The sequence below is a fragment of the Sander vitreus genome, unplaced genomic scaffold (assembly GCF_031162955.1).
Source record: "Sander vitreus isolate 19-12246 unplaced genomic scaffold, sanVit1 ctg370_0, whole genome shotgun sequence".
NCBI classification, from domain to species: domain Eukaryota; kingdom Metazoa; phylum Chordata; class Actinopteri; order Perciformes; family Percidae; genus Sander; species Sander vitreus.
In genome coordinates this window covers 29934-89998 of record NW_027595502.1, presented here as the reverse complement: position 1 = coordinate 89998, position 60065 = coordinate 29934, and the positions used below count along the sequence as shown (strand labels likewise).

Below are 60065 nucleotides of genomic sequence, written 5' to 3'. Positions count from 1 at the left end.
CCCATCCCATAATGTCTAACCCATTCCATAATGTCCAGACCATCCCATAATGTCCAGACCATCCCAAAATGTCTAACCCATCCCATAATGTCCAAACCATCCCATAATGTCTAAACCATCCCATAATGTCCAACCCATCCCATAATGTCTAAACCATCCCATAATGTCCAGACCATCCCATAATGTCTAAACCATCCCATAATGCCTAAACCATCCGAGGTAGACTGACCCCGAGCTACGTGGTGTAAACCATCCCATAATGTCCAAACCATCCCATAATGTCTAAACCATCCCATAATGTCCAGACCATCCCATAATGTCCAGACCATTTCATAATGTCCAGACCATCCCATAATGTCTACACCATCCCATAATGTCCAAACCATTCCATAATGTCCAGACCATCCCATAATGTCTAAACCATCCCATAATGTCCAAACCATCCCATAATGTCTACACCATCCCATAATGTCCAAACCATCCCATAATGTCCAGACCATCCCATAATGTCTAAACCATCCCATAATGTCCAGACCATCCCATAATGTCTAAACCATCCCATAATGTCCAAACCATCCCATAATGTCTAAACCATCCCATAATGTCTAAACCATCCGAGGTAGACTGACCCCGAGCTACGTGGTGTAAACCATCCCATAATGTCTAAACCATCCCATAATGTCTAAACCATCCCATAATGTCTAAACCATCCCATAATGTCTAAACCATCCCATAATGTCCAAACCATCCCATAATGTCTCAACCATCCCATAATGTCCAGACCATCCCATAATGTCCAAACCATCCCATAATGTCTAAACCATCCCATAATATCTACGTGGTTGTAGAAGCTAGAAGTCTGTATGAAATCAACCTTGTTTTAAGAAAAACATGTTTTAGCTGTGATCTTATGGAGAAAAACTACACTACCCACAATCCTAAGCGTAACAGCAACGTCTCTGATTGGGCGAACTCGCTGTTACCATAGAAACGTTTACCATACCCGGCTACAGCGAGCTTCTACCATTGTATAAGTCTCTGATAGTTTCTCTACACGGTCTCGGATCTTTTGAGTTTTTGCCGTTTTCAAAATGTTTTTTTGCGCCAAATCAAATGTGTTATGGTCACTATTCATCTCGTAGCTGGTTGTCACGGTTACAGGCTTAAAACTCTATATATCAGCAATTTTCAAAACGTCAACGAAACAATTGAATGGGGAAGAACACTTCCGGAGACAGAGTCACTGTTGAGCTCCATTAGGAGTTAGTTATTTTGGAGATTTTGGGCTCATTCAGGTCAGTTCTCTCTCTAAAAGTGTGTGTTGATGTGAATCAGCAGGATCTAAAAGACACAAAGCAGCATTTAGAGACGCCGAAAACAAGAAGCCAAGAAAACAAAAGCAGAAGTGAAGTTTATCTCTGAGTGAAGTCTGTGCGGTGTGAAGCTAACAGGAAGTGAAGTTTAGTTCTCAGAGAAGTCTGCTGTCACAGGAAGCATCGGTGTCTGCAGCGGCCGCAGAAACAGACGTGACCGTGCGTAGAAGTTCCTCATTTACACTTCATCTGCCTTCGCTGCATCGCTGTGGCCGGATGCTATAATCAGACAGAGTTCATGTCCTGACAGTCTCAGACAGATGCTAACTGTCAGTCTCTGGACTTAATATGACTTTCAGTCTGTTTAAATGTACAGTTATTTCTGAAATTTTGTGTTTAAGGGGAGACACTAATGAACAAAAATCTATTACCATGAAACTTCCCCAGTTGATTACTTACATTAAGACAAATATATTTTGCATTACAAGTTTTCTGGAATTTTATGTTTAAATATGGAAATTAAGCATTGTTAAATATGTGCTAATTTGCATACATTTTCCAGAGCAGAAATCTGAACATAGTCTAGTAGCCAGCCCATAGAGCCCCATTGTGATCCCGGAAATGTGGAGTACACCACTGCAGAAATGTTTCATTGCAGAAATATGAAGTATGGGTCCCCAGCATACAGAAACTCCTGGATGCTAATTTGCATATGTTGAGTAATTAGCATAATTATCAGAATCGTCCAGATTGACAGTAGATGTTGCACTGTGTGATCAGTTTCTACAATATTGGAGTGGTTTAAGAGGTTTTAGAGGATGCTGAATTCAATTCTGGCACGTTCAGACTTCAAAATGGTAATTCTATAACACATTTGGATACATTTAGACATTCTTTTATTAATTTTGGACAAAATGTTAGGTTATTTTCATGGTAAACACAATAATCTCACATTTCGTAATCACAAGAGCTCTTGCTCTTTGATGTGAATGTTCATAACCTAAATGTGTTTACATTTAAGGTAGTGACTATGAAGTTCCAGAAAAAGGGAATGAATGTCAGTGGGAAGGTTGTTTGTGACCTTGAGTCATTATTTGCTCGACTGAAAATGGAGCTCTCTTCTCTCTTCAAATATGAGCTTAGCTCAGTCCCCTTGTCTATCATTGATGACAATGGATGCATCCGAAAGGGCAATAAGTCAGTACTTGTCCAGCAGCTTGGAATTCCAGTCTGCAATCCCCAGCCACCATGTCATTGTGGATGCATCCCAACTCATTTATCACGTGGTTTGGCCATCGTCTGGGACAGTGGCAGAGCTTGCAGCCAGCATGGGACGTCGGCTTAATTGTTACGACACCCAAACATTTGTCATCTTTGACAGATATTTGCAGGTGTCTGCCAAGGACCATGAGAGACATAGAAGAGCAGGAGAGAGCTACACAGAGTACAAGCTCTCATTGACTACACCTCTACCTAGTCGAGACAAAGTCGTGAAAAACAAGCACAACAAACAAAGGTTGAGCAAACTCCTGTGTACTTTCAATGTAGGAAGTCAGATCATGATGACGGGCTGACCCGGGTTGCCCAGACTCAGTTTTAACTCTTGCATCTGGCGGAGTTTTAACTGGGTCCTCGTTGGATCTTGCGACTTGCGCACCAACCTGGACAGCCCTTCTGCCATTCGGGCATGGCCCTAGCGACTTGCCGGGCCTGTCTTGTATGGCATGTATATATTGTATATTTGTACATAGTTCGTTGATCACACATGGTGATGGGCTTAGGTGATGTCATCTCATTGGGTCTTAAAGAGCTACACCATTAATATGTATCGTGCAGTAGCAGGATCCAAGTTATGTGAAATACCCGCATTGTTTTTTCCTCCAGAAATGCATAACATTCATCCTAATAAAAATTCATCGTTTATCCAAAAAGCAATTTTGAATCTTCAAAAATGTCAGGAGGGGATTCAGCTTCACTACACCCTGAAAACAATGCATCAACATTCACAAGAGCACTCATGATTCTAAAATGTAAGATTATTGGTTACCATGAAAATAACCTAAAATTATGCCTGAAAGTAATCAGAATTTGTCTAAATAAATCAAAATATGTAATAAAATTAGCTCTTTGAAATCTGAAAACTCCAAAAATGATCAACATTCTCTAAAACCTATAAAACCACTCACATATTGTAGAAATTGGCCATACAGTGCAAAACATGTGGTCAAAATGGACGATTAAGCTAATTGTGCAAATTGCTCAACATATGCAAATTAGCATCCAGCAGTTTCTGTATACTGGGGACCCATACTTCACATTTCTGCAATAAAACTTTGGTGTACTCCACATTTCCAGGGTCACCTAGTTGGCTACTAGACTAACATTGGAAAAAGCCAGTTTCAAAATTCTTCTTTTATTTAGTTGACATATTAGAGTCAAAGGGTTTTACAGAGGGGATTATTTTGGATATCTTCTTTTATCACTGCATAAATCAAAATATGGTGTCAACAGCCATAAAAAAATCCATTTTCACCACATTTGTAGGTATAAAATGTTACATAAATCAGGCTATCAATGATATGGGAACAAAGCCTTTAGAATATAGATAGGAATGTATCTGGAAAAGGTTGGTGTATGTAAGTGCTACTGAATGGAGACCTTTCCCAGTTAATTACTTACATTAAAACATATATCTTTGTATTAAAAGTTTTCTGAAATGTTTTGATAAAATATGCAAATGAGGCCTTATCTGATGCTAATGTCTATGCATTTTACAGACACACATAGACAAGTGGAGTCATATAAATGTTGTGGAAGATAAAGATGATATTTTTGTGTGCAGTGTCTCCTTATAAGAGGATCTTTCAAAAATGACATTGTGTACCAAACTCCGTTAAAATAATCAGCACTTTTAAGTGACAGTATTTTACTGCTGTGTGTTCAGCAGAAACACAGTGCAGACTTTACTGAAGCAGTTTGTAACAACATTACACACACACACACACACACACAGAGAGAGACAGAAAGTCTTTGTTGAGCGTGGGAAAATGTTTAGAGAGACTCATTAGAGCTGCTGAGGCCTGAGAGGCTCTATTGATGCTCTCTCACACACACACACACACACACACATTAACACACACTCTGTCTCTGCCCCCCCCCCCCCCAGGTCTCTGGGAAACAGTCGGAGCGAACAGGAACGATCCGTAAACACGGCGCTTCCACCAGGTTCACTTCTGTTTTTCTTTATTGCAAATCACAGACATGAGAAAACACGTATGTACTGCTGGTTAAAGGCTTAATACATTCTGACAAGAAAGACCAAATAAAAAGCATAATAACAGAAGAAAGAATTCAGCAGGATATCATTTATATATCAGGGTTTGTAGAGTGCTGAATAGTTTGGATGTTTGTCACATTTAATTCATAAAAAACTCTAAATAAAGTTTTTCTGTTACACAATTGACTTTTGTGAAATGATGAGAAATGTTACTAAGATAACAAAAAGATATCTGATATTTAACCGTTTTTAATGTGAAAAGCAGACATAAAAAGCAAACATCAACGGACAGAAATGTTTCAGCAGACTCCACTATTATACTACTATATATTATTAACAAGTTCCTGTTTCACGCACACATCTCTAACTGGGTCTGTGTGTGTGTGTGTGTGTGTGTGTGTGTGTGTCAGGTCCACCAAACCCCCGGAGCCAGTGCAGTGTCCCATGGTGCCCCCTGTCAGCGGGTAATAATATTTATTTCTGTGCAAATGTAACTTACATTCATTGTTTCACTATTATATACATAGTTAGGCAAATCTTCTGTTGCTTATTGTCCCGGTGTGTGTTTGTGTTGATCTTTTTTTTATGTAATTATATATATATATATATATATATATATATATACATGAAATCAGTTACAACGTCAAGACTATAACATCAGCAGCTTTAGGGGCACATCAATATTGGAATAATTAGCAGCCTTGTTCATAATACAGGTTTATCAGCCAGTGTGATATGATGTATGTCCAGAATCTATCCCATGCTGGTACTTTATCTTTTTTTTACCGTGTTTATCCTGTAAAAACTATCCTGCATATGCTCATATATGAAGCTGTTTTTACCATGGTGTTGGCCCATTCTTTTAATGCCGGAGTTTTATATGTTTTCCAGTGTTTAAGTATCGTCCTGGCAGCCACTGTAATGCCAACCATGATTACAGAGAACTCTGTACTTGATATGTTGTGCAATTGACTTCTGTCACCTAATAGACAGAGTCTGGGAGATATTGGTAGGTTAGGATTTCTTCCGGCCCAGTTACCGAAATATTCCAAAATGATTCTCCAGAAGGGCTGGATAGTTGGGCATTCCCAAATACAGTGTAATAGAGTGCCTGCTTCTTTCTGACATTTCCAACACAAATTATTCTCATTCTATATGATCTTAAAGGTGTCCAATAATATCTGTGTATTATTTTATATTGGGTGAATTTCCCTTTTACTTCCCTTATGTATTTTCCATTGTCAGATACAATTTTCAACCATGCCCTGTCCTCCATTATACATCCTAGGTCTTTCTCCCGTATTACTTTTATGTTATTACGGTCATTGCTGAGCAGTTGGTTGGTAGTTTTATAGAATACGGAAGCTTGATGGCACTCCTCAGGTAGTGTGAAGTAGTCCCTGATGTGGTTTCCAACTGTGAACTGAATCTTGGTGGTAATACAGCTCCTGATTTGTAGGTACAAAAATGTTCTTTCCCCTTGAGCTTGTATTTTCTAGAAAAGTCTGAGTATGACACAGACAAGTCCTCTTCAAAAAGATCAACAATGTTACATATACCATTATTATGCCATTTCTTCCAAAATACTGATGTCTTCCCAATTTTAATCATAGAGTTATGCCATAGAGAGGAGTAGGAGTGCTTATGGTGTGACAGTTTAAACATCTTATGTATTTTAGTCCAAATTTCTTTGGAGTGTGACATGATAGGATTGGATAAGTCAGGTAAAGACTGGGAGAGTCTATAGGTGAAAATGGAAATGCCAACTTATTTTCAATTAATTTATTATCTTTAGTCCAGTGCTTGGCTATTTTGGCCATTTCGAAGAAAATACAATACAATCTCGAGGTCTGGCAGTCCCAGTCCTCCTTTATCTCTAGGTGAACACATTTTGCTTAGCTTAATTCTGGGCATTTCCCCCTCCCACAAGAAGTCTTTTATTATTGTGTCATATCGTTTACAAATCTGTGGAGAAATAGTAACTGGTACCATCATAAGTATGTAATTGAATTGTGGTGATGTAAGATCACCATTTTTATAACGTTAACCTTTCCCCATAATGTAAGCCTAATTTTACTCCATTTATCTAAATTTGTTTTTGTTTTTATTTTTGTAGTACTGGTTCAAAGTTTAATGCCGGCATTTCCTCCACATCCTGGCTTAGTTTTATTCCCAGGTATTTCATCCCTTTTGGAACCCATTTAAACCCAAACTGTGTCACTAAAGTTGAATTACATAATCCTGAAATACTTTGTCCAATTAATCTTGTATCCTGATAATTTGGAATATGATTTCATTGTGTCCATTAAGTGGGGTATCGAATTCAATGGGTCTTTTACCAGCATCAAAATGTCATCCGCGTACAATACAATTTGTGCTCTTTCCTGCCTCCATCCACCCCCTTAATATTTCCATTCCTTATTATAGCAATAGCCAGAGGTTCCAATACGAAATTTAACAATAATGGGGATAAAGGGCAGCCCTGGCGGGTTCCTCTAGTGAGATTGAATAGGAGTGATATTAAACCATTGGTTATCACCGCTACCTTTGGGCTTTTATATAATGTTTTGATCCAGCTAATAAATGTTTGTCCTAATCCAAAATATGATAAGACTAAAAACAACTTCTCAGCATCAACTGGAAGGGCAACGACTGGATCCGTTCCTGTCCTACTGGACCACATCAAGTGTAAAAGTCTTCTCATATTGTCTGTGGATGACCTGCATAAATCCCACTTGGTCAGGGTGTATGATGCTTGGTAATGCACTTTCCAGACGTAAGGCCAAAATCTTGGTTACAATTTTGCAATCCAGGTTAATTAAATTCAGAGGTCTATAATTTGCAGGATCTGCTGTATCCCTGTCTATTTTAGGTATTAGAGATATCAAGGCCTCATAGAATGTTAGAGGGAGAGATCCTAATGTGAATGCCTCATTATATACGCCTTTCAATATTGGTGCCAGGATGTCTATATATTGCTTGTAATATTCCACCGGGAATCCATCCCTGCTTTCATGCATGAAACAGCCTTCCTGATGTTTCTGTTATTGGGCTGTCCAACCAACTCAATCTGTTCAGTTGACAGTTTAGGCATATTAATGTTAGTAAAGAAGTCCGTCAATTCGTCCTGTTGGGGATTAAAGTCCGAAGTGTATAATTCTTTATAAAACTGTTGTAGAACCCCATTTATTTCCTTTGTTGAGGAAACTAATGTATTGTCTTTTTTAATTGCTGGTATCACATTATGAGAGTCTTGTTGCTTTAGTTGTCTAGCAAGTAGCTTGACTGTTTTCTCTCCCCCTTCATAGAATCTTGTCCCAAGCCTAAATAAAGCATATTCTACTTTTTTATTATAGATTTCCTGCAGCTGGAACTTAAGCTTACATAGATGTTGATATAGCTTATCCAAAAATTTTTTTGATAGTTCCATTTACGGATTTTTGATTGCATTTTCCAATTCCATTAACTTTTTTGTGTACTCTTTTTTTTTTTTTTTTTTTTTTAGATGATTGTGCTTTCATTTTCCCTGTAATATAAGTCTTAGACGCCTCCCATTCGATTGCTCTTGTATCAGTGGTGCCAGCATTGATTTCAAAGAGAGATTTAATATCCCCCTTCAACAGGAGTGTAAAGTTTTTATCTTGTAATAACCACGTATTCATTCTCCATCTACCTTTCTTCTCTACATCAGTATTTATATCAATGGTCTGAGAGGGTGATTGCATTTTTTTTACACTTCACAACTTGTCTTATAATGGTATTTGAAATAAAAAACAGGTCGATCGTAGAGTAAGATTTTTGGCAATGTGAGAAGAAAGTGTATTCCCTTCCAGTAGGATTTATCAATCGCCATATGTCGACCAACCCTACATCCTCGTTCATCATATGAATTGCAGCTCCATCCTATACCCTATTTGCTTCTATCTAGACAGGAATCCAAGACTTGATTAATCCAAGACTTGATTAAAGTCTCCTGCCAAAATTATTTGACCTTCCATTTCTCCCAATGTCTTATATTCACATCATGAAAAAAGTGTGAATCACCTTTATTCGGCGCATAGATATTGTATAGTATCGTCTTGGACCCGTTGATCAGTGCTTGTATACAAACCATTCTACCTTCTTTATTCTTGACTTCTTTGAGCAAAGTAAAACTTAAATTTTTGTTTATTAATATTATTACTCCATTCTGCTTACTGGAGAATGAGGCATTGAAAACATGTCCAACCCAGCTCCGTTTCAGTTTCAGTGCTTCTCCTTCTTTAAAGTGCGTTTCCTGTAGAAAAGCTATGTCCGTCTTATTATGCTTCAGATAAGTCAACACCTTCCCTCTCTTAATAGGGTTCCCACATCCATTGATATTCCAGCTTATGCATTGTACATGGTACCTAGACATATTTTACATGTGAATAGTAGTCTATGCCTGTAAGACAAAGTTTTATATCAATATTAGTTATGTCCCCCCAAAGCGCTTCTTGTAATTGCCATGTCACGTTTGCATCATTTCCTCTTTTATCCGTCATCACCAAACGCAGCTTAACACACATCTTAACAGTGCAAACCATAACACTTCCAGAAAAGGAAGCATATAGGAAAAAAAACTGAGAGAAAACACCTAACTCAAAAGAAGCCCACAAAACACATGGGGCCTCTGGCTTTCCTCCAGCCATCTAAAACGAACAGAAAAGAAAACCCTAGGGTTAGGGTTAGTTAAAAGTGTGGAGTATTGTGAGAAATATTAAGTAAATATTGGTGGGTGAGCAGAGCTCCCTTAGTGTGCCGCCATCTTGCTCGACGTACCCACGTGACTCTGTGTGTGTTGATCTTAACTGTTCTTGTTTTTATGCTGTTGTCTTTTAGGGAAGTAGAAGCACTTTGTGTTTTGCAGTCAAAATGAAAATAAAAGATCTTTGATCATTAAGTTTCAGCTCTGATCCCAAATGTTTCTTCTGAAACTTTCTGTGTTTCCTGATTCTGTGTCTCAGCTCTAGTTTTGGGAAACCTGTGGCTGCGCCCACCATCCCCTCCACCTACCAGGCTCCACCTGAGAGTGACATCATCAGCACCCTGCTGCTTGATGCCCCACCCCCCCTCCTCTCCCTCAGTATGATGATGTCACTGACGCCCCGGCTCTGCCCCCTCCACCTCCTGAATCGCCCGGAGAGATGTCGGCCTTGCCCCCCCCTCCGCCTCCCCCTCCTCCTTCAGAGGCTGTGACCAATTACAGCGCAGCACCGCCACCGGCTCCGCCCCTCAGCCTAGAGACAGGTCAGGGTGAAACCAAAACATCTTCAGCTGTTTCAGGCTCCGTCTCCAGCGCTTTCATTTGAGTTTTGAGCCCAAAGTGATCTCAGTGTGTTTTTATCTCCAGTAGAAGAACTAATCTCTGTTTAAACTAACACGCCCAAACCTCATATCTCATCATCATCCTGGTATACTGGACATCAACAGGAGGCAGCGTGGAGACTCCGCCCACTGCTGGTAGTTACCATGGTAATGTTAGTAGCTTTAAGTCTCAGAGAACGAGACGTTGTGACCGATAAGACCCAATCAGGAGGACAAACGGCGTCAGTGTTGCCAAAGGTCTCCGTTTGAAACACAACCCCACAGATTCCAAACCAAAACGGGTCAGAACACCAAAGCAGGGGGAATGAGAGGGGGAAACACCAGAGCAGGGGGGAATGAGAGGGGGAAACACCAGAGCAGGGGGAATGAGAGGAGAAAACACCAGAGCACGGGGTAATGAGAGGGGGAAACGCCAGAGCAGGGGGAATGAGAGGGGGAAACACCAGAGCAGGGGGAATGAGAGGGGGAAACACCAGAGCAGGGGGAATGAGAGGGAGGAAACACCAGAGCAGGGGGAATGAGAGGGGGAAACACCAGAGCAGGGGGAATGAGAGGGAGGAACACCAGAGCAGGGCGAATGAGAGGGGCAACACCAGAGCAGGGGGAATGAGAGGGGCAACACCAAAGCAGGGGGAATGAGAGGGGGAAACGTAGCAGAACATATTCCTTTAAAGCAAAATGTAGCAGTGGAGATGTAGCCTGAGTTAAATAAACATTTTGCTGCATTCTGTCGGGCCTGAACTGGATTCTAAATGTGTAAATCTGTCTTTGGTCAAACTGAGTGACAGCATGATGACATCACAATGACATGACGTCTCCTCTGTCTCCTCAGTGGTGGAGGAGAGCAGCTTCCCCCCCCCCTCTCCTCCCCCCCCTCCTCCCTCTGATGATGACGGCTTCCCTCCGCTGCCCAATGAGCTGCCAGCCCCACCCCCTCCACCTCCACCCAGCCAGGAAGTAGACGGTACCTGTCTGTCTGTCTGTTTGCGAGTGTTGCATGTGTGATGTGTCAACTCCTTCATACAAAAAGCTTTTACAGAAATGCAGAAAGACTGCTGCTGTTTCTAAAGCCACACTACCAAACTCCATTCATAAAAGGGCAATTTAAGCCTTTACTACTTCTCTGGTGTTTTTCTGTTTCTTCTCTTCTGTGGCGTTTTCCCGCTCAGTTTCTTCTGCTTGATGTTTTCCTTCAGTGACCCTCCCGTCCAGGAGGAGTCGCCACCGCCGCTCGCCGCCCACTACTCGCTCTCTGTCTCTGAGAGTCCGTTCTGGTCCTGCCTCCCGCTGCCGCTACACGCACTCTCTCTTCCTGCCCGCTGTCCAATCATGTAAGCCCACAGAGGAAGAAGCTATCATCCAATAGAAACTCAGTACAGATTAAAAAGAAAGAAAAAATGCTAGGCATAATCATTACACCTGAAAGATGTTGAGACCTTTATTTTGACTATTTTTTTTACTGTGTCTGGTTTCCAGAACAGAAAAAGAAACCAATAAACACTGATTGGTTCCAAGAGTCTTTAAGGATGTTTGGGGTACTAGGAGTTCTTCAAGACATTTTAAGAGTCCTTGAGGAAAGTTTAAGAGTCCTTGAGGAGGTTACACCAATCATTGAGGAGAACCTACGGGTCCTTAAGAAGGTTTGGGGAGTATCCTTGAGGATGTTAGGAGCAGGGTTCCCCCAATCAATATTAGTATTTAGTGCCGGTTCCCTAGTGGACTTCTTTAGCAAGTTTTGTCTTTAAGCTTTTTGAGTGTTATTTATATATTATCTGATCTAGCTTTTCCAACATTTCAGACATAGATATGGAGATAATAATGGTCCAAAATGATGTCAAATTGCATTCTGTGTTGGAATGTAACATTTCCTTGAGGGAGGAACCCTAAACCCCCCACCAAAAACGTGCATCTTAGTCTTCCACAAACTGTGGGAAAACACTGGTTAGGGGTACTAGGAGTCCTTGAGGATGTTACACCAATCATTAATGGGTCTTTGAGAAGGTTTGGGGCTTTGGTGCTTGGCTGGTTGGGGTGGTTCTAGAGGTAATTTAGGTCCTAGAGGAAGTTGTAGGAGTTCTTGAGGATGTTTGGGGTACTAAGAGTCCTTGAGGGGGTTAGTTGGTCTTTGGGAACGTTCTACCCTATCTTCAGGAAGTTGTTGTTCTTGAGTTTTTTTCTAAGGGGCATTGAGTCAATTCAAGAAGTCCTTGAGGATGTTTGTGGTAGAAAGAGTGCTTGAGGAAAGTTTGAGGAGTGTTAAAGGAGATGCTGGGGTCATCAATTAAGTCATAGGTGTCCTAGAGAAAGTGCTACGAGCTTTAGGTAGGCTATGAGATGTGTCAGGACTTTTAAGGGTAGGTGCCAAAAGTCATTTCTAGGGATGCTTAAAGAAAATTCATGGGGCCTTTAAGAGGTTTCCAGGACTGATTTGGGCAAGACTGCGAACCTGGAGTAAGTTTCAAGATTGAGGAATTCCAATCGTCTTTACGAAAGTCTCAGGAGTTCCAACACAAATGTCTCCCAAGGGAGACAAATAAAGAAACCTTACCCTTGCCCTTGGTTAGGGGGTCTGTGAGAACTCTATGAGGGCCTTGAGTAAGTTTCAGGATTTAGGAATTCTAGTTATCCTTAAAGCCGGACTGCTGGACTGGGCTTAAGAAGGTCTCAGGAGGAAGTTGTTGGTCCTTGAGAACTGTTTAAGGGCCTTGAGGATGCTGCAGGAGTCCCAGAAGAGGATCCAGGACTTTCAGGGGTTACTGGGTTCTAAGGGTATTTCAAGAGGTTGCAGTGAGTCTTAGGTTCTAAAGAGCCTTGAGGAGGTTCCTAAAGTCCTTGAGGGGGTTTATAAGGGCCGTTAGGACATTCAGGAGTCATTGAGGAAGTTGTAAAAGTCCTGAAGACGATTCCAGGAAGGTTGCAGACCTTTATTTTATCAGATGATACTTCAGTCTGGAGCTCTGTGTCTCTGCAGATTATCTATGAACACAAACACAGGTGATACTGACTAGTCTCTCTGTCTGTGTGCTGTCTGTCTGTCTGTCTCTCTGTCTGCCTGTCTATCTGCCTGCCTGTCTGTCTCTCTGTCTCTCTTACCTGTCTGTCTGTCAGTGATGATCCCCCCTCCTCCCCCCTACCCCCCCCCCAACGCTCCTCCTCCCTCCTTCCCTTTGCTACCGCGCTCCTCTTCTTCCTCACATCGACTCTGCTTACCTGCTCGCCTCCAACACCTGGGTAAGAAACACTAACTACTGTTACTGAGACAAAATGTTTCCTTCAGTCTGAACAGGAAGTCACAGAAATACTCACATCCTGTTAGATGTGATTTATTTAAGTGTTATCAGACCATATATCACCTTGTTTAGATTCTGACAGAGCAGCTCTGCAGGCGATCTGTTGCTGATGTTAAATACAACTGACTGTAGATCAGTGGTTCTCAAACGTATCACTCAAATGTCAGGGGTCCGGAACAATTGGCAATAACAAAAAAACTGTTAATCAACTTACTTCTAACTTTTAAGCAACGTACACTACCGGTCAAAAGTTTGGGGTCACTTAGGAATTTCCATTGTGTTTTTAATCAGGGCAGTAGTTTGCAGATTACATTATGTGCTTACATAATTGTAAAAGAGTTCTCGACTGAAGAGTAGACAGAAGTGGGTGATCTTTAATTCAATATCTACATTGCCCATTATCAGCAACCATTTACTGAATGGTCCAAAGGCTCATTCTGTTTACTAATCTGATATCATTTTAAAAGACTAACTGAAAAAACATTGGAGAACCTTTTTCAATTATCTAAGCACATAATGTAATCTGCTGCCCTGGTTAAAAAAACAATGCAACTGATCTCTGGTATTCTGTCTGGAATGGAGTGGAATTGACATTTCTCCAAACTTTTGACTGGTAGTGTACATTCAAGTTAAGTTCTCTGTTTTCCTGGTCAACCTTTGGACCGATACCACTACATACAGTATATTTGTATGTAAATATATATATATAGATAGATAGATAGATAGATAGATAGATAGATAGATAGATAGATAGATTAAAAAAAAATATATATATATATATATATATAAATTCTGTATCGGCGGATTCCTTTTGGGTCTGATTATCGTCCATCTTGTCCTATGCCAGCAGTACTACACATCAGAGTACACACACACACACACACACACACACACACACACACACACACACACACACGCACACACAGACACATGCAGGCATGCACACACAGACAGCACAAAGACAGACAGACAGACAGACAGACAGCATATAAAATCAGCTCTGCTGCTTTCTGCCTAAGCCCCTCCTCCTTAACCTGACCGGCCAATCACAGCTGTCACTCACAGGATCTGTGTCTCTTAGATCTGGAGCTCCCAGCCACGCCCCCTCCTCTCCTATTGGACGATCTCGGAGGGTTTGATGACCTCATGCCTCCCCTCCCTCCACCGGTAGACTACGACACGGACGAGCCCCCACAATACCTCGAGAAAGGTACTCTTACTACCTCTACTACTACTACATATACTGAATATAGATTACTACTTTTACTTCTACTACAGATATAGATACAAGAAAAAATATATATGTGTATATGTATATATACTGTGTGTCTCTCCGTTTTCTGTCAAGTGGCGGTGCTGTACAGCTACGAGGCGTCCAAACCAAACGACCTGTCGCTCACCATCGGTGACGTCATCTACCTGATGCATCGCCACAGCGACGGCTGGTGCGAGGGGGTTCTCCGTGGCAAACGGGGCTTCTTTCCTGAGAAGTACGTCCAATCATGTGGCTAAAGACTGAAGCCCCGCCCCCCCAACAGGAAACACAGGAAGTCTTTTAGGAACGTTAAGTTACATAATAAAACATATATATATATGTACAAACACAGAGAGAGAAAGAGAGAGAGAGAGTTCATTAATGATAATACAAATTATCAAAAATTTAAAAAAATTCTAAAACAAATCAACATTTTAAAAAGTTTTCGTCAATTTAAAATGACGTTCACTTTTAAAAGAAAAAATAAAGTAATGTTTCAGTACAACACAATATGGTGAAGAGTTCTTTTTGTGTTTATAGTTTAAGTATAAAAGTTTATTTTAAAGAGTTATTTCTAAAAGAAAGTCTAACAAACTGATGTTATGTATTTATATATGTGTTTATATATAACTACAGAATAAAAGCGTTAATAACAGAGTAACAACAGAGTTAATCTCTCTTTAACCCTCCGAGATTAAAAGACCAAACTCAGATTCAAAGTGATATTACAACATTTCATTTCAGATATTTATTTACTATTTTAATCACATATAACATAAAGACTTTGGTAAAACAATTTGTACAACACATTCAACCCAATAATATATTCTGGGCCTTTTCACAAGTTTTTATCCTTTTTTTTCAACGTTTTTGTCGCATTTCTGGAGTTCTTTTTTTGTTAGTTTTTTCTCCTTTTTTTCAGAAAATGTATATATATGTATATGTGTGTAAATGTGTGTGTGTGTGTGTGTATATGTGTATATATATATACACACATATATACATATACAAACAAACTATTAATACTCCGATGTTTCTTAGAAAGTGATCATCAGGAAAATGTAGTTAAAGTATTAAAACGTTGTAGAAAGTGTAAATGATCCAAACAGTTGTGTGTTTAATGGTCTACACACACATACACACACACACACACACACACACACACACACACACACACACACACACACATATATATATATATATATACAAACACACACACACACACACACACACACAGACACACACACACAACAGTTGTGTGTGTAATGGTCTGATCATCTCAGCTGGACTTGTAGTCATTATATTGTTGGCTAGTTTACTTTAGAATCAAACATCAGATTTATAAACTACATGTAACTAGTAACTAAAGTAACTAGTAACTAAAGTAACTAGTAACTAAAGCTGGAACAGATGAATGTAGTGGAGTAACTAAAGTAACTAGTAACTAAAGCTGGAACAGATGAATGTAGTAGAGTAAAAAGTACAGTATTTCTCTCTGAAATGTAGCGGAGTAGAAGTAGAAAGTGGCATGAAAAGAAATGACTGAAGTAAAGTACAAGTACCTCAACATTTGGACTCAAGTACAGTACTGGAGTAGATGTAGTTAGTTACATTACATTGGTTGTATGTGTGTGTATATATATATATATATATATATATATATATATATATATATATATATATATATATATATATATATATAAATAAAACAGCTCAGTTACAAGATGTCTGGATACTTCAGAGTTACGACTGTCTAATGATCCTTAAACGTGTGAATTATTAACAACGATAAATAAATTAATGAAGCTCTGAACTACATGTTTCCTTTTTCTTTGTTTTTTTGTTTTAACTAGTGCAGAGCCCGTTGAAAATGTGCCTGTTTGGAATGGGTGATTGCTTGACCTGTGGTATTGCTGCTTGTAGAATTCTTCAAAACCAAATTGTACCCCAAAATGACTTACAGAAGGACCCTAAACCACTTAATATGCAACTCCACTGTATAGCCTGCTACTGACTTACAGTATAGGCTACTTCTACATCAGAGGAAGACCTTGTAGGCCTACCTACTACTGTATTTACCTGACAGAGAACGCTGCAGATTCAGAATGTAATCACCAAATATCACAATGACAATGTGGAGTAATCAGACATTAGCCTCATGGACTCATGGCAGTGTGCTACCCACCCGGCCCGTTATGAGAGCTAAACAGAACCTTTCTGCATTCATCAACCACCAGAACCGTACTGTGTGTGTGTGTGTGTCGCAGAGAGAGAGAGAGAGACACGTCTTGTGTCATATGATCGTTAACAAATTTAATGTTTCAGCAGAGGTGTTAATTTCCATACAGGTTTAGTGGCTTGACGGTGAAGTATGGATTTGATTTGTGGGGTATTTTGGCGACGGTAATGTTATTAGTGTTGTAAGTTAGCAGTAGACTTAACGGTTCGAGAGATATGTGCATAACAGACAGACGTTCCTACAATTTATAGATAGATGATTGTCTTTTTATGGAAAGAGAGACAAAAGTATTTGAATCGACGCCGGCCCCAGCCTTTAGCCGGGGTCAAAATTCTTTCTTATTCTTTATTTTATGAAGGGCAACACACATTAATCAACATTTCTGTAAATGTGCCAGTTTTAGCCAGCCAGCTAATTTTCAACTGTAGTTCCTTTGGCCAGATGATTTTAGACCAGAGTATAACCATCATCAATTCATCCATCCATCCATCTTCATCCGCTTATCCGGGGTCGGGTCGCGGGGGTAGCAGCTCCAGCAGGGGACCCCAAACTTCCCTTTCCCGGGCCACATTAACCAGCTCCGACTGGGGGATCCCGAGGCGTTCCTAGGCCAGGTTAGAGATATACAGTCAGGTCCATAAATATTGGGACATCGACACAATTCTAATCTTTTTGGCTCTATACACCACCACAATGGAGTTGAAATGAAACGAACAAGATGTGCTTTAACTGCAGACTTTCAGCTTTAATTTGAGGGTATTTACATCCAAATCAGGTGAACGGTGTAGGAATTACAACAGTTTGTATATGTGCCTCCCACTTTCTAAGGGACCAAAAGTAATGGGACAATTGGCTGCTCAGCTGTTCCATGGCCAGGTGTGTGTTATTCCCTCATTATCCCATTTACAAGGAGCAGATAAAAGGTCCAGAGTTCATTTAAAGTGTGCTATTTGCATTTGGAATCTGTTGCTGTCAACTCTCAATATGAGATCCAAAGAGCTGTCACTATCAGTGAAGCAAGCCATCATTAGGCTGAAAAATCTAAACAAACCCATCAGAGAAAGAGCAAAAACATTAGGTGTGGCCAAATCAACTGTTTGGAACATTCTTAAAAGAAAGAACGCACCGGTGAGCTCAGCAACACCAAAAGACCCGGAAGACCACGGAAAACAACTGTGGTGGATGACCGAAGAATACTTTCCCTGGTGAAGAAAACACCCTTCACAACAGTTGGCCAGATCAAGAACACTCTCCAGGAGGTAGGTGTATGTGTGTCAAAGTCAACAATCAAGAGAAGACTTCACCAGAGTGAATACAGAGGGTTCACTACAAGATGTAAACCATTGGTGAGCCTCAAAAACAGGAAGGCCAGATTAGAGTTTGCTAAACAACATCTAAAAAAGCCTTCACATTTCTGGAACAACATCCTATGGACAGATGAGACAAAGATCAACTTGTACCAGAGTGATGGGAAGAGAAGCGTATGGAGAAGGAAAGGAACTGCTCATGATCCAAAGCATACCACCTCATCAGTGAAGTATGGTGGTGGTAGTGTCATGGCGTGGGCATGTATGGCTGCCAATGGAACTGGTTCTCTTGTATTTATTGATGATGTGACTGCTGACAAAAGCAGCAGGATGAATTCTGAAGTGTTTCGGGCAATATTATCTGCTCATATTCAGCCAAATGCTTCAGAACTCATTGGACGGCGCTTCACAGTGCAGATGGACAATGACCCGAAGCATACTGCGAAAGCAACCAAAGACTTTTTTAAGGGAAAGAAGTGGAATGTTATGCAATGGCCAAGTCAATCACCTGACCTGAATCCGATTGAGCATGCATTTCACTTGCTGAAGACAAAACTGAAGGGAAAATGCCCCAAGAACAAGCAGGAACTGAAGACAGTTGCAGTAGAGGCCTGGCAGAGCATCACCAGGGATGAAACCCAGCGTCTGGTGATGTCTATGCCTTCCAGACTTCAGGCTGGAATTGAATGCAAATGATTTGCAACCAAGTATTAAAAAGTGAAAGTTTGATTTATGATTGTTAATCTGTCCCATTACTTTTGGTCCCTTAAAAAGTGGGAGGCACATATACAAACTGTTGTAATTCCTACACCGTTCACCTGATTTGGATGTAAATACCCTCAAATTAAAGCTGAAAGTCTGCAGTTAAAGCACATCTTGTTCGTTTCATTTCAACTCCATTGTGGTGGTGTATAGAGCCAAAAAGATTAGAATTGTGTCGATGTCCCAATATTTATGGACCTGACTGTAATCCCTCCACCTAGTCCTGGGTCTCCCCCGAGGCCTCCTCCCAGCTGGACGTGCCTGGAACACCTCCCTAGGGAGGCGCCCAGGGGGCATCCTTACCAGATGCCCGAATCACCTCAGCTGGTTCCTTTTGACGCGAAGGAGCAGCGGCTCTACTCCGAGCTCCTCACGGATGACGGAGCTTCTCACCCTATCTCTAAGGGAGACGCCAGGTACCCTCCTGAGGAAACCCATCTTGTACCCTGGATCTTGTTCTTTCGGTCATGACCCAGCCTTCATGACCATAGGTGAGGGTAGGAACAAAAACTGACCGGTAGATTGAGAGCTTTGCCTTCTGGCTCAGCTCTCGTTTCGTCACAACGGTGCGATAAATTGAATGTAATACCGCACCCGCTGCGCCGATTCTCCGACCAATCTCCTGCTCCATTGTTCCCTCACTGGCGAACAAGACCCCAAGGTACTTGAACTCCTTCACTTGGGGTAAGGACTCATTCCCTACCTGGCGAAGGCACTCCATCGGTTTCCTGCTGAAAACCATGGCCTCCGATTTAGAGGTGCTGATCCTCATCCCAGCCGCTTCACACTCGGCTGCGAACCGATCCAGTGAGTGTTGAAGGTCACATGCCGATGATGCCATCAGGACCACATCATCTGCAAAAAGCAGCGATGAGATCCCCAGCCCACCGAACTGCAACCCCTCTCCACCCCGACTACGCCTCGATATCCTGTCCATAAATACTACAAACAGGATTGGTGACGGTTGCAGCCCTGGCGGAGGCCAACTCTCACCTGAAACGAGTCCGACTTACTGCCGAGAACCCGGACACAGCTCTCGCTTTGGTCGTACAGAGATTGGATGGCCCTGAGAAGGGACCCCCTCACCCCGTACTCCCGCAGCACCTCCCACAGTATCTCCCGGGGCACCCGGTCATACGCCTTCTCCAGATCCACAAAACACATGTAGACTGGTTGGGCATACTCCCAGGCTCCCTCCAGGATCCTTGCAGAGTAAAGATCTGGTCCGTTGTTCCACGACCAGGACGGAATCTGCATTGTTCCTCTTCAACCTGAGATTCGACTATCGACCGAACCCTCCTTTCCAGCACCTTCGAGTAGACTTTACCGGGGAGGCTGAGAAGTGTGATACCCCTGTAATTGGCACACACCCTCTGGTCCCCCCTTTTTAAAAAGGGGAACCACCACCCCCGGTCTGCCACTCCTTAGGCACCGTCCCAGACTTCCACGCAATGTTGAAGAGGCGTGTCAACCAAGACAACCCCTCCACACCCAGAGCTTTAAGCATTTCTGGACGGATCTCATTAATTCCTGGGGCTTTGCCACTGTGGAGTTGTTTAACTACCTCAGCAACCTCCACCAGGGAAATTGATGCCAATCCCCCTCATCCTCCAGCTCTGCCTCTACCATAGAGGGCGTATTAGTCGGATTTAGGAGTTCCTCAAAGTGCTCCTTCCACCGCCCTATTACCTCCTCAGTTGAGGTCAACAGCGTCCCATCCTTACTGTACACAGCTTGGATGGTTCTTCGCTTCCCCCTCCTGAGGTGGCGAACGGTTTTCCAGAAGCACCTTGGTGCCGACCGAAAGTCCTTCTCCATGTCTTCTCCGAACTTCTCCCACACACGCTGCTTTGCCTCTTTCACGGCAGAGGCTGCAGCCCTTCGGGCCCTTCGGTACCTTGCAACTGCCTCCGGAGTCGTCTGGGATAACATATCCCGGAAAAGACTTCTTCTTCAGTCGGACGGCTTCCCTGACCACCGGTGTCCACCACGGTGTTCGTGGGTTACCGCCCCTTGAGGCACCTAAGACCCTAAGACCACAGCTCCTCACCGCAGCTTCAGCAATGGAAACTTTGAACATTGTCCACTCGGGTTCAATGCCCCCAGCCTCCACAGGGATGCACGAAAAGCTCCGCCGGAGGTGTGAGTTGAAAGTCTGTCGGACAGGGGCCTCCTCCAGACGTTCCCAATTTACCCGCACTACCCGTTTGGGCTTACCAGGTCTGTCCAGAGTCTTCCCCCACCCCCTGACCCAACTCACCACCAGATGGTGATTGGTTGACAGCTCCGCCCAGCTCTTCACCCGAGTGTCCAAAACATATGGCCTCAGATCAGATGAAACGATTATAAAATCGATCATTGACCTTTGGCCTAGGGTGCTCTGGTACCAAGTACACTTATGAGCATCCCTATGTTCGAACATGGTGTTCGTTATAGACAATCCATGACTAGCACAGAAGTCCAACAACAAACAACCACTCTGGTTTAGATCAGGGAGGCCGTTCCTCCCAATCACGCTCTCCATGTGTCTCCATCATTACCCACGTGCGCGTTGAAGTCCCCCCCAGCAGAACTATGGAGTCCCCCGACTGGAGCCCCATGCAGGACTCCACTCAAGGTCTCCAAGAAGGCCGAATACTCTGAACTCTTGTTTGGTGCATATGCACAAACAACAGTCAGAGTTTTCCCCCCACAACCCGCAGGAGTAGGGAGGCGACCCTCTCGTCCCACCGGGTTAAACTCCAACGTAGCGGCGCTCAGCCGGGGGCTTGTGAGTATCCCCACACCCGCCCGGCGCCTCACACCCTGGGCAACTCCGGAGAAGAAAAGAGTCCAACCCCTATCCAGGAGTATGGTTCCAGAACCAAGACTGTGCGTAGAGGTAAGCCCCACCAGATCTAACCGGTAGCGCTCCACCTCCCGCACAAGTTCCGGCTCCTTCCCCCACAGAGAGGTGACATTCCACGTCCCCCAGAGCCAGCCTCTGCTGCCCGGGTCTGGTCCGTCGAGGCCCCTGACCTTCACTGCCACCCATGTGGCAGCGCACCCGACCCCAGCGGTTCCTCCCACAGGTGGTGGGCCCATGGGATGGAGGGATGTCCGCCACGTAGCTTTTTCGGGCTGTGCCCGACCGGGCTCCGTGGCAAACCCGGCCACCAGACGCTCGCTGACGAGCCCTCCATCTGGGCCTGGCTCCAGACGGGGGCCCCGGGCTTCCTCCGGGCAGGGTCACTTCATCCCTTCCTCGATTTTTCATAGGATTTTTGAACCATTCTTTGTCTGGCCCCTCACCTGAGACCACTTTGCCTTGGGAGACCCTACCAGGAGCACAAAGCTCCAGACAACACAGCCCTCAGGTTCATAGGGACACACAAACCTCTCCACCACGATAAGGTGATGGTTCCGGGAGAAGATCATTCAATTCAATTCAATTTTATTTATAGTATCAAATCAAAAACTTTACAGAAGGTCTAGACCTCACTCTATAATTTACAAAGATCCAACAATTCCAGTAATTCAGCGACTCAGCAAAACCTCTAGCCCAAGAACAGGAGTTATCTTCCCTCCTGACCAAGGGTGCATAGAACCAGTGGACCCCTGTCACAGCCTGTCGATTTACTTTCTGGTCCAGAAGAAATGTGGCGGATGCTGCATTTTTACCCCAGCCTAACCCTACTCAGCAAATTTTTTAAAGTGTTGCCATTCACATGAGCACACCAGATGTTCTTCATGCTGTTGCCACAGAGGAATGGTTCACATCTGTTGAAGAATGCTTATTTTCATGTTCCTATTGCGCCTCACACACAGGCAGTTTCTTCCTTTTGCCTTCCTGCCGCATCGAGACGACCAGTTGATTAGTGTGCCATCTCGGCTTCAGACAGCCAAGGACACTGCTCGCCTTCTTTTCGCATGTGGCCAGCTGAGTCTCACAGTAAACCTCAAAAAGATTTCTCTAGGAGGAATTGTCCTTCTCAGAACATTACCTTTATTGATGTGGCTCTGAACACGGTCACTATGAAGGCCTGTCCCTTGCTTCAGCGCATAGACGACATCCTCCGGCTTCTTCTGCTTTTCCAAAGGGGCAGGTTGTTACCCTACAGTCAGTTTTCTTTGCCTCATGGGCAAGTTGACAGCTGCCTCAGCTCGTTCCCTTGGGCTTGTTGTCGCTGTGCCCCCTGCAGAGATGGCTGAACAGTTTCCACTTGGATGCCAAGTTTCACAGGCACAGGGAGCTCAATGTGTCACAGCAGTGCCTTCTAACCCTTGTGGAGGGGTAAATCATATCTGTCACAACAGATGCCTGCCTCTCAGGGTTGGGTGCAGTGTGGCAGAACAGGACAGCTCAGGGCCAGGGGTCTGCTCAGCTCACCCTGGAGCACATCAATGTGTTGGAGCTACGAGCTGTGCACCTGGCGCTCAGGCCTTTCCTGCCATACCTGAAGGGGAAGCACATGCTTGTCAGGCCGCACCACACCTCAACAGTCTTTCACATAAACCACCAGAAGGGCCCCAAATCCGCACAATTACTGCGGGGGTCCCAGGCTCTTCTGGCATGGGCAGTCCCCGCTTGACTAGCCTATGTGCAAAGTTTTTACCGGGAGAGAGTAACCAGGTCGCAGACTTCCTCTGTCGTCACAAGCCTCTCCACCTGGGCAGTGGCAGCTTCATACGAGGTGATACACAGAATCTGAGGTCTCTTCGGCAGGGCAGAGGTGGATCTTTTCTCCTCAGAGATCTCCCATTGCCCCCTCTGGTTCTCCTTGATGGAAAGGAACAGCCCTCTTGGTCAGGATGCTCTGGCTCATGCGTGGCCAGAGGGGCTTCTCTATGCCTTCTCTACACCGTTTCCTCTGATCTTGCCAATGCTTCTCATCAGGGCCACAGGCTTCTTCTGGTGGCCCACTTCTGGCAAGCCAGGGATTGGTTCTCCCTGCTTCACAGACTTTGCTACAAGATGCCCTGGTGCCTCTCTGGCAGGAAGGACCTCTTGTCTCAGCTGGGGGGGTCGGATTTGGCATCTCGACCCCTGCCGCCTTCAGCTATGGGTTTGGCCGCTAGAGGGCCCGACCTGCTGTTGACCAATTACTAAGAGCCTGTCAGGAATACTATCCTTAATTACAGAGCACCGTCTACACATCTGCAGTATGAGAACAGGTGGAAGCTTTTTTCTTAGTGGTGTACAGCTCTGAAAGAAGACCCAGTAGACCCAAAATAGAACCAATGCAGAAGCTTGTGAGATAAAACTGAGCGATCAGAGGAGCAACAAACTGGCTGGCGGTCATCCAGGATTCATTGAAACGCAGTTACATCCATAACTTACGTTTTAATAATGGTCTATTAATACAAAAAAAGCAAGAAACACCCCCCTTACATTCACATATACTTCTGGCGGCCAGTAAGGATGAAATAGTACTGTTAATGACAAATATAAGTAACTCAGTACGGCTGAGTATTGGACACTGTGTGTACGGTTAACAAACAAAAAATACTATCGAGCTGCATGAAAGTTCTTTATTGTCAGTTATCAAAAGGTTTTCAGAATCAGAATCAGCTTTGTTGGCCAGGTTTGCGTAAACAAACAAGGAATTTGACTCTGGTTAATCTTTGCTCTCAAAGTACAACACTCACTAACATATAAAGAATAAAAACAGAATGACAGTAAGAAATATAAAAAAAATACTATTAAGTATAACACTACAATATCATTTAATTTTCAAGTCAAATCAGGCTCAGAGTCTGTCCATACAAAAATAAATATTTGGTTCATAAATAGAAACATGATAAATAAATAAATAAAATAATGAATTAGTAAGAGAATCAGCATCCACGTTGGGGGGGAGCTGTGGTGTCAGTACTGCTAGGTCCATGTTGGGGGGAGACCGTGATGTAAGTACTGCTGTGTCCATGTTGGGGGGAGACCGTGGTGTCAGTACTGCTGGGTCCATGTTGGGGGGAGCTGTGGTGTCAGTACTGCTGGGTCCATTTTGGGGGGGAAACCGTGGTGTCAGTACTGCTGGGTCCATGTTGGGGGGAGACCGTGGTGTCAGTACTGCTGGGTCACCAAGTTCACCAGCAGGTCCAGCTGATGCAGGTGCTCGTCAGTCACCGCCCGGATCATCTCCCAGGATGCACTGCTGCCTCCCTGAAAACACATTACAGTTTTACATTACATGTAGTTGACACTTTGATCCAAAGAGACGTCTAATACGTGATTCAACATGAAGCTACAAACTCAGAACAGCAACAACCACAGAGAAGTTCATCAGCTTCAAATAAGACAAACTACGAAGAGACACATGCTACTAACTGCAGTCAGTACTGCAGTACTTGTTCTCACAGTGCTACTAACTCCAGTCAGTACTGCAGTACTTGTTCTCACAGTGCTACTAACTGCAGTCAGTACTGCAGTACTTGTTCTCACAGTGCTACTAACTCCCGTCAGTACTGCAGTACTTGTTCTCACAGTGCTACTACCTCCAGTCAGTACTGCAGTACTTGTTCTCACAGTGCTACTAACTGAAGTCAGTACTGCAGTACTTGTTCTCACAGTGCTACTAACTCCAGTCAGTACTGCAGTACTTGTTCTCACAGTGCTACTAACTGCAGTCAGTACTGCAGTACTTGTTCTGACAGTGCTACTAACTCCCGTCAGTACTGCAGTACTTGTTCTCACAGTGCTACTACCTCCAGTCAGTACTGCAGTACTTGTTCTCACAGTGCTACTAACTGCAGTCAGTACTGCAGTACTTGTTCTCACAGTGCTACTAACTGCAGTCAGTACTGCAGTACTTGTTCTCACAGTGCTACTAACTCCAGTCAGTACTGCAGTACTTGGTCTCACAGTGCTACTACCTCCAGTCAGTACTTCCAGTACTTGTTCTCACCGTGTGGAGCAGAGTCTCCAGTCTCCGGTAGTATTTCCTCAGTCGGCTATCTGCTCTCCTCTCCGTCGAAAGCTGCAGACACAAACACAGCTCACATCACTTTCTGTCCTGAAATGAAGTTGTAGGGTCTGAAAGTCCAACAGAACTTGAAGTATCAGTGTAGTTAGAAGAAGGTGTCTCTACTCACACAGCTGCTGATCCCTTCTCTCTGTCTCTCCAGCGTCATCAGGAAGCAGTCCGTCCTGTCAGTATCCCAGGCAACAGAGGAGTGGTCGTTATGGAGATAGAGACCTTCAATCAGCTCCAGACTGTCTCTGACGAAAACCAGCTGGGACTCCACCTGGAGACACAGACAGGCAGAGAGACAGACAGGTCAGACAGACAGGCATGTCAGACAAACAGACAGACAGAGAGACAGGCAGAGAGACAAACAGAGAGACAAACAGACACGCACACACACACACACACACACACACACATACACACACACACACACACACACACACACACACACATACATAGTGCGTCTCACTATCTTTGTGGGGACCTGTCATTGACATAATGCATTCCCTAGCCCCTTACCCTAACCTTAACCATCACCACTAAATGCCTAACCTTAAACCTTACCCTCACCCTAACCAGTGGGGTCCAGCATTTTGGCCCCACAAAGCTGTCGGGACCCCACAAGTATACTGGACTCCTGGTTTTTGGACCCCACGAATATAGTTAAATAAGAACACACACACACACACACACACACACACACACACGCTCGCTGTGGCTGCGAGTCCAGACTGATCTCTGATTGGCTGTTACTGCAGTAACTGTCATAAATATGGCTGTCTGTCTCCTCCTGCTGGCTGGTTACTCTCTCTGCACACAGACTCAGAGACCGAAAGACAGACAGACAGACAGACAGACAGACAGACAGACAGGTAGTTACCGTGTTGTTTTGTATGCGTCTGTAGAACTTGTAAGGAAAGGAAAGTGGGCTGTCGTGTTTAGAGTCCTCAGCACCCTGAAACAGAAAGACAACATGTTACAAAATCAAGTTTTATATTAAAATACCTTCCATCAGATATTACAGTAACAACTCTTATCTTTATATTAATATACCTTCCATCAGATAGTACAGTAACAACTCTTATTTTGGACAGAGGAAGCCTTTACCCTGCTTCATTATCAAACATAGTAATGTTGTGGTTAAGAAGAGCCGAGACAGTTTACCTAAAGACAGACATGTTTGGAAATGGCCAATATGTCTCCTAACTTATTTAACGTTATTTATCCTGACATGGACTCCTGAGACCATCTAGTTTCAGATTGTCAGGTTCAGGACACTTAAACTTATTAAATTAAAGACGGTCAAGCAAGAAAACGAGACTCAGACGGCAATGAGCAGTTAATAGACATTTGCAAAGGGGAAGAACGCACGTGAGCAACCTTTCTCCAGCATTGCTCTCAGGGAACTTCAAATGTTTCTCTGCAAGAGAGTCGTATTTATTCAAAACACACACAGATTCACAGTTGTTGATACATAGGAATGCTTTTGTGTGGTCTATTCTAGGGGAACCAGGGCAAAGTGCGGGCGCCTGGAAGACATGTACTTTGAGTGTCCTCGGCCCTACAGATGTTTACAACCCATTATTTGCTGCAGTGAGACACTAACTGTCTCCGAGAAGAGCAGCTGACACTCAGAGAAACATATATCGTATTGTGCGTATAATAAGCATAGAAACGCAGATTGTTAAATGTGCATATAGAGAGGCTTAAGGTTAAATTATATTAAGACATTGCTACAAGGAAATAAGCTGAATAATATGGGGAGCATAAAAGGTTGAATAAGATGAATAAAAGACTTTATAAAAATGAATTCTCTATCACAGATAATACCAACATCTTCACTATTTATCCTGACATGGACTCCTGAGACCGTCTAGTTTCAGATGATACCAACATCTTCACTATTTATCATGACATGGACTCCTGAGACCATCTAGTTTCAGATGATACCAACATCTTCACTATTTATCCTGACATGGACTCCTGAGACCATCTAGTTTCAGATGATACCAACATCTTCACTATTTATCCTGACATGGACTCCTGAGACCATCTAGTTTCAGATGATACCAACATCTTCACTATTTATCCTGACATGGACTCCTGAGACCATCTAGTTTCAGATGATACCAACATCTTCACTATTTATCCTGACATGCCATACCATATCACTCTCGCTTTAAAACACTTTTCAAAGACTCTTCAAACAACCAGCTCAGGGTTTAAATGTATTAAGTGTTAATGAAATGGGACAAAAAGTTCGAACAAAGCGACAGAAACGTCAGAAAAAAACACAAAATGCTTAAAAAAGCTAATGAAGATCCATTACATAGGACAAGCCGAGGGATTGAACTGAACATTTGTACTCTAACATCCAGCTCAGGCTTTAAAAAGTCAAAAAAGTGGGAAAAAAAGTTGCAAAAAGTATCAAAATGTGTCAGTACTTACCATGAGGCGCAGCAGATTCATTGATTTGTTGCTAAAGTGACCGTAGTGTCTGAGCCAATCACAGCAGAGGACCGGGGTCAGGGTGGCGAGGAGGAAGATCAGCACGCCGCTCAGATTCTGCATGATGAAGAAGAAGGTGATGATGAGGATTGGTTAGTAAGGCTGAAGGCTGAGAGAGTTTGTTCTCAGACATTCTGCTTCCTTCACTATTTAAACTGCAAAGAGAAAACAAATGGGAATTTACATGTTTCACTCTCCCTTTCCACACACACACACACACACACACACACACACACACACACACACACACACACACACACACACACACACACACACACACACACACACACACACACACACACACACACACACACACACACACACACACACACACACACACACACACACACACACACACACACACACACACACACACACACACACACACACACACACACACACACACACACACACACACACACACACACACACACACACACACACTCACTCACACACACATGCACACACACACACTCACACACACATACACGCACACACACATACACACACACATACACACACACGCGCGCACACACACACACACACACACAAACACACACACACTTTATTATTATTTGATTACATTTTTTATTGTAATTAATGTTATTATTGATATTGATATTATTTATATATATATATATATATATATATATATATATATATATATATATATATATATATAATTTAAAGATGACTTATGAGACAGAAGGAGTGGGAAGTACCTTCTCTTTCACTTTCCAAACCGGCTGCTCTCACAGCCCTACAAAATAAAAGCTCATGCTTCTTCTCTTCACCAACAAAACAGAACACATCCGTGTTTAAGTGACCGGAAGTGATTCTGCGCCTTTGTGTGTGATTTTAAATGTAATGAAGACACAAAACAGAAAGATTGTAAACTATCCAGTTGCATGCCAAAAATATTTTACTTTTATTTTGAAGGCGACAGACTAACGGCACACGTCATTCTCGTTTTCACTTTCTGGTTGTTAGGAAAACTGCTGCTGATGTTGCATCACAGCGTTACGTCACACCTGCTGATGTCATTCATAAAATTTCATCGGAGAGGCAGAGCTTTCACATTAATACAAAACAGACAAAATACATCTCATTAATTATTATTAAGAAACTGAAAGCAAGAGCAGCTTTTTACTAATAAAACGTTTTTAACACAGTTCAGCAACTCTCCGTTTAAATAGAAGATCTTTAAACCCACAACAATATGAATTCAAAAATATTAAGAGAACAATGACTTTTGATTGGCCTAAAGGAGATGTCGTCACTCCCATTTGCATTCTCATTGGTTACTGTAGCAGGTCCCGCCCCGCAGCGGAAGCGCGGTAAAAACATCCATGGTGGAGATTTATATACTGTCTATGGTGGAGACAGACAACCGGCGACGGTGAGTAAATGTCAACGTTACCGAGTTTTTTAAAAACAACCGGAGACTCAAACAGCGGCCGGTTACAGGACAAAAGACGGTTCATTTGCAGCTTTTAAATGGCGACAACCTTCAGGACACTTTCGCTGATGTGTGGAGAGAACGCCCCGCCAAACTCCATTTAAAAAACAGACATTTTAACGCTGCTTCGCCTGCAGTGATTCAACACTATGTTTTTAATGCCACGTCCATCGTTTCTTTACAAAGTACGACATTAAAGTCGAATTGATTACATGACATGTTTTCGTGGGAAGCTGTAGATCTTGACCTAAATAGATCTACATGTTCGCACCATGGACGGTTCGCATTGTGTGTGTTCCTGCAGATACACTTTAACGGTTACTGTTTAAACTGTGTCTTTTTGACCGGTCTCTTGTATGCCGAAACCTTCAATGGCTCCTCTATAATAGCACAGTATTTCAAATATGATGTTCTGTGATGAATGTGGCTCAGCTGGCCAGGAGAAACTATTAAATTAGGAGTTTCTTGAGGGAAGTTTGGTGCAGGTTGCCCACATGAACAGGACTGTCCTGAACATATTCTTGTGCTAGGTGTGATGGAGGTGGACATCCTGGAGTTCAAGATTCCTGTGGAGAACAACAAGACTCTGTTTGTGTGGAACATCCAGCCCTCTCACACTGAGGCTCAGATCTACGTGAGTCCTGAAAGTTGACATTGTGCACCAAACTCCATTCAAAAATCAGCACTTTTAAGAGGATCTCGTAACAATTTCAAATATTGCTGTACAATTAATTGTGATTAACAATGTAATTGTCTCTTTCAGTAAAATTAATACTATATAAAAAATAATTAATAAAAAAAACATGAATTTATTCATTACTTTTTTTCAAAGTAGGGAGAGAAAGTTTTAGAGAAAAAATGTCATAAAAAAACGACATTTTATTTAGTTTTGTTTTAACATCAGCATATAGCTGGAAACAAAATAGATGTTTTTTATAATTTCACTTGTTTTCCACATTATTGATGATTATCTAAAAAGTAATTGAATGAAAGCAGCACTAGTCAGAATATGGTGATATATGTGACTCTGTAGCCTGAACCGTACCGTGTTGCTCTTCAGGCTGAGTTGTACGGCGTGTTCTCGTCCTTCGGGCCTCTCTACCTGCTGAAGGTGTGTCCCAACGCTCCCCTCAACCCGCCTGGGTTCTACGCCCTCGTTAAGTTCTACTCCGCTGCTCAGGCCTCAAAGGCCCAGCGGCAGACAGACGGATGGCCGCTGCTCCACAGCGCTCCTCTCAAGGTACAGCAGGACACACAGGGACAGATTATACACATTATTGTTAAACAGGCTTTTATTGTGAAGGGGACCACTGAAACACATTACTGTATGCTCCAGATGTTTCTGTTAAACAGGCTTTTATTGTGAAGGGGATTTTTTATTTGTCTGTGTCTGTGTCTGTGTTCAGGTGAGGCTGAGCTCCAAAAAGACTCCTCACTTCCTGGTTGACAGCAGCAGACCGCTGAGCCACGCCCGCTGCCTGGAACTGGCCAATCACTGCCTGGGATTTAACGGCTGGACCTCTGACATCATCACAGTGAGTAACACACACTCCAGACCTGCCCACATGTATGCATTTTTCGTACTCATTTTGACCGTTAAGTACACTACTCTCTAGGTACGCGTTTTGTTACATCTTTCATTTCACCGCTTTCAGTGTCTATGCAATCTATGATGATGATTCTGCCGCTGAGCCAGAGCGTGAAGTGGAGTGAAAAGCTTTTTTTAACCGTCCGCCCACCTTCCCCTCTTAGCCAAATGATTCGATGAACGTTGAAGTCAATCATCTTTAGTGACAATATTGCAAGTAGTTTACAGCTTCTGCATAAGGAATCCGACTTCCTTCAAGACAACCCTCTCTCGCCCTACCGCCAACAGTCTTTCTGGGAGTCTAAATGCCCGACCTCACCTTACCCTCTCTCTTTATCCTGCTTCAGATTCCTCCTTCTGCTACGATGTATGGGCCGTTATCAGTGCACCTGGTCCAGGCCTCACCTTCCCACCGCAACTCGCATAGATCCATCACTAGACCATTGTTGGTCCATCTGCCTATCTGGCCACTTCATTTTGATACAGAGTTAATGAATTTCCTGGGTGCTTCTCTGATGCAGCTGCACCCCCCCACAAGTCTTATCACTGTCACTCCCAGGCCTTTAGACACAGAGAAAGCAAGGTCAAGGTGCTTGAGATTCCAGTTTGTGTCCAACTCTGCCTAGATGTAGAACCGGTACAACTTGTCAACGTTTTTGTCGCTTTTCTTCGTCAAACACGTAGCTTTTTTTTAACGTATTTGACATTCTTCACTCTTTTTTTGCTGCCATTTCTTCCTACGTTTTTGTCGCTTTCTCTACGTATTTGACCCTTTTTTCTCTCTACATTTGAGATTTTGTGAAGTAGGGATGATCTGTATCAACGTTGAGAACCGATAAAGTTAATGAATTAAAAAGTGTCTGACTCTCTCTTCAAACATTTAAACAAAGTTTAGTGTTGGAGTTTGTAACTTTCCAAAATCTTAATTTTCACTTAAAGATTTTCATTTGTACTCATTTTCATTAATATCTGTTCCAAATATGGGTTATCCGTTTCCTTAACTACTACTAGCCGGTATCGTTTGGGCCTTTAAAGACCAGAGTGGGTCGATCCCTCTTCATTCACTAAAGAGACAAAACCAGTGACGTAGACTCTATTATAGTGGGTATATAGAGTCTTTAGTGGGACAGCAGGTGACTTCCTGTCTGTGTATGTGGTCCTCAGCTGAAGGAGCTCCCCGCTGAAGAAGAGGAGGAAGAGGACGGTGGAGGCAGGCGGAGGAGTCTTCGGTTGGGCTGTCTGCTGCAGCTTTCCTTCCCTCATCACGGACAGACGAGCAGAGCAGCAGCCGTGCTGGAGGACAGCTTTACCTGCACAGGTAACACACACTCATCTCATTACACACACTTCACCTGCACAGGTAACACACACTCATCTCATTACACACACTTCACCTGCACAGGTAACACACACTCATCTCATTACACACACTTCACCTGCACAGGTAACACACACTCATCTCATTACACAACAAATCAAACATCATGCTGTTGTTTTCCCTTTTTCAATGTTTTTTTTTCCCTTTTTTCGACATTTGACACACACACACACACACACACACACACACACACACACACACACACACACGCACACAAACAGACACACACACACACACACACACACACACACACACACACACAAACAAACAGACGCACAACACACACACACTTCTCTAGTTTTACTCATATTTTAGGACCCATGGTCAATAAACCTTAATATAATACATAAAATTATACCTAATTTTTACCTTTTTAGAAATGTGTGTGTGTGTGTGTAGGTCCAGATGTTCTGCTTCAGAAACGCTGCAGACTCCAGAGGATGGTCAGAGAGAAAGCTCTGGTCCAGGCCTTTACTGCAGTACTACTCATACTACTAGGTATATATACTCTACTACTACTTATACTACTAGGTATAAATACTCTACTACTACTCGTTGTTGGTGCATAAACTCAAGTACTCACTGTTACGATCCATTGTAGGCAGAATCAGAGTCTTTTCAGGTATCAGATCTGATTCCAGTCCTGTTGAATTGTTATACAGTGGGGCAAAAAAGTATTTAGTCAGCCACCAATTGTGCAAGTTCTCCCACTTAAAAAGATGAGAGAGGCCTGTAATCTTCATCATAGGTACACTTCAACTATGAGAGACACAATGAGAAAAACAATCCAGAAAATCACATTGTAGGATTTGTAATGAATTTATTTGCAAATTCCTCTGGAAAATAAGTATTTGGTCTCCTACAAACAAGCAAGATTTCTGGCTCTCACAGACCTGTAACTTCTTCTTTAAGAGGCTCCTCTGTCCTCCACTCGTTACCTGTATTAATGGCACCTGTTTGAACTTGTTATCAGTATAAAAGACACCTGTCCACAACCTCAAACAGTCACACTCCAAACTCCACTATGGCCAAGACCAAAGAGCTGTCAAAGGACACCAGAAACAAAATTGTAGACCTGCACCAGGCTGGGAAGACTGAATCTGCAATAGGTAAGCAGCTTGGTGTGAAGAAATCAACTGTGGGAGCAGTTATAAGAAAATGGAAGACATACAAGACCACTAATAATCTCCCTCGATCTGGGGCTCCACGCAAGATCTCACCCTGTGGGGTCAAAATGATCACAAGAACGGTGAGCAAAAATCCCAGAACCACGCGGGGGGACCTAGTGAATGACCTGCAGAGAGCTGGGACCAAAGTACCAAAGGCTACCATCAGTAACACACTACGCCGCCAGGGACTCAAATCCTGCAGTGCCAGACGTGTCCCCCTGTTTAAGCCAGTACATGTCCAGGCCCATCTGGAGTTTGCTAGAGAGCATTTGGATGATCCAGAAGAGGATTGGGAGAATGTCATATGGTCAGATGAAACCAAAATAGAACTTTTTGTTAAAACTCAACTCGTCGTGTTTGGAGGGGAAAGAATGCTGAGTTGCATCCAAAGAACACCATACCTACTGTGAAGCATGGGGGTGGAAACATCATGCTTTGGGGCTGTTTTTCTGCATAAGGACCAGGACGACTGATCCATGTAAAGGAAAGAATGAATGGGGCCATGTATCGTGAGATTTTGAGTGAAAACCTCTTTCCATCAGCAAGGGCATTGAAGATGAAACGTGGCTGGGTCTTTCAGCATGACAACGATCCCAAACACACCGCCCGGGCAATGAAGGAGTGGCTTCGTAAGAAGCATTTCAAGGTCCTGGAGTGGCCTAGCCAGTCTCCAGATCTCAACCCCATAGAAAATCTTTGGAGGGAGCTGAAAGTCCGTGTTGCCCATCGACAGCCCCAAAACATCACTGCTCTAGAGGAGATCTGCATGGAGGAATGGGCCAAAATACCAGCAACAGTGTGTGAAAACCTTGTGAAGACTTACAGAAAACGTTTGACCTCTGTCATTGCCAACAAAGGGTATATAACAAAGTATTGAGATGAACTTTTGTTATTCACCAAATACTTATTTTCCACCATAATTTGCAAATAAATTCATTAAAAATCCTACAATGTGATTTTCTGGATTGTTTTTCTCATTTTGTCTCTCATAGTTGAAGTGTACCTATGATGAAGATTACAGGCCTCTCTCATCTTTTTAAGTGGGAGAACTTGCACAATTGGTGGCTGACTAAATACTTTTTTGCCCCACTGTCTATGTGTTTCTGTAGGTAACGGTAAAGTTATGGTGGAGCTGAAACAGACCTCAGACCAGTTTCTACCAGAGGAGACTGAAGGAGTCCTCCAGGTAAAAAGTCATAGTATAGTATGTTGAAAAAAGTCAGTAAAAGTCATAGTATAGTATGTCGAAAAGTTTAAAAAAAGTCATAGTATAGTATGTCGAAATAAATGATAAAAAGTCATAGTATAGTATTTATTTGTGTTGATTTTCATGTATGAATGAATGTTTGTGTATTAAATCAAGTTATAATTACTATTATTATTATTGTGTAGTGTAAAGAGATGTTTCCTGTCAGTAAGGATGAACTCTGTGTCTCAGGTGAACGAGGTTTCCTGGAGTGAGATTGCTCCTGATGAACACGAGGCTGATGATGAAGAGTGGGATCTGACTGTCTCATAGACACCCAGTGGATTCTCTTTGATATCTTCCTATTAATGTTTAATTTCTTCAATAAAATTAGTATTATTAATAACGCTGTCAGTTATCTGGAAACACGCAAGAACAACTTATTTCAAAAAGTCATGGTATAGAATATTTAAAAAGTCATAGTATGGTATGTCGAAAATACATGAAATGTTCTCGTATAGTATGTTGAAAAAAGTGATAAAAAGTCATAGTATAGTATGTTGTAAAAAGTCAACAAAAGTCATAGTATAGTATGTCCCAAAAAAATCATAAAAAGTCATAGTATAGTATGTTGAAAAAAAATCATAAAAAGTTATAGTATATATTTGTCAACAAAAGTCATAGTATAATATGTTGAAAAACTTAGTCATAGTATGTCCCAAAAAGTCATAGTATAGAATATAAAAAAAAGTTATAAAAAGCAATACTATAGTATGTCCAAAAAAATCATAAAAAGTCATAGTATTGTATGTCCAAAAAAATTAATAGTATAGCATGTCGAAAAGAATCATAAAAAGTCATTGTATAGTATGTCGAAAAGTCATAAAATGTCGTAAAAGTCAGGGTAAAGTATGTTGAAAAAGTATTTAAAAAGTCATAGTATGTTTAAAAAGTCATAGTATGTTGAAAAAGTAATTAAAAAGTGATAGTATTAGTGGTGCCCTAATACTGTATCTGAAGTCTCTTTTATATAGACCTTAGTGGTCCCCTAATACTGTATCTGAAGTCTCTTTTATATAGGCCTTAGTGGTCCCCTAATACTGTATCTGAAGTCTCTTTTATATAGACCTTAGTGGTCCCCTAATACTGTATCTGAAGTCTCTTTTATATAGACCTTAGTGGTCCCCTAATACTGTATCTGAAGTCTCTTTTATATAGACCTTAGTGGTCCCCTAATACTGTATCTGAAGTCTCTTTTATATAGGCCTTAGTGGTCCCCTAATACTGTATCTGAAGTCTCTTTTATATAGACCTTAGTGGTCCCCTAATACTGTATCTGAAGTCTCTTTTATATAGACCTTAGTGGTCCCCCTAATACTGTATCTGAAGTCTCTTTTATATAGACCTTAGTGGTCCCCTAATACTGTATCTGAAGTCTCTTTTATATAGACCTTAGTGGTCCCCTAATACTGTATCTGAAGTCTCTTTTATATAGACCTTAGTGGTCCCCTAATACTGTATCTGAAGTCTCTTTTATATAGACCTTAGTGGTCCCCTAATACTGTATCTGAAGTCTCTTTTATATAGGCCTTAGTGGTCCCCTAATACTGTATCTGAAGTCTCTTTTATATAGACCTTAGTGGTCCCCCTAATACTGTATCTGAAGTCTCTTTTATATAGGCCTTAGTGGTCCCCTAATACTGTATCTGAAGTCTCTTTTATATAGACCTTAGTGGTCCCCTAATACTGTATCTGAAGTCTCTTTTATATAGACCTTAGTGGTCCCCTAATACTGTATCTGAAGTCTCTTTTATATAGACCTTAGTGGTCCCCTAATACTGTATCTGAAGTCTCTTTTATATAGACCTTAGTGGTCCCCTAATACTGTATCTGAAGTCTCTTTTATATAGACCTTAGTGGTCCCCCTAATACTGTATCTGAAGTCTCTTTTATATAGACCTTAGTGGTCCCCCTAATACTGTATCTGAAGTCTCTTTTATATAGACCTTAGTGGTCCCCTAATACTGTATCTGAAGTCTCTTTTATATAGACCTTAGTGGTCCCCTAATACTGTATCTGAAGTCTCTTTTATATAGGCCTTAGTGGTCCCCCTAATACTGTATCTGAAGTCTCTTTTATATAGACCTTAGTGGTCCCCTAATACTGTATCTGAAGTCTCTTTTATATAGACCTTAGTGGTCCCCTAATACTGTATCTGAAGTCTCTTTTATATAGACCTTAGTGGTCCCCTAATACTGTATCTGAAGTCTCTTTTATATAGACCTTAGTGGTCCCCCTAATACTGTATCTGAAGTCTCTTTTATATAGACCTTAGTGGTCCCCTAATACTGTATCTGAAGTCTCTTTTATATAGACCTTAGTGGTCCCCTAATACTGTATCTGAAGTCTCTTTTATATAGACCTTAGTGGTCCCCTAATACTGTATCTGAAGTCTCTTTTATATAGACCTTAGTGGTCCCCCTAATACTGTATCTGAAGTCTCTTTTATATAGACCTTAGTGGTCCCCTAATACTGTATCTGAAGTCTCTTTTATATAGACCTTAGTGGTCCCCTAATACTGTATCTGAAGTCTCTTTTATATAGGCCTTAGTGGTCCCCTAATACTGTATCTGAAGTCTCTTTTATATAGACCTTAGTGGTCCCCTAATACTGTATCTGAAGTCTCTTTTATATAGACCTTAGTGGTCCCCTAATACTGTATCTGAAGTCTCTTTTATATAGGCCTTAGTGGTCCCCTAATACTGTATCTGAAGTCTCTTTATATAGACCTTAGTGGTCCCCTAATACTGTATCTGAAGTCTCTTTTATATAGACCTTAGTGGTCCCCTAATACTGTATCTGAAGTCTCTTTATATAGACCTTAGTGGTCCCCTAATACTGTATCTGAAGTCTCTTTTATATAGGCCTTAGTGGTCCCCTAATACTGTATCTGAAGTCTCTTTATATAGGCCTTAGTGGTCCCCTAATACTGTATCTGAAGTCTCTTTTATAGACCTTAGTGGTCCCCTAATACTGTATCTGAAGTCTCTTTTATAGACCTTAGTGGTCCCCTAATACTGTATCTGAAGTCTCTTTTATAGACCTTAGTGGTCCCCTAATACTGTATCTGAAGTCTCTTTTATAGACCTTAGTGGTCCCCTAATACTGTATCTGAAGTCTCTTTTATAGAGCCAGTCCCACAATGAGCTTTCCTTAGGATGTGCCATTTGTGTCTGTAGCTTTAAATGCTATTGAGGAGGAGAGAGGGGGGGGCAAGGTGGAGGGTGGGGATGTGGCCTTGACCAACTGCCACTTTGCTCATTTGAAAGCCATGATGTCTGTCTCTCTCTCTCTCTCTCTCTCTCTCTCATGGGGGGGCCAAATTCTCTGGGCGGGCAAAGCACAGAAAGGGGAGGTAACCTTTCCCCATATGACTTCATAAACGGAAGATTCTTGATTGCCCATCTGAGCTTTAATTTTTTCAAAGGCAGAGCAGGATACCCAGGGCTCGGTTTACACCTATTACCATTTCTAGCCACTGGGGGACCATAGGCAGGCTGGGGGAACTCATTAATGTTAAAATTCCTCATAAAGTGACATTTTCATGCCATGGGACCTTTAAGTTTCAGCTCCTGACCTCTCGCTCCAAATACCAGAATCAACCTTGTTGAGCTGCAGCTCCTCTAAGAGACCTGCGTTGACTTAATACCTTGACTGCAACTGATTATTAATTTGAATCAGATATGTTCAGGGGTGTCGGACTGGGGGTGGAACAGGGACCGGGGGCCATCACGTGAGCAGGCTCAAAAAGATGCTAGAAAGAATAGCTGTGGATGTGGGGAGGGGCCCAGAGAGAATGCCTTTCTACAGGGCCCATCATTTTGTGCTACACCCTTGGATATGTTGATGCAGAGACACATCTAATACATGCAGGGCAGTTGTCCACAGCATCATGCCCAATTAGATATAGTATTTTTAATTTATTTATTTAACCTTTATTTAACAAGGTAAGCCGATTGAGAAAAAAATTTGCATTTGCAACTACGACCTGGCCAAGACAAGTCATAAAACATGCAAGACAACATAGAGTTACACATTAAATACGTAAAATATAAACATACAAAATACAATATACAAAAAAATACAGATCAAATATAAATACAGAGTGTAGTACAGAATCTGTATACAGTGTGTATGATCATCTTGCAACACCAGGGACACCCTTTGACGCCGTAGGCAGGTGCTGGTGACAGGAAGCTATTATCTGGGTGATGTCACAACTGGCCTCACAGCATTTAGTAGACAAGGGACAGGACTGCATGGAAATGCAGAATATTAAACTACTGTCAAAAATGTATTTATTACTAGAAAATTCAGGGAGAATATGTTTTATTTGTTTTGACAACATATAGATGCCTGTAATGTATTTTCACAAAGATCAATAACTGACAAACTGATGTTTAAAGATGCTCTATTTTGCATCGGCTGCAAAGGCGTACACAGGAACAATTCACACATTTAAAAAAAGAATCACTTTTTCACGTAGAATTCTGTCATTTTGCACACTAAATCTACAGTGATCTTCAAATGTAAATTATTTTACATTAACATCAAAAATTTAGTTTGAAAGCAATTGCAGTATGTGTTGCTACACTACTGGATGCAGTAAAACATGTTACTGCATTGTAGCCTTAATCTTTGAAATATCAAAAATCTGAATATTACGAAGAAGAACAGTGTGGAGATGATATTCCTGAAGTGTGGTGTGAATAGAGCCTCCACTGTGGGAGAAGGGCTTAAGATGTTCTGCAGTTAGAGTTGGTACTGGGTAAAAGGAGAGGATCATTTCTGCTCCATCTACAGTTAGACGTACGTTGCAAAGTTTTAACATGTACGGTTGATTTATTATTTCATTTTGAAAGTTTCAAATTGTAATTGTCTGTTGTAGCATCAGGGCAATAAGCACACAGTTTGGACTGATGAAGTTTTTTTTTTGTTTTTTTTAAGATTATTTTTTGGGGCATTTTTTCCCTTTATTTAATGGTGACAGTGGATAGACAGGAAAGGTGGGAGAGAAATGGGGGATGACACACAGCATAGGGCCGCAGGTCGGACTCGAACCTGGGCCGCTGCAAAGGACTCAGCCTACATGGGGCGCACGCTCTCACTGGACTGGACTGATTAAGTTTGGCACAGGACTGGACTTGTGTCCAAATCTTGAGGCTTTTTCCTGCATGGCAACAGGGATTTCTTAGGAAGAAAAAGAACAGAGGAACTCCCTGCTCTAACAACAACGTTTACATAACCAAATATATAAAATCAACAGGGTTAGGAAAAGGAAAGATTGGAATTTCCTGCTGGAGCCTGGGTCTATATCTATGGTTGGAGATGGATGGATGGACCTCAGAACAGCCCTCTGCAGAGTATAGTTCAGGTCCCCCCCGACCACCATGAAGCCCTGCACACACACACACACACACACACACATCAAATGTAAAATACCAGTTTGTACATGACACATGTATTGGAAAATAATATCGTATCGTTGAGAGTACATTAATATTTATGGTACAACAAGTAGATCCAACCAGGCAATCTGATTGGACATCTAGACATTTAGAACCTTCTACGTCCTGCTATGCCCTGCTCCACCATGAACTACTACAACTACTATTTCTAGTCATTGTTCCATTATCTCTACACTTCATGTAAAGTGTCTTGAGATAACCCTTGTTATGATTTGATACTATAAATAAAATGTACTTTCAACTTCAACTTTCACATTTTTTTGTCCCTGGAGAGTAATTGGTTTTGCAGCAGGTGGAATACATGAAAAACAACAAAGTCATACAATTCAGAAGGAGATGGGGGGGCGGTGACCTGAGTACCAGTGGACTAGAAGATCAACAATAGACTTTGACATTTCCAAGTGTACAAAGCACATTATCAATAACATCTAAAAAGCGGCATAATGAGGACACAGCCACAAATACCCACAATACAGTGCAAAGTGACCAGAAATGTTGAATACATAACTAAACTACTCACTTTGCGAAGTGAATTGGGGGGTTACTACCTCCTCCTCCAGACTTAATCACAGGGAATCTCAACCTGGAGCCAGAAGGCTAAATCGGAAAATCCAAGCCATATATATATATATATATATATATATATATATATATATATATACAAGTGAAATTTCCACATTTGTGATAGCAGAAATGGGCTTCATGACAGGCTGTGCATCCAGGAAAGAAAATGTAAAATCATGAGATAAACAGTATGACATTCTCCTTCTGATGTAACTATGCCCTGTATTATATTCCCTTTGCATCCCTAATATAAGCCATGCAGTTATGTGAACAGCTACTCGTAACGCAGCACACAGGGATTCAATGACCATTTGTTGTCCGCTGTTGGTAAAATATAGCATCATTTCCCAGAAAACCTTTCAAATCTGCTTAGAGATGTGGACTGCAGACTTGGTGATTTGGACTCGGGTAACCTTTCTGATGACTTACAATTTGACAAAGCAGAGCTGTCTCTAAACAGTCCTCTCACAGTGAACAGTCACATGGTCTCTAAACAGTCCTCTCACAGTGAACAGTCACATGTTCTCTAAACAACGGTCACATGGTCTCTAAACAACGGTCACATGGTCTCTAAACAACGGTCACATGGTCTCTAAACAACGGTCACATGGTCTCTAAACAGTCCTCTCACAGTGAACAGTCACATGGTCTCTAAACAACGGTCACATGGTCTCTAAACAACGGTCACATGGTCTCTAAACAGTCCTCTCACAGTGAACAGTCACATGGTCTCTAAACAACGGTCACATGGTCTCTAAACAACGGTCACATGGTCTCTAAACAACGGTCACATGGTCTCTAAACAACGGTCACATGGTCTCTAAACAGTCCTCTCACGGTGAACGGTCACATGGTCTCTAAACAATGGTCACATGGTCTCTAAACAGTCCTCTCACAGTGAACAGTCACATGGTCTCTAAACAGTCCTCTCACGGTGAACAGTCACATGGTCTCTAAACAACGGTCACATGGTCTCTAAACAACGGTCACATGGTCTCTAAACAACGGTCACATGGTCTCTAAACAGTCCTCTCACAGTGAACAGTCACATGGTCTCTAAACAACGGTCACATGGTCTCTAAACAACGGTCACATGGTCTCTAAACAGTCCTCTCACAGTGAACAGTCACATGGTCTCTAAACAACGGTCACATGGTCTCTAAACAACGGTCACATGGTCTCTAAACAGTCCTCTCACAGTGAACAGTCACATGGTCTCTAAACAACGGTCACATGGTCTCTAAACAACGGTCACATGGTCTCTAAACAACGGTCACATGGTCTCTAAACAACGGTCACATGGTCTCTAAACAGTCCTCTCACAGTGAACAGTCACATGGTCTCTAAATAGTCCTCTCACAGTGAACAGTCACATGTTCTCTAAACAACGGTCACATGGTCTCTAAACAACGGTCACATGGTCTCTAAACAACGGTCACATGGTCTCTAAACAATGGTCACATGGTCTCTAAACAACGGTCACATGGTCTCTAAACAGTCCTCTCACAGTGAACAGTCACATGGTCTCTAAACAACGGTCACATGGTCTCTAAACAACGGTCACATGGTCTCTAAACAATGGTCACATGGTCTCTAAACAACGGTCACATGGTCTCTAAACAGTCCTCTCACAGTGAACAGTCACATGGTCTCTAAACAACGGTCACATGGTCTCTAAACAACGGTCACATGGTCTCTAAACAACGGTCACATGGTCTCTAAACAACGGTCACATGGTCTCTAAACAGTCCTCTCACAGTGAACAGTCACATGGTCTCTAAACAACGGTCACATGGTCTCTAAACAGTCCTCTCACAGTGAACAGTCACATGGTCTCTAAACAACGGTCACATGGTCTCTAAACAACGGTCACATGGTCTCTAAACAACGGTCACATGGTCTCTAAACAACGGTCACATGGTCTCTAAACAGTCCTCTCACAGTGAACAGTCACATGGTCTCTAAACAACGGTCACATGGTCTCTAAACAGTCCTCTCACAGTGAACAGTCACATGGTCTCTAAACAGTCCTCTCACAGTGAACAGTCACATGTTCTCTAAACAACGGTCACATGGTCTCTAAACAACGGTCACATGGTCTCTAAACAACGGTCACATGGTCTCTAAACAATGGTCACATGGTCTCTAAACAACAGTCACATGGTCTCTAAACAGTCCTCTCACAGTGAACAGTCACATGGTCTCTAAACAACGGTCACATGGTCTCTAAACAGTCCTCTCACAGTGAACAGTCACATGGTCTCTAAACAACGGTCACATGGTCTCTAAGCAACGGTCACATGGTCTCTAAACAACGGTCACATGGTCTCTAAACAGTCCTCTCACAGTGAACAGTCACATGGTCTCTAAACAACGGTCACATGGTCTCTAAACAACGGTCACATGGTCTCTAAACAGTCCTCTCACAGTGAACAGTCACATGGTCTCTAAACAATGGTCACATGGTCTCTAAACAGTCCTCTCACAGTGAACGGTCACATGGTCTCTAAACAACGGTCACATGGTCTCTAAACAACGGTCACATGGTCTCTAAACAGTCCTCTCACAGTGAACAGTCACATGGTCTCTAAACAATGGTCACATGGTCTCTAAACAACGGTCACATGGTCTCTAAACAGTCCTCTCACAGTGAACAGTCACATGGTCTCTAAACAGTCCTCTCACGGTGAACAGTCACATGGTCTCTAAACAACGGTCACATGGTCTCTAAACAACGGTCACATGGTCTCTAAACAGTCCTCTCACAGTGAACAGTCACATGGTCTCTAAACAATGGTCACATGGTCTCTAAACAGTCCTCTCACAGTGAACAGTCACATGGTCTCTAAACAATGGTCACATGGTCTCTAAACAACGGTCACATGGTCTCTAAACAGTCCTCTCACAGTGAACAGTCACATGGTCTCTAAACAATGGTCACATGGTCTCTAAACAGTCCTCTCACGGTGAACGGTCACATGGTCTCTAAACAGTCCTCTCACGGTGAAGTCCTGCACGGATCAACAGCTGGTGGCTGCTCGCTCTGCCTGCACGCTGCTGCAGTTCAGCGGCTAACGAGCCAGCTAACTGCTAACAGACACCGCTGCGACCAACAACCAATACACATTCTGTCATTATATATGTAATGTATGAAAGGTTTCTAGTGTCAATGTATTGGCCAGCAGTGGCTGCTTGAGCTTTTTCCATGATGGAACATAGAACGCTGCTACGTCAGAGCGGCCAAAGCATCAAACAGCTTCCCCGTACTTTTTGACCAGCGTCCTTGACAGGGCGGCCAGAGCTTCTTTGCAGCTCAAGTCGGCGGCGGTGTGTACGTACAGTTACACTTCATAACACTATTGTATAGAGCTCCGGGAGTAAACGTCACGCAATCCCAGCATGCACCAGTCAATAAAAAAAACCCGCCATTTTGGCAGGAAAGAGTCGGAGCTGAGCCAGAGTCGGAGCTGAGCCAGAGTCGGAGCTGAGCCAGAGTCGGAGCTGAGTCAGAGTCGGAGCTGAGCCAGAGTCGTAGCTGAGTCAGAGTCGGAGCTGAGCCAGAGTCGGAGCTGAGTCAGAGTCGGAGCTGAGTCAGAGTCGGAGCTGAGCCAGAGTTACGAGTTAGCTACGTTTACTAGCTAGTTGCTCCTGTTGTATTTTGCTTCCTTTTTCAATGAACGCAAGATTAAACATGGTGGATAGCTGCTGTGCGCCAGGATGCCAGAACCATCAGGGAAAAGATAAAAGGAGAGCATTTTATAGGATTCCTAAAGATCCCAAGAGAAAAAGGAAATGGATTGCTGCTATAAAATGTGCTAGAAGCCGACAGAACCAAACAAACAAACAATGGATATCGGTTATGCTGTGACCACTTCATATCAGGTAACGTATTACTAGAGGGCGCCACCACTAGAAACCTAATTATAGGTCAGAATGATGCTGGAACAAACCACTGATGGGGGAGGACATACTCTGTAGTATAGTTATGGCACAGTGCAGTATAATAGTGTAGTATGTAGTATAATGAAGTTTTACAGAAACACTCACAGGATAATAGTTGATCTTCATCTGAGTGAAGTCCAGTCTTTCAGGAAGAGGGATCAGGACTCCTTTGTCAAACCATTCTACACACACACACACACACACACACACACACACACACACACACACACACACACACACACACACACACACACACAAACACAAACACACACTTGTATAGTACCCTTTAAGTGAGTTTAAGTGTGTGTTTCTGACAGTGTATCAGTATTTACCCTCAATGAATGATGCAATCTTTGATGATGTGTCAATAAATGTTGCCTGCACAGAAACAACACACACAAACAGATAGGTCTTCATGATGACAGGGAGTTCAACAGGACCATAAAGGTACAGTTCAAAGTTGAATTGACGGATAATGTGACATAACTTTGGCCCAAATTGAACCCCTATGGGCCATACACAGAGTGGATGAAAAAGTAAAAGCATGAGATGTTTTCTTACCAAAAATCTTCCCCATATCGTTTTAGGTTCAATTTTACACCTGAAAAAGTTTTAGTGAGTAGTCATAAAATACTACACAGTACAATATGATATGAATAATGTGAGTGTGCTTACTCTGAGCTTAGAGCCTGAAGAATCAGATGGCATCCTTCCATATCAACATTTATACGAACCTGACACGTCTGGAGGAGACAGACACAGTTTTTTAAAGAGTGTAAATGTGTGATTGGTCAGAGTCAATCTAAGCTCTCTGGAAGTGTTGACCAACATGAATCTGACGTCTGAGGAACATCTCAAATGTCCTGGACAGAAACACTGGTCTGAAGGGTGTGTCAGCAGCTGTTGATGGATGTACAGGTAACTATCACTGGATTACTGTCATACTGATACTAGTCCCGCATTGCCAGACCTTCCTCCACAGCACTGTGGAGGAAGGTCTGGTTAGTCCACACAACTGTCTGGATGGGAGAAAAACATACTCTGGTTTATTAGCATTTCTTTTTTTGGCATTGCTAAATAGTCTCAGGAAGGAACTTGTTTTGGTGGAACATGTGGACGTTCAAAAGTAGTTTTAGTCGTGCAACAGAAAACTCCAATTGGACAGATAGTCTAGCTAGCTGTCTGGATTTACCCTGCAGAGATCTGAGGAGCAGTTAACCATAGTCCTCACAAATCCACCAGAGGTTAGAACGCCAACACAGAGACAGAGGAAGGGGACGGACTTCCGGCCAAAATGAAGGACATCCGGCGGAACCATGGTGGCACTTGGGCAATCCTGGAAGTGGAACATCATGGATATAGACCACTGATACTGATTGTGTGTAAGTGTGCTCACCACGGGAAGATGCGGAAGATCTGGGTTAACTAAAGATTGGGCGATGGTCTTCATGTCGACATAGACTCCATCCTGACTGATGGTGACGTCTGGCACCTCAGTTAGCTCAACTTCAACACGACCCTTCAGTTGTTATAAAGACAGAATTATGAAGAGACACAAAACAATGTGTTAAGATAGTTATTATTTGAGACTTGAAAACTGAAACTGAGAACTGAAACAAGGTTTGTGGTGTTTCTGCTCACCTCAGGTAATCCCCAAGTGTGTAGAACATAATTTTCTATAGTACCAATCTGTTGGGGAGAACAGAAGAGGTCGTGAGAGAAGGAGCAGCATCTTCCTTCTTCAATATATCCCAAACCAGCCTGTATTTCTCATTGATCGGTGCAGACTGCAGCGTTGTCTCTAAATACTGGACCAATCTCAGTAACTTTGGTCCAAAGTTAGGGTTACAACCCTTGAAGGATGTGTCAGGTATTATTCGGCTGTTCTCACCTGTGGAACGTCCAGTTGTAAAGGCCCGTGGCTGTAGAGAGCCTGGGCCGCGCTTTGAAACAGGAGCTCAGAGATGCCCACATAAGCCATCCGGTTACTTTCTGTGAACACCGGCTCTACACCTGCTGCTGGTAAAGCAGGCCTTATGTCACCGTGATACAACACACCCTGAAACACAGACAGGAACCACTTTATTACATCATAAACATTATCTTTACATCTGACTTTGAAGTAAAAGCACAGTAGTATCAGCATCAAAATAAACTACCACAAGTAAAAGTCCTCATTCTGCAGAATAATCTATATTTTATTATTGTATTATAAATGTGTTGATGACTTTAGTGTTACAGCTGGTGAAGATGGAGCTTATTTTAATGACTTTATATCCTGCTTTTACATCATCATTTATCAACTGATTATATTTGGTGTAAATAATCTGAATCTGTAAAGTTACTAAAGCTGATGTAGTGCAGTGAAAAGTACAATATTTCCCAGTAGAGTAAAAGTAGAAAGTAGCAGAACATGGACATACTCTAGTAAGAGACACATCTACCTTGAGTACATTGACTGGTTATAACCAGAGCTGCACACCAGGAGTCTCCTCCTCGTTAGTAATCTTTTCTGTTGTCAGAAGAGCTAAACGGTTGAAGAGTTATAGTCTTTAAGATGTCTGTCTCTTACTTTGAAAGGCACGTCGAGGCTGTTGGACGTCACCGTGACGTCTCCGCTCAGAGAGTAGTCGAGGTTGATACCGAGGTCTTTGCTCAAACTCATCGCCATGGTGACATTCGCCAACATGGAGTTAACTTTAGGGACAGCATGTCTCTTAATAGCAGGACAGATCTGCAGACAGACAGACAGACAAACAGACAGAGAGACAGAGAGACAGACAGACAGACAGACAGACAGTATCACAGTCTGACCCGGTCTGCACCTAAACATGCAGGTTCAGGACTCGGTTCAGTGCTGTTATAGACTGAAAGAGGAACAAACCTTGGTCTTATATAGATGCTTGAACAGTTTTTTGAATCGGTTCAGCACAGGCCTGAAACACAATGGGAACATCTGATCAATCAATCAATCAATCAATCAATCAATCAGTCTATGAAATGTGGTTTATCATTCATGTTCCCCAGAACTAAAGACTCCGCTGATTGTTTTAAAGCATCATTATATAACTATTTTAACATTAAATTAACAGCTTTAAAATCATGTTATCCTGTCTGGAACCAGGCTGGACTCTCTGTGGCTGAAGGAGCCAGAACTTGTGCCGGTGGAGCGTTATGGAACCATGCTTCTGGACAGGGTTGAACTTATATCTAGGGGTTGGACTCAGTTCTTCTCTGGAGTGGCGGATGTGCGGATACCCAAGCCCCTGGCTGAGTGCTGCTACGTTTACCCCCGGTAGACGAGACAGTCGCCTGCCTTCGCCTGCGGGTTGTTATCCTACAGTCACATTAGCTACAAAACACAGAGACACGCACTCCCTTGATGGGCATTCCTGGGCATGCCTAGCCGCTTCTATCGCGATAGTAGCATGCTATTGCCTAGTATCTGCAAGAGTTCTTACAAGTCACTTCAGAGCTATTGTCAAGTCACAAGAACAATGTTTTTGGATTTAAAAATATTTATTTCTCGATAGGGTTAACAAAATATATGAGATAAAATGCCAAACATATCAGATATGTACAGAAATACGATGTCCTGAAGCGTTTCTGCCATCTTGAACAATTTTCGACTCGAGCAACCAACGTACATACGTCACGCTGCCCTCACGCTGCCTTCACTACTATTGGCAGTCGCTTTGTCGCATCACTCAGTATTTGCATAAAATAGACTTCTTTTTTATTTTTGCCCTGCCTTGCTCGTAGCAGTGGCACGCTCGTCGCTTGTCACTGGCAAACAGCCACTCCCATTGAAAATGAATGGCAGCCTGTCGCTTTTTCGCTGTCTCTTGTAGCTAATGTGACTGTAGGGGTAGGGAGAAAACTCAGACTGTTGTTTGTGCTTATGCACCGAACAGGAGCTCGGTGTATTCGGCCTTCTTGGAGACCCTGAATGGAGTTGTGCATGAGGCTCCAGTAGGGGACTCCCTGGTCTCACTTTGCCAGACCCTCCTCCACAGCGCTGTGGAGGAAGGTCTGTCTAGTCCACACAGCATTCCTGGATGGGAGAAAACGTGCTGGCGTCAAGCGCTGCATGGAGCCTTGTGTGTGTATGTTCAAAAGTACTTGGTACTTAGTCGTGCAACAGAAAACTTCGATTGGACAGATAGTCTAGCTAGCTGTCTGGATTTACCCTGCAGAGATCTGAGGAGCAGTTAACCATAGTCCTCACAAATCCACCAGAGGTTAGAACGCCAACACAAAGAAAGCATTAGATAATGAAAACGACGGAATTTCCGGCGGCAACGTGAGAAATCCCGGAAGTGGGAGGTGAGGGATATAGACTAGGGACTCCATAGTTCTGCTGGGAGACTTCAACATGCGTATGGGCAATGATGGAGACGCCTGGAGAGGCGTGATTGGGAGGAACAGCCTCCCTGATCTAAACCCGAGCGGTTGTTCGTTGTTAGGCTTCTGCAGTACTCATGGATTGTCTCAAACACCATGTTCGAAAATAAGGATGCTCATAGGTGTACCTGGTCCCAGAACACCCTAGGCTGATGATTGATTTTGTAATCCTCCACCATCTGATGGTGATTGGCGGACATATTTCTGTCTTGTAGTTTTAGTCTCTATGCAGAATTTGATGCATCTGGCCCCTGATCTTAGTCTCTTGTTACCCGAGTCCTTGGTGGAACTTCATGGCGATCTTGTCAGCTTGGACATCACAGTTCAGTATCTCGAGACTCAGACGTCCTTGGTTTTGGTTCAGTCTCACTCCAATGGTGGCCCTCACACCTTTTCCTGTTACAATAACCGGCCCTTCGTCGACACTGAAAACACATCAAATGTTTGTCCAGTGATTCAGACGATGCTCTGTTAGATGAATTTAACATGATTTCCTCAGGAGCTGTTAAAAGCACAAAGTGACAGTCACAGACTAGCAATGTGGAAACACTTTCATTTTCATCATTTTCAATGGAATTTGGTGTAAAAATGTTTCTCTCATTTCTGAGAGAATTCATCTGTTTCGTGATGTCACAAACATGTCGACAGGACGTCATACTGCATGTTCACACGTTATTTGCATATTGTTTATTAATTCCTGCAGTTGGTATTAATTGTAAAACTACATGCAGAGACCGGAGGTTATATGAGGGGCCGTTAAGGCCATAAATCAAGAATGCATGCACATACACAACTTTCACCTCACAAACACACTACTTTTATGCACATATACACAACTTTTTGTCCCAAAAATTTTGTGTGAGCTAAAAAGTAGTTTGTGTACGAGCTAATATTCAAATGAAGGCCCAGCGAAGCAGTCATTTTCTCTATACGTCTGAATTTTATTGGATCCTCAATTTCAACCTTTTTTTTGGACTGCGGCTGTGGCTCAAGTGGTAGAGCAGAGCAGTGGTCTTGTACCAGTCAGTAGGTCGGTGGTTTAGGGTTACAGCTCGCTTTGTTAAAAGAAAATGTACGCTATAACTTAATGATTATTACTAATTAAACCATTTAAAGTCGTATTGATAATGTTGGAGTGTTCAGTCATCAAATAAACTTTGGGGTTTTTACATACATCTTTCCCCGCATATTGATTTCTCGTTGAAGCTCTGCAGTAAAGTTCAGGTCCCTGAACTCAAACTGAAGACCTGAATCCTGCTGGAACCTGACAACAACCTTATCACGGTCCACGTCCAGACGATTCAATGTCAACCTGAGGACGAGGAGAAAACAATACAAATATGCATCATGATTAAAAGCAAAGAAACAAAAGATAATGATAAAAAACTTTAAAAGGAAAAACTGAAATCTAATAAAGAAATCATTTAAAGGGGAACACAAAGAAACAAAAAGATAATATCAATAACAAGTAATAATGATATTATTATTATTAATATGGTTATTTACCTTTTAATTTTGCACTTTGCCACTTTCATGCCCTTAAACTGAAAATCTGGGAAAGGTTTGCCAACCAGCTCCTTCAAATACGCCTGACCGAAAGATTTCACTGCAAAAACACAAATACTACTGAAAACACAGTACTCATATAACAGATATAAAACCAAATGTTCAGCTCATTCTCTGTAACTGATGCAGCATGAAAGCAGGGCGGAACCAGCCAACAGCCAACCAGCCAACAGCCAACCAGCCAACCAGTGGATGAAAAGCTGTCACTGATCTGGAGATAGCAGTGTGTACAATTGTAATACAGTCACACCGTTTAGCTGTCAGCATTTTAACCGTGTTTAATCCAACTACTAGCTAGTGCTAGGCTAACATTAGCTGCTGTGGAGTGTAGTGTTAACTAGCGTCACATGCAGCGGTGTTTCTGTTTCCTGTAACGTCTTCAGCCGAAATGAGGTGCCGAAATCATCGTTGCTATTCAGTCCGGTAGATACCGGTTGTGAAGGATTTCGGTACACAACCCTATTCAGGAAGAAGATTTGTATAAGTAAATGTTCCAATAATGATCCAGGCAGAACATTCTCGTCTCCCTCCTTCATTTTACAGTCCAATGGTGCTAGAACGGCTCCGGGTCAAACCTCAACATGGAATGGATTAATCCGCGTTATTTTATAACGTGTTAAAAAATTATCAGATTAATGAATCAAAATGAACGCGTTATTTTGACAGCCCTAGTTTTTTTGTTTTAAACCTAACTCTTATTCTATAACTTAACTTATTATGCTATTAGTTATGTGATAGCACAGTTGGAGTGGAGTCAGGAATTTATTTCACTGCTTGCTGTGAGTGTATGACTGTGCATGTGACAAATGAAGAAACATGAACACTTAGGGTCAGTTTGTGATCATTTCACTGAATTCTGGGAGACCAGACACAGACTGATCATGTGTCCATTACTGCAAAACCTCAGCAAGAAGGTTCTGGGTTCAAATCCAGGTCGTTCCGGGCCTTTCTGTGTGGGGTTTGCATGTTCTTCCTGTGTTTGCGTGGGTTTCCTCCGGGTGCTCCGGTTTCTTCTCACCATAAAGACATGCATGCTGGGTAACTAGGACTTCAGTTGAAAATTAGCCGACTGGCTAACACGGGCGCATTTACAGAAATGTTGATTAATGTGCATTGTCCTAATCACATAAACTTACAAACAATAGTACAAGGAAAAATGGCTGCTGATCTGACATGGGCAGCATATATAAAGAACTGGGGCTGGCATTCGCCCACATTCCTGTTTGACATTCCGGTTTGACAGGAATGTTTGAGAGGAATGTTTGACAGGAATGTTTGAGAGGAATGTTTGACAGGAATGTGGGCGAGGCGTTTTAGGCAGCTGAGAAGAAGAGTCTGTGGGAGAGAAAGATCCATTTGGAGGGAAATGTGTTTTTTGTACTTTATACATCTTTTATATACACAAAAACTACATAACACACTTAATGAAGAGGGAAATTGTTGGTTACAGTGTTGCATTATTTTTTTTCAATGCAGATCTTACAAAAATCCGGTGCTCTGTCTGTGATTCTCACTTTGAGTCCGGTGGGACCGTCGGCAGAGATGGAGGAACACAGGGAGAACAGGAAGTAGAGGGACAAGACATAGGGAGTCATCCTGACCAACTGAAACACAGAAGAAACACTGTGGACATGTTCAACCTGGGCCACGTTCAGCCCCGACAACACGTAGCAACAGCTTTTTTTAACCTTTGTGCTGTCTTCCCATCGACCAGGCACGTTGTTGTCCTCCCAGGTCAAAGAATTGAGCAGCTTTTCCTAAATATTCAAGTCTTATTTACAGATTCAAACTGCATTCACACCTTAACATCTTTCATCCATTAGGAGTTTTATAAATTCTATTCATACTTTCTGAGAATATTGATTAATTTGAATTAAAGCCGGCAATTCAGTTTCACATCAGCTTTTACACAATCTGTCATTTAGAATCGGTTGTCCCTACAACTTTATCTTCTTACACGTTTAAACCAGCTGTTAAGAAAACCTTAAAATAATCCCCATTTTGTTTCATACATTATTGGTATTATTCAACATTTCAGTGATATTCAAACTAATTAAAACCACTCCCACTTTTCCATTATTCTCTCTACTTCACCTCCTTACATATTTAAACCAGCAATCCAGTTTAGGTTTTCAGCATTCACACGCATGTTCTGCAGGAAATGCATTTTCTAGTTGTCATTTAATTTAATAACATATAAAGGTGTCATCATTACACGCTGCTTACAACTCAGAACAGCATCAGAACCAAACAGATCTTTAAATGAACAATGATTTATTTGCTCACAGAAACCTTTGAGAACTAACCTTTGAGACGAGCCACCGTTAAACCGTGCATCATTGGTGCGCTATGGTACTTATTAAATAGGTAGCACCACACCATCACACTTCTCCGCTAACTCCCCGTCTACCCGGCCCCAGCAAAATCAAAATAAATCAGGACTCACCCAGAATGTTCTCAGAGTAGCGAGTAGACCTTCTCAACAAGCTGTCAATGTACAAACAACTATATACAAAACCTAGTTCCTGTTTAACCGGTGTATTTATGGTGTCTCTTTCTAAAGTTATGCTAACAGAGATACACCCAGTCTTGCTATGCAGATGCATGACAGTCATGACTGGCTCCCAGGCAACAACAAAAGATTGAGATGTAGGTCAGGGGTTTTCAAATTGGGTGAATGTGAGACAGCTGAGCCCCCCCTTCCCCAAAATCCTGTCCACCTGCCCTAACCCACACACACCTCTGCAGTAAATGCCATCTTTTGTGTGTTCCAGGCAATGATGACTTTCAATAACAAATAAAATATAAATATTTTAATATTGTAATTGAAGACATTTTATTTCCACAACTTTTTAAAAAGTGCATTCATAAACAATTCTTTGCAACAGTAAATCAATAACTTCATGCAGGCCTAATTGAGGCTACTTTTAAAATCACTGAACATCAGTCGGCCTACCCACAAGTCAACAAAACATGCTTAACATGTGTTATGATGGGGGGGGGGGGGGTCTGGGCGTCCACCCCCTGAACATTTTGAGCATTAAACCCTTCTTTTCCTGCATTCTGGTGAATTTTCATGCACCTATTTCTGCCTTTTTCTGAATCAATATGTTGCAAATAGCTTTATGTAAAGGGAAACTTTACAATCCAATATTAGGGATATTACAATCCAAATATAAAAACAATGGAATATATTGCAATAAGGCTCTCAGGCATTCTGTATTACTTTCAACTAATGATCCATTTACTCTTCCCTCCTGTTTTGCATCTTTTTTTGGGGAAGTAACCTCCTTAAATGTGCATATAACAATTATTCACCTCAATTATACATTATTCATTTTTATTTATTAATAAACCCCTGGACTGTAATATTTCAGATGTGTTTGAGCCAGATTTCTGCTCATGTTCAAGACTTTGTACACATTCAAAATATAACTCATCCCATCTGTGTTCTTTTTTGGAAGAGTCGTGATAGTTTGAGAAAAATAAAGTTATAATAGGCTATTACAATAATAATTACGTGATTGCTCTGCTGATACGTTAGATCTCAGACCTTCTGACAGACTCAGAGCACTGAGACCAGAGACCCGTCTGGGTCTCTGGTCTCTGATTGAGACAAAGTTTAGGGAAGTGGCTGAACGCTGCTCTACATCGGAGGTGGAAAACCAAAACTACGGCAGAAATACACAGAGCACAAACGCAGCACATCTGCCGCAGCATGTCAACAGCAGAGTGCATCCATAAACCTGAAGCTGCACAGCGTTTTACAGCGAGAGTGGACACTAACCGACGTCCGGTGTCATATTTGACAGTCAACTTTTCAAAATACATTCGGGGCTACACTCAAAACATTCAGGGCTGAAGCCCCGGCAAAATCAGCTGTCAATGGGAACAATGAGGCCGCGCTTTTGATTCGCAGAGGTGTTGGATGGGGGGCTGCACTGCAGAGAGAAACAAACACAAGTCGTCCTCCACCTGCAGCCGTGATCTGTATCTGTTTTTAATCAGGGTCAGTGCGGAAAACCAACACTCACACAAGTAGGTGGAGGTGAAGGGGATTAGGACTTCCATAGCCTTAGTGGAGATCTGGGGGAACTCGCTCTCCACAGACAACCATGAAAGCGTGATGGACATTCTCCCGGTCTCTGTCCCAGTGCGGCAGAGGTGCAGCCTCGGACCCCAACCAGGTGAAACCTAACTTTAACTCAGGATCATATTTCCTACGTTTGTTCCTGTGTCCTGTCTCCTCCCTTAATGCTGACTTCTGTTGACTTGGGACAAGCAAACAATCCATTTTAAAGCTAATACACGCACGCACAATTACAGATATCAATAGAGCTGCATACAGTTATTTTTCCTTCGAGTGTCGCGCCTCCCCTGTGGCTATTTGGCGCCCCCCAGGGGAGGCGCGCCTCACCTATTGAAAACCCCTGATGTAGAGCAAACTTAATACTAACAAACTACCAAATATGTGGTGCATGTTATCAGTGTCTAACAAAGGAAGAAAGCAAACAAACAAAGGTGAACTCATGCTGGTTTGGGTGAAGGGAAAGCTGCACCCTGGCCTCTGGGCAGACTAGGAGGACTAGTCAGGTGCTCCCAGTTACCTTCTTATGACCTCAGCCACAGACCTGCAAGTAGACCAGCAGACAACAGTACACAGACACAAATGGCATCCCTGTTTCCTCCACTTGCTTCCCTTCCTTGAGACTTAGTCCCTCCCACCGAGGAAGCACAGGAGAGACACGAGGAAATTGTGAGAGGAGAGAGGAAACAAGGTAATGTCTTTTAGAGGGATGAAACGTCCTTTCCTCTGAAGTATCACATGACTCCGTCAGCTGTTTGGGTGGAGTTAGCAATTCCTTCAACTGCACGGCTTCCAGGAAGACTGATCTCTGTATCCTCGATCATAACTCCATCCTCCCTCCTCACTCATCCCTCCTCCATCCTCCATTCCCCCTCCTCCCTCCTCAATCCTCCCTCCTCCATCATCCATTCTCCCTCCTCCCTCCTCAAACCTCCATCCTCCCTCCTCCATCCTTCCTCCTCTATCCTTCCTCCTCCATCTTCCCTCCTCCATCCTCCATTCCCCCTCATCCATCCTCTCTCCTCCATCCTCCCTCCTCTATCCTCCCTGCTCCGTCATCCATTCTCCCTCCTCCCTCCTCCATCATCCATTCTCCCTCCTCCCTCCTCTATCCTCCCTCCTACATCCTCCCTGCTCCATTCTTCCACCTCCCACCTACATTCTCCCTCCTCCATCCTACATCTTCACTCCTCCATCCTCCCTCCTCTAACCTCCCTCCTCCATCAGCCATTCTCCCTCCTCCCTACTCCCTCCTCCATCATCCATTCTCCCTCCTCCCTCCTCACTCCTCCTCCATCCTCTATCCTCCCTCCTACATCCTCCCTCCTCCATCGTTCCACCTCCCTCCTCCGTTCTCCATCCTCCGTTCTCCATCCTCCCTCCTCAATCCTCCCTCCTCTAACCTCCCTCCTCCATCATCCATTCTCCCTCCTCCATCCTCCATTCTCCCTCCTCCCTCCTCTATCCTCCCTCCTACATCCTCCCTGCTCCATTCTTCCACCTCCCTCCTCCATTCTCCCTCCTCCATCCTACATCTTCCCTACTCCATCCTCCCTCCTCTAACCTCCCAGCTCCATCATCCATTCTCCCTACTCCCTACTCCATCCTCCCTCATCCATTCTCCCTCCTTCCTCCTCTATCATCCCTCCTCCCTCCTCCTCTCTCCTCTATCCTCCCTCCTACATCCTCCCTCCTCCATCGTTCCACCTCCCTCCTCCGTTCTCCCTCCTCCATACTCCCTCCTCTAACCTCCCTCCTCCATCATCCCTCCTCCATCCTCCCTCCTCCATTCTCCCTCCTCATCCTCCATTCCTCCTCTATCCTCCCTCCTCCATCCTCCCTTCTACATCCTCCCTCCTCTATCCTCCCTCCTCCATCCTCCCTTCTACATCATCACTCCTCTAGCCTCCATCCTCCCTCCTCTATCCTCCCTCCTCAATCCTCCATCCTCTATCCTCCCTCCTACATCCTCCCTCCTACATCCTCCATCCTCCCTTCTCTATCCTCCCTCCTCCATCCTCCATTCTACATCCTCCCTCCTCTATCCTCCCTCCTCCATCCTCCCTCCTCCCTCCTCCATCCTCCCTCCTCCCTCCTCCATCTCCTCCCTCCTCCATCCTCCCTCCTACCTCCTCCCTACTCTATCCTCCCTCCTCCCTCCTCTATCCTCCCTCCTCCATCCTCCCTCCTCCCTCCTTCATCCTCCCTCCTCCCTCCTACATCCTCCCTACTCTATCCTCCCTCATCCATCCTCCCTTCTACATCCTCCCTCCTCTATCCTCCCTCCTACATCCTCCCTCCTCCATCCTCCCTCCTCCCTCCTCCATCCTCCCTCCTACATCCTCCCTCCTCCATCCTCTCTCCTCCCTCCTCCATCCTCCCTCCTCCCTCCTCTATCCTCCCTCCTACATCCTCCCTCCTCCATCCTCCATCCTCCCTCTTACATCCTCCCTCCTACATCCTCCCTCCTCTATCCTCCCTCCTCTATCCTCCCTCCTACAACCTCCCTCCTCCGTCCTCCATCCTCCCTCCTCCATTCTCCCTCCTCCATCATACATCTTCCCTCCTCCATCCTCCCTCCTCTAACCTCCCAGCTCCATCATCCATTCTCCCTACTCCCTACTCCTTCCTCCATCCTCCCTCCTCCCTCCTCCCTCCTCCATCCTCCCTCCTACATCCTCCCTACTCTATCCTCCCTCATCCATCCTCCCTTCTACATCCTCCCTCCTCTAGCCTCCATCCTCCCTCCTCCATCCTCCCTCCTCCATCCTCCCTCCTCTATCCTCCCTCCTACATCCTCCCTCCTACATCCTCCCTCCTCTATCCTCCATCCTCCCTCCTCTATCCTCCCTCCTCCATTCTCCCTCCTCCATCCTCCCTCCTACATCCTCCCTCCTCTATACTCCCTCCTCAATCCTCCCTCCTCTAACCTCCCTCCTCCATCATCCATTCTCCCTCCTCCCTCCTCTATCCTCCCTCCTACATCCTCCCTGCTCCATTCTTCCACCTCCCTCCTCCATTCTCCCTCCTCCATCCTACATCTTCCCTACTCCATCCTCCCTCCTCTAACCTCCCAGCTCCATCATCCATTCTCCTTACTCCCTACTCCTTCCTCCATCATCCATTCTCCCTCCTTCCTCCTCTATCATCCCTCCTCCCTCCTCCTCTCTCCTCTATCCTCCCTCCTACATCCTCCCTCCTCCATCGTTCCACCTCCCTCCTCCGTTCTCCCTCCTCCCTCCTCCATACTCCCTCCTCTAACCTCCCTCCTCCATCATCCCTCCTCCATCCTCCCTCCTCCATTCTCCCTCCTCATCCTCCATTCCTCCTCTATCCTCCCTCCTCCATCCTCCCTTCTACATCCTCCCTCCTCTATCCTCCCTCCTCCATCCTCCCTTCTACATCATCCCTACTCTAGCCTCCATCCTCCCTCCTCTATCCTCCCTCCTCAATCCTCCATCCTCTATCCTCCCTCCTACATCCTCCATCCTCCCTTCTCTATCCTCCCTCCTCCAAACTCCCTCCTACATCCTCCCTCCTCTATCCTCCATCCTCCCTCCTCCATCCTCCCTCCTCCATCCTCCCTCTTACATCCTCCCTCCTACATACTCCCTCCTCCATCCTCCATCCTCCCTCCTACAACCTCCCTCCTCCGTTCTCCCTCCTCCCTCCTCCATCCTCTAACCTCCCTCCTCCATCATCCATTCTCCCTCCTCCCTCCTCCCTCCTCCCTCCTCCATCCTCCCTCCTCCATTCTCCCTCCTCCATTCCTCCTCTATCCTCCCTCCTCTATCCTCCCTCCTATATCCTCCCTGCTCTATCCTCCCTCCTCCATCCTCCCTCCTCTATCCTCCCTCCTACATCCTCCCTCCTCTATCCTCCCTCCTACATCCTCCCTCCTCTATCCTCCCTCCTCCATCCTCCATCCTCCCTCCTACATCCTCCCTACTCTATCCTCCCTCCTACATCCTCCCTCCTCTATCCTCCCTCCTCCATCCTCCCTCCTCCATCCTCCCTCCTCCCTCCTCTATCCTCCCTCCTCCATCCTCCCTCCTCCCTCCTACATCCTCCCTCCTCTATACTCCCTCCTACATCTTCCCTCCTCCATCCTCCCTTCTACATCCTCCCTCCTCTATCCTCCATCCTCCCTCCTCCATTCTCCCTCCTACATCCTCTCTCCTCCCTACTCCATTCTCCCTCCTTCCTCCTCTATCCTCCCTCCTACATCCTCCCTCCTACATCCTCCCTCCTACATCCTCCCTCCTCTATCCTCCATCCTCCCTCCTCCATCCTCCCTCCTCCATCCTCCCTCCTCTATCCTCACTCCTCCCTCCTACATCCTCCCTCCTACATCCTCCCTCCTCCCTACTCCATTCTCCCTCCTCTATCCTCCCTCCTCTATCCTCCCTCCTCCCTCCTACATGCTCCCTCCTCCATCCTATATCCTCCCTCTATCCTCCCTCCTACATCCTCCCTCCTCTATCCTCCCTCCTACATCCTCCCTCCCCCCTCAAACACATTTCTACCAGACAACCTGGCATCTGTTGTTGTCCATCAGGAAACACACAACAACAACACCTTATTTATTTCTTTATATATGATCTCACTCAGAGACCCGGAGGATGCTGGGAAATGCAGTTCACACACAGCAGATCATACAGATATATAAAAACATTAAATATTCCAAATACAGATAAATAATAAACAAAATGTTTCATATGAACATAAATCAGCTTCTGTTCAAAGAGAAATATTTAAATTTGTCAAACACACACACACACACAGACAGACACACACACACACACACACACAGACAGACACACACACACACACACACACAACACACACACACACACACACACACGCAGACACACATACATACACACACTACATGTACATCACACTACACACACTACACACACGCAGACACTACGCAGACACTACAGATG

At 43.4% G+C, this 60065-nt stretch overlaps 3 protein-coding genes and 1 pseudogene across 5 annotated transcripts; 2 read left to right on the top strand and 2 right to left on the bottom strand.

Moving 5' to 3' along the window:
- Window positions 1-4458: 4458 nt before the first annotated feature.
- LOC144513890 (uncharacterized) lies at window positions 4459-15679 on the top strand (annotated as a pseudogene). Its single transcript, XR_013501194.1, has 6 exons — window positions 4459-4538; window positions 5001-5054; window positions 9576-9858; window positions 10769-10900; window positions 14308-14436; window positions 14575-15679. The product of XR_013501194.1 is annotated as an uncharacterized LOC144513890 (transcript).
- An 8632-nt stretch (window positions 15680-24311) lies between these two features.
- Window positions 24312-28331, bottom strand: LOC144513894 (interferon a3-like). The gene is made up of 5 exons (XM_078245086.1): window positions 28185-28331; window positions 26617-26691; window positions 25861-26013; window positions 25674-25745; window positions 24312-24931 (listed from the first exon to the last, which is right to left on the bottom strand). The coding sequence occupies exons 1-5, from the start codon at window positions 28305-28307 to the stop codon at window positions 24833-24835; spliced, it is 522 nt and encodes a 173-aa protein (XP_078101212.1). The 5' UTR covers window positions 28308-28331; the 3' UTR covers window positions 24312-24832.
- Window positions 28332-29537: 1206 nt separating this feature from the next.
- On the top strand, window positions 29538-35430 carry rdm1 (RAD52 motif containing 1). Of its 2 annotated transcripts, none has more exons than XR_013501195.1 (8): window positions 29538-29643; window positions 30234-30337; window positions 30764-30943; window positions 31110-31238; window positions 32456-32609; window positions 33047-33167; window positions 34948-35024; window positions 35277-35289. XR_013501195.1 is itself a non-coding variant. In XM_078245087.1 (8 exons), exons 2-8 carry the CDS (start codon window positions 30239-30241, stop codon window positions 35355-35357), a joined length of 819 nt encoding a protein of 272 aa, XP_078101213.1. In that variant the 5' UTR covers window positions 29538-29643; window positions 30234-30238; the 3' UTR covers window positions 35358-35430. The 2 variants fall into 2 exon arrangements, 1 of the variants encoding a protein (XP_078101213.1); XM_078245087.1 differs by having other exon boundaries at window positions 33069-33167; window positions 35277-35430.
- Window positions 35431-38995: 3565 nt separating this feature from the next.
- Window positions 38996-53541, bottom strand: LOC144513891 (phospholipid transfer protein-like). The gene is made up of 16 exons (XM_078245084.1): window positions 53476-53541; window positions 52718-52786; window positions 52544-52633; window positions 50970-51069; window positions 50638-50775; window positions 49736-49888; window positions 47944-47995; window positions 47632-47793; window positions 46951-47118; window positions 46701-46748; window positions 46252-46578; window positions 45735-45802; window positions 45621-45660; window positions 45392-45500; window positions 45165-45241; window positions 38996-40483 (listed from the first exon to the last, which is right to left on the bottom strand). The coding sequence occupies exons 2-16, from the start codon at window positions 52734-52736 to the stop codon at window positions 40310-40312; spliced, it is 1725 nt and encodes a 574-aa protein (XP_078101210.1). The 5' UTR covers window positions 52737-52786; window positions 53476-53541; the 3' UTR covers window positions 38996-40309.
- Window positions 53542-60065: the final 6524 nt, after the last annotated feature.

What these genes read in the sequence shown, in the direction of transcription:
- LOC144513894 (XM_078245086.1), bottom strand. Translation starts at nt 28,307, where the DNA reads ATGCAGAATCTGAGCGGCGTGCTGATCTTCCTCCTCGCCACCCTGACC. An exon ending in GACGCATACAAAACAACACG is followed by an intron (nt 26,014 to 26,616) that starts GTAACTACCTGT and finishes CTGTGTCTCCAG; the next exon opens with GTGGAGTCCCAGCTGGTTTT. An exon ending in TGGAGACTCTGCTCCACACG is followed by an intron (nt 24,932 to 25,673) that starts GTGAGAACAAGT and finishes ATGTGTTTTCAG; the next exon opens with GGAGGCAGCAGTGCATCCTG.
- LOC144513891 (XM_078245084.1), bottom strand. An exon ending in GATTGCATCATTCATTGAGG is followed by an intron (nt 45,242 to 45,391) that starts GTAAATACTGAT and finishes GTGTGTGTGTAG; the next exon opens with AATGGTTTGACAAAGGAGTC. An exon ending in TGAAGATCAACTATTATCCT is followed by an intron (nt 40,484 to 45,164) that starts GTGAGTGTTTCT and finishes GTGTGTGTGCAG; the next exon opens with GGCTTCATGGTGGTCGGGGG.
- rdm1 (XM_078245087.1), top strand. Translation starts at nt 30,239, where the DNA reads ATGGAGGTGGACATCCTGGAGTTCAAGATTCCTGTGGAGAACAACAAG. An exon ending in ACACTGAGGCTCAGATCTAC is followed by an intron (nt 30,338 to 30,763) that starts GTGAGTCCTGAA and finishes GTTGCTCTTCAG; the next exon opens with GCTGAGTTGTACGGCGTGTT. An exon ending in TCCACAGCGCTCCTCTCAAG is followed by an intron (nt 30,944 to 31,109) that starts GTACAGCAGGAC and finishes GTCTGTGTTCAG; the next exon opens with GTGAGGCTGAGCTCCAAAAA.